This window comes from Gobius niger, assembly GCF_951799975.1.
Source record: "Gobius niger genome assembly, chromosome: 22".
NCBI classification, from domain to species: domain Eukaryota; kingdom Metazoa; phylum Chordata; class Actinopteri; order Gobiiformes; family Gobiidae; genus Gobius; species Gobius niger.
In genome coordinates, this window is record NC_136873.1 from 3,657,568 (window position 1) to 3,729,656 (window position 72,089).

The window sequence follows — 72,089 nt, forward strand, 5'->3', positions numbered from 1 at the left end:
TGGATTGTCTCATTGGCCTCTTTGCACAGTCTACACCTGGGGTCTTTCATGTCATGATGCAATCAATTATCAGTTACATCTAGTCATAAACGAATGGAAAAAAACATTTAATCACTGGACTTTTTTATATTCTTGGCTATATTCACCTATTGCACATGTTTTTAGTGGTAGGGGAAGCCGGAGTACCCGGAGGAAACCTACGCAGACACGGGGAGAACATGCAAACTCCACACAGAAAGGCCCCGTCCGGGAATCCAACCGGTGTCGGTTCAGTATCAAATATTTGTAGCCTCAATATCGTATTTTTTCCAGTATTGTCTCCGATATCCGATACCAGTATCGGATCGGTGCATCTCTAGTTGTTACTGACTCTGCTTCCAATCACAGTGTGAAAATAAAAGGGAATAGGCTCCAGATGGCGCTCCGGGTTGTAATCCTGCCCCAGCTGCTGTGAGGCCCGACAGACGGAGCACTCACTCTGACCCCAGCTCTGGCTGAGGGAGCGCTGTCACCGGGCACTTTTACCAACCAACCACCCCCCTCTGGATTGAAAACCCCTTTAAGTGGAGACACTACAGGCAAAACTCAATTTTTTCAGTTTTCAGGTTTTGGGCCAAATTGGTCTCTGAACATACAAGCTTTCAGCCGGAAACAGAAAATATGCCTAATCTTCACAGTAACATGTTTAAATATTGCGCTGATTCAATGTTCCCCCATAGACTTATATGGGAGAATGCAATTTCAAGGGCTTTTTTCTCAAAACACATTTTTCTGTCATTGTGGCGACACTATGTCCATGTCAGTCGGACCTAAAGACTTCAAAATTTTCCAGCCTTGGACTGAACAATATTTGGAAGATTTTTTATTATCTAATCCCAGATTTTTTATTATCTAATCCCTTAAGCCCCATTTATTGAGTTTTGAATGTCAAAAAATAACAACAATGAAATGACCCAGAAACGTGTGCTATAAACAAAAAATCACTCAAAATGGCCCGTATTAGATTATTTCAATACTAGCTGAGACCCGGCCTTTGGCCGGGCCTCGCTAGTCTCCACATTTGATATTGAGAGATTATGAGTTATTACAAAGAAATGTCCAGTATAGTCCCTATAACCCGTCACTCAGTACAGCTGTAGACCCGCAGTAAGTAGACCAGTGGTTCCCAACCCATTCCTAAAACTATGGCCACTCCAAATGTTTAAAAGAATGAATGCTAAAAGTAATGTCAAACAAACTGCAATTGGAGTGTTTGCACCCGTACTCCTTTCTTATAAACTACATGGACAATATGTTGCAAAACTCAGGGAATAGAAATCAAGAAACAGTGGAATAGTTATGGAGAAATATTAGCGGTTCAGCTCTAACGGTTCGGTTCACGGTGCAGGACCCGTGGTTTGGAGCAATCTAAAAAAGAAGAAGTTGTTTGTTATTAGACAGTATGTATATCCTTATAATACAATTGGCAATGCTTTCAAAGCCGATTTATAGAATGTAAAGAAGAAATAGAGAAGAAATGGTACAGCAGCAAAGGAAAAAAAAAAACTTAAAAAAAAAAAAAAAGCAACAGTGCAGGCCATGCGCTCGTTAAGTGGTTTCACTTTCGCTTTCCGCACACGGAGGCTGAAGCTCTCGGAGCAGCGCGTTTCATTTGAAGCTCGTGTTTCTGTGTGTACTTTTTTTCGGAGACAAAACTTTGGAGACGGAATATGACCAGGATTGGATCTTACGGATGTGTCTGAGCTTCTGACATGACAGCACTGGATCTGTAATGAACCACAGCCTCGGTCACTGCAGGAGAGACTTAAACAAAGACGCGTAGATGTGTTTTGGAGGATGTACCTGTACCAGCGGAGCGTCTGCAGCTGCAGTTTAGGGTGAGTGACGATGACACACATCGCCCTGTTAGGATGCGCGCACGCACACATACACACACACACGCACGGCAGTCAGATCTCGTGCACTCGCGTTGTTGTGAAGGCGGGTTGTCCTCGGACAGCAGCACCGCGGTCCATATGGACCCGTGACCAATGCCCGCGGCCGGTGGGACGGTGACGTGGGGCCGCCCGCGTATTGTAGGGAAAAGAACATGGCAAGTCTTCTATAGCGCTTTTCCAGACGCTCGTCGGTGTACAATTTGTTGCAGTATTCATTCAGTCCACAGCGCACATCAGCCCCCACCACCAACCACGCACACACTCACTACTGTCGCCAGGTTCCCAAACGGTCTCCCATCGCAGTTCTAACCAGGCCCGTCCCTGCTTAGCTTCAAAGTCGGTATGGGAAATAAACATGGCGGCGCCCAGGCGGCGGCCATTGAGATAGCGTTTTCTATAATAGATGACACAAAAACAGTCTAATGAAAATTGAAATCACAGGCTCTGAGTGTTATTATTTGTTTTATCGGTTTGCGTATAGCCGGAAGTTCAGCTGTACGTTTCACATAAAGGCCTGAAACAGTGGGGGCGTCTTTCTAATAGGGAAAAACTAACGTGAGGATTGTACAGTTGTTCTATCTCCACTTCATGTTTGAGTTTTTGTTCACATAGGGACTGTCAACATGTGCGTACTCACCTGGAACACCTCCCCAGCTGACCAGTCCCATAGCCCCAAGGAGAGCTTAAGCAAAACAGCGGTTTCCTTTATGATTCTGAGGTTTTGTGTACAATAAACAACATTCAGTTCGTGTTCTGTACATTCTTGGAGCAGGTGGAGTGGAGGGCTGTCTTGTGAAGAATCAGCTCCATGAAGTTAAAAAGTACAAGCCAAGCCATGCACGAGAGATATAATATATATATCTAAGTGATTTTTCCGAAGGACCCACTGGCACAGTATATTTAGCTCCGTGGGTAATTGTAGCTAAAGCGCTAGGTCCAATCCATCCCCTAAAGACGAGCCCACTGTTTCAGGTGGGACCTTAATGTGAAACGTACAGCCAAACTTCCCGCTATACGCAAACCGATGGCCACTTCCGAAACAAGCAGATTGGTAAGAAGTCTTACGCCAAACCGGACGTGCGTCAGCGTCCGCCATGATAAGAAGCGTCCGAATTGGTCTGTCAGTTAGGAAGTAGTTAGTAGTAGTAGAAGTAGAAAAGGAGCCTCAATGCTAACTATCATAGCCACTTTAGCATAGGGACCTCTGATGCTAACTATCATAGCCACTTTAGCATAGGGACCTCTGGTGCTAACTATCATAGCCACTTTAGCATAGGGACCTCTGGTGCTAACTATCATAGCCACTTTAGCATAGGGACCTCTGATGCTAACTATCATAGCCACTTTAGCATAGGGACCTCTGATGCTAACTATCATAGCCACTTTAGCATAGGGACCTCTGGTGCTAACTATCATAGCCACTTTAGCATAGGGACCTCTGATGCTAACTATCATGGCCACTTTAGCATAGGGACCTCTGATGTGACTATCATAGCCACTTTAGCATAGGGACCTCTGGTGCTAACTATCATAGCCACTTTAGCATAGGGACCTCTGATGTGACTATCATAGCCACTTTAGCATAGGGGCCTCTGATGTGACTATCATAGCCACTTTAGCATAGGGACCTCTGATGTGACTATCATAGCCACTTTAGCATAGGGGCCTCTGATGTGACTATCATGGCCACTTTAGCATAGGGACCTCTGATGTGACTATCATAGCCACTTTAGCATAGGGACCTCTGATGCTAACTATCATGGCCACTTTAGCATAGGGACCTCTGATGCTAACTATCATAGCCACTTTAGCATAGGGACCTCTGATGCTAACTATCATAGCCACTTTAGCATAGGGACTCTGATGCTAACTAACCAGTGATTAGGAGCTATGTGCCATCCCATAAGCCACTGCGCCAAACCCCCCCACCCCCCTCGCCCCCACCCTGGAGTGATTCATGCGCAACCACTGTTGATTGACAGGAGCACATTTAATGATAAAAATAATCATAAAAAAAAAGATTCTGCACAATCCAAACTTTATAAAAGTGATAAATCCATGTTGTCGTCCCCACAGCTCAGTCACATGTCAGTGTTAAAGAGGAAACTCAGGAAACGGATTAAATAAAGACAGTTTGTGCTTTTGCTTTCATTTAGTTGAAACTTAAGCTAGTGGCTAATTTGCATACCGTAGCTTTATGAAACAGCTGTTGAGATAAAATAACGCTAAAGGAAAATGTATGTACAATTACGATTATTACACTAAACGATTACAAAATTAGCATAATCGGAAAATAACTCTTTTTTTGTTCGTTTTTTCAGATTTTTTTTTATTGAATTATTATTTAGTTTTTTTTTGCAAAGCAGACTTGCATTATTTCATGGCGCTGGGATTATTTTACTTGCGCAGATGTGAGGGCTGGCCAGCAGGGGGCAGGTGTGAAACAGAGACCTCTCTTTACCCGAGGCACACTTGAAATCATTTGTACTTTTATGACTGTTCAGCAAACAGAAACTATTCAGCATAGTTTTTAATTATTAATAAATGTCTAAATAAAATAAATACTTTTTTTTAAAGGCAACAAATACTCGTGCCTCTGATTACAATTTTAATTTTTCCGTTTTTGTATTGTAGTGAGTGATTTTGTTTACTTTTATGAAATGAAAAATGCTTGGAGCGCACGTTTCTGGGTCATTTCATTGTTTTTTTCAAATTGAAAATTGACTGAACGAACGGTACACGGAAAGCTACTCTCTGTCAAGGGTATGAGAGAGAATGTATCAGTAAATCTGTAAATAGTCTGATTATATAGTCTGATATAACAAGTAAAAAGATTCACTTTGGTTATGGGACAGTTGAGGAGTTGCGGGAAAGCAATACTGCAATGATTTTGAGTTATAATTCCTGACTTTTGTTGACAGTCGCCTCACAATCTGGAGAGAACACTAATATAGATGTTTTTGTTGCTGCAGGTTTTGGTTCCGATGCGGTTTTCCCTGGAGCTCAGTGGGACAGAATCCTGACACGCCGCAAACATGAGCCAGCGGCCAGAGGGGCAATCGCCGGGGGACGCTGTGAGCAGCCCCGCCAACGGGACGTCCCAGCCCGAGCCCGTGAGGAGGTCATGGAGGCCCTGCCAGATGCTCAACCAGGACGGGGAAGTGGTCCACCACCATCACCACCACCAGCACCCTGCTCCCCAGCACAGGTCTGCAGCTACTCACTTCTCCAGTTAGAAACAAGATAGATAGACGTCCAGAGTCCAAGGTTTTTGGACTTGGGCTGCTCCACACTTACGGTTTTGGTTGGCTGCACCAGGACAACAAAGTATTTTTATTCAGGCGCACAAGGACATGATTCAGGTGCAGTGCTTTGGAAATGTCTCAGTTTCTTGGAAATAGGATTCACTGAGAAAACGTTGTATTTTATATCTATTGTTGGTTCAATTCATCTTTCATATTCCACATGATGAAATAGGGCTGTGCAATTAATCGAAATTCGATTACGATTTCGATTACAACAGTAAACAATGACAAAATTAGCATAATCGCCAAAAATCGATTATCTTTTTTTTTTTTTCAATTTTTTCATTTTTTTTTTTTTTATTTAAAAAAAAAAAAATTAAATGTTTTTTTTTTATTTATTTTTAATTTTTTGATTTTTGTCACTTTTTTGTTGGATTTTTGTAACTTTTTTGCTGGATTTTTGTCTTTTTTCTGCTGGATTTTTGTCTTTTTTCTGCTGGATTTTTGTCTTTTTTCTGCTGGATTTTTGTCTTTTTTCTGCTGGATTTTTGTCTTTTTTCTGCTGGATTTTTGTCTTTTTTCTGCTGGATTTTTGTCTTTTTTCTGCTGGATTTTTGTCTTTTTTCTGCTGGATTTTTGTCTTTTTTCTGCTGGATTTTTGTCTTTTTTTGCTGGATTTTTGTCCTTTTTTTGCTGGATTTTTGTCCTTTTTTTGCTGGATTTTTGTCTTTTTTTGCTGGATTTTTGTCCTTTTTTTGCTGGATTTTTGTCTTTTTTCTGCTGGATTTTTGTCTTTTTTCTGCTGGATTTTTGTCTTTTTTGCTGGATTTTTGTCACTTTTTTAATGGATTTTTGTAACTTTTTTGCTGGATTTTTGTCTTTTTCTTTTTGTCACTTTTTTGCTGGATTTTTGTCTTTTTTTGCTGGATTTTTGTCTTTTTTCTGCTGGATTTTTGTCTTTTTTTGCTGGATTTTTGTCTTTTTTTGCTGGATTTTTGTCACTTTTTTGCTGGATTTTTGTCTTTTTTTAATGGATTTTTGTCGCTTTTTTGATGGATTTCTTTAAAGGCAACAAATAATCGTTTGAATAATCGTGATTTCAATTATGACAAAAATAATCGTGATTATTATTTTTTCAATAATCGAGCAGCCCTATGATGAAAGGTCTTTCAGTCAGAAGATGAATGTGGCAGGTTTGTGAATCGGCCCCTGCTCCATTATCTCATGGTGGGCGGGGCAAGGGTTAGGACAGTCAGAGCGGTGCAACCAAGGGAACGTCGGGACTCATTCACGACCGTTCACAACACAGATTTGTTCTTAAGGCCCTCAGAGGAAGGTTTTGGGCATTCACAAACCTTGTTCTTTGATTGAAAATGTTCATCTCCAAGAACAAATCCTAAGAACAGTCTGGAAGACTCTTACGCACAAAGACATCTCCAGCTCTGATCACGATCATGCTCCTGATGGGACCCAACATTCTGAGACATATATATATATATTTATACCATGGTCTGGGTGAATACTGGATTCTGATTGGCTGGTGCATTATTTTGGTATAACCGCACACGTAGTCCGGTAGTTAAATCACTGGGATATCACTCCGCTGTGGCGTCGCCATAGCAACACATGACACAGCTGAACCAGATAAAGGCGTAATTAGTGACTGACAGGAACGTATGAGATGGATTTTGTTTAATGTCAACGTTTTTGGCCAAAACAAAAGGTTTGCTAAATGTTTGTAGAGGAGCGTGAGCAGCTAGGTTAGCTACTGTTAATAACATATGAGCTTTACATTTCTATTGGAAACGGTTAAGGCTATTCATCATTTTCAGACGTACATAAAATGATCCTGCATTGAAGCATATTTGTCTGGATTAGTAAAGTCAAACATAAAAGTTTGAGTTGGGGGGGCCCAGGTGTGAGCGACTCCACCGCAGCTGTTTCCATAAACAGTTGAGCTGGTTGAGCTAGCTAGCTTTAGCTTCAGGTTAAACCTTGTAAAAGGTAAATAACTCCTGCCCACGAGTGCCGCATATCGGTGTTTACTTCCAGGGAAAAGTGTTTCCGGGTTAGTCCTGTTGTGTTGTGATTCTGTGCTGATGTTGTGTCGTTGAGCCTGACTGAGATCCTCGTAATAGCTGCGGAGAATGACTCGCTCTGAGACCAGCCTTCAGTGACCGGCTAATAACCCACACAAAATAGTCCCGTAGTCTGGCAGATTTAGTGACTTTAGTCAATGAAAAAAACTTTTATTATAAATGTAACGTTTGTGGGACCCTGGTATAAGAGGATTAAACAACGAGGACGTTATAATGCAGGAGGAACTCCACTTCACTGCACGTCGTGGTGTTCTCCGCGTCGTGCATTATAACCGTCTAATGCACGGCTCCGAGTTGTTTAATCCTTACATATATTTGTACATATTAAATCATGTATTAATTAATTCCAGAATCTAAATAGAATTATTTTACATTTCCGATGTCTTTATACAGAAATAAGTCGGCAATATCACTTGTAGCCAACCTTTATTAATGGCAAGTAAAGTACCAATGCATTACTGCTAAAACTTTTGACAAATAATATAGCATTAAATAAACGTTATTTGAAGACAAACGTGGCCCTCGATCATCCGACCTTGTGTTCCCGAGGCGTGTGCTTTACTCATGGAGCTAAGTGGGTGGAGCAGCACTTTTTTGTCCTTATATGGTGAGCGAAAGGCGGTGACAAATGTCCTCATACGCACGCCAAATCCTGTAGGCCAGTGTAACACCTCATTTGAAAGCTAAGATCTACAAAACTCATCTAAATGGATCTTTTTCCTTACGTCATCAGATTTTTTTCCCCATCATTTTTGGGGGGGTTTTCAACTCATTTTTATAACTTTTTTGTCATTTTTTTGTCAAATAGTACATTTTTGTCACATTTTTCACAATTTCTTCTTCTTCTTTTTCATCCTTTTTTTTGTCTTTTTCTGTCATTTTTTTGTCATTTTTTTGGGTCATTTTGTCGTCTATTTTTGTGACATTTCTGCCACTTTTTCATATTTTTTTTTTAAATTTTTTGTAAATTTTTCATCATTTTATTGTCACTTTCTGTCATTTTTTTGTCCTTTTTTTGGTCCTTTTTTTGTCCATTGTTTTGACATTTTTGCCACTTTATCATAATTTTTTTGTCAATTTTTTGTCAATTTTTCGTCCTTTTTTGTCACTTTCTGTCATTTTTTTGTCATTTCTTTTTGTCCATTTTTCATCCTTTTTTTTGTCTTTTTCTGTCATTTTTTTGTCCTTTTTTTTGAGTCATTTTGTCGTCTATTTTTGTGACATTTCTGCCACGTTTTCATAATTTTTTTGTCAATTTTTCATCCTTTTTTTTGTCTTTTTCTGTCATTTTTTTGTCATTTTTTTGGTCATTTTTGGGGCAATTTTTGTGACATTTTTGCCACTTTTTCATAATTTTTTTGTCAATTTTTCATCCTTTTTTGTCTTTTTCTGTCATTTTTTTGTCATTTTTTGGGGTCATTTTGTCGTCTATTTTTGTGACATTTCTGCCACTTTTTCATAATTTTTTTTGTCAATTTTCGGCCTTTTATTGTCACTTTCTGTCATTTTTTTGTCATTTTTTTTGACCATTTTTTGGTCAATTTCTTTGACATTTTTGCCACTTTTTCATAATTTTTTTGTCAATTTTTTGTCAATTTTTCGTCCTTTTTTTGTCACTTTCTGTCATTTTGTTGTCATTTTTTTGGGTCATTTTGTCGTCTATTTTTGTGACATTTCTGCCACTTTTTCATAATTTCTTTGTCAATTTTTTGTCCGTTTTTTGTCTAAGTTTTCTCACTTTTTGTCACATCTTCATCATTGTTTTCGTCTCAGTTCTGTCGCTATTTTCTCACCTTTTTTCCAGAAGCTTTTGGATTGGGGTAAAGCCAAACTAGAGTTCAGGTGGGAGTTAAGGGGTTGAGAAGACTGAATGAGGCCCATCGTTAGTCTCTTAAACCTGACGACCATTTTCCTTTGTGACGACTAAACCAATGTGGGATCTCGATCATTGCAGGTCCCGCAGACGGCCCCAACACCATCAAACCGGCCCGGGGCACAGGCCGGACCCCGCTGACCCCTCCCTCGGCCCGACGCCGCATCCCCGCCCCGCCGTCTCGCGCTACCGCCGCCACGGAGACCCCAACCCCCGGCTCCGGGCGCGACAGAGGCCGCCGGTCCGGGAGGAGCAGAGGGACGCGAGCGGGACGCCCAGAGCCGAAACGCCGCCCAGCCAGACGGACGGGGCGCAGTGCAGCATCTCCATACGGACCCCAGGGGGCGACGTGTGCCTCAGTCTGGCGCAGGAGCAGACGGAAGAGGAGCGAGACGGGCGTGGGCCGGGCCAAGCCACCGCGGAGGAGGCCGGCCCGACACCAGAGGGTATTTACACAGTATTTTCGGCCAACAGTGGCTCAGATGGTAGAAAACAGAATTGCCACTTCGCTGCCTCCGGGTCAGAGCCACCAATACACACTAATGGAATCACAAAGAAGAAGCTAACAGGCTAACGGGCAAAGCTAACTGTGGGCTAGCACCACTTAAACAGTCTTTACAGCCAAGTTTGAGTAAAAAAAATTGTGTATTTGGATGTACAATTTCCCTCTCTCCCTTTGTCTTTTCTGTCAGCGTAGTATTTACAGTGTTTAATAAAAAATTGCCACATGCTATGACACCTGCAGTGGCGCTTATGGCCTTAACCTCTTAACTGAAGTGAGTGCATTTTCACAAGTTTGATTTCTATTAAAAGTGAAAATAAGTGCCAAAATAGTGATGAAAACGAGACGTAAACGCAACAAAAATGTGACGGAAAAAGTGTCAAAAAAGTGACAAAAAAGTGACAGAAAAGTGACATAAAAGTGACAAAAATGCAACAAAAATGTGACAAAAAAGTGATAAAAAAGTGACAAAAAAGTGATAAAAAAGTGACAAAAATGCAACAAAAATGCAACAAAAAAGTGATAAAAATGTGACTAAAAAGTGACAAAAATGCAACAAAAAAGTGACAAAAAAGTGAAAAAAAGTGACATAAAAGTGACAAAAATGCAACAAAAATGTGACAAAAAAGTGATAAAAAAGTGACAAAAAAGTGACAAAAAAGTGATAAAAAAGTGACAAAAATGCAACAAAAATGCAACAAAAAAGTGATAAAAATGTGACTAAAAAGTGACAAAAAACTGACAAAAAACTGACAAAAATGCGACAAAAAAGTGACAAAAAAGTGATAAAAAAGTGACAAAAATGCGACAAAAAAGTGACAAAAATGCAAAAAAAAAGTGACAAAAAAGTGACAAAAAAGTGACAAAAAAGTGATAAAAAAGTGACAAAAATGCAACAAAAATGTGACAAAAAAGTGATAAAAATGTGACTAAAAAGTGACAAAAATGCGACAAAAATGCGACAAAAAAGTGACATAAGTGACAAAAATGCAACAAAAATGTGACAAAAAAGTGACAAAAATGCAACAAAAAAGTGATAAAAATGTGACTAAAAAGTGACAAAAAAGTGACAAAAATGAGACAAAACAGTGACAAAAAAGTGATAAAAAAGTGACAAAAAAGTGATTAAAAAGTGACAAAAATGCAACAAAAAAGTGACAAAAAAGTGACAAAAAAGTGATAAAAAAGTGACAAAAATGCAACAAAAATGTGACAAAAAAGTGATAAAAATGTGACTAAAAAGTGACAAAAATGCGACAAAAATGCGACAAAAAAGTGACAAAAAAGTGACAAAAATGCAACAAAAATGCAACAAAAAAGTGATAAAAAAGTGACAAAAAAGTGACAAAAAAGTGACAAAAAAGTGACATAAAAGTGACAAAAATGCAACAAAAATGTGACAAAAAAGTGACAAAAATGAAACAAAAATGCAACAAAAAAGTGATAAAAATGTGACTAAAAAGTGACAAAAAAGTGACAAAAATGCGACAAAAAAGTGACAAAAAAGTGATAAAAAAGTGACAAAAAAGTGATTAAAAAGTGACAAAAATGCAACAAAAATGTGACAAAAAAGTGACACAAATGCGACAAAAAAGTGACAAAAATGCGACAAAAAAGTGACAAAAATGCAAGAAAAATGTGACAAAAAAGTGACAAAAAAGTGACAAAAAAGTGATAAAAAAGTGACAAAAATGCAACAAAAATGTGACAAAAAAGTGATAAAAATGTGACTAAAAAGTGACAAAAAAGTGACAAAAATGTGACAAAAAAGTGACAAAAATGCGACAAAAATGCGACAAAAATGCGACAAAAAATGTGACAAAAAAGTGACAAAAAAGTGACAAAAATTACTATGGCCTCTAGGCTGTGAGTGCCAGTCATGAAGCTTTCAGATTCGGGTAAAGCTGAACTGGAGAGAGTGCGTTTGGTTCAGATGGGAGTTAAGAGGTGAAGGGGCATGAGTTACTCAGTGCTGCTTTAACATAAGCGGACAGTTAACAAGCAGGCTACATGCTTTTAGCAAAATATGTGCATTTGTAGGAACAGGCTCAGATCGTTAAAGGCATTTCTGTCATTTCTATGGTGTCACACAGGGCATCTGAAAAGTACACAGTTACAGAAGTTACAGCTGCATTGATTGAAGAAGCTCCTGTTGTTTCTTGCTGTTTTCAAATATGCGTCAGTGTCGTTTTAAGTCGATGAAACTGGAAAGACTAAAACCATTTTTGTTCCTCCAGGTCGTCAGCAAAGCAACTCGGATGACTCAGGTGAAATCGTGGATCAGTCGGAGGAGGACAAGGCCCCCCATGTCCTCGTGTCTTCACGGAACCTGCAGAACCAAGAGGACGAGGAGGAGGGGCTTAAAGCACACAGGGAGGGGTATGGCGAACAGGAGGAGGAGCATAGCGGACAGAGAGAGGATCAGATTGGAGAGGGGGAGGAGCTGATTGGACAGAGGGAGGAGCTGAGTGAAGAGAGGGAGGAGCTGATTGGACAGAGGGAGGAGCTGATTGGACAGAGGGAGGAGCTGATTGGACAGAGGGAGGAGCTGATTGGACAGGGGGAGGAGCTGATTGGACAGAGGGAGGAGCTGATTGGACAGGGGGAGGAGCTGATTGGACAGAGGGAGGAGCTGATTGGACAGGGGGAGGAGCTGAGTCAAACGAGGGAGGGTCTTAGCGGACAGAGCGAGGAGCTTAGTGGACATGACGAGGAAATGATTGTCCAGGGGGAGGAGCCGATAGGCCAGAGGGAGGAGCTGATCGGACAGGAAGAGGAGCCGATTGGCCAGAGGGAGGAGCTGATCGGACAGGAAGAGGAGCCGATTGGCCAGAGGGAGGCCACGGCGGCGGAGGAGGAGCCGGCCCCGGAGAGCGAGATCACCGACCTGTGCTCGGACACGGAGAGCGTGGCCTCGCTCAGCCTGGACGGGCCCCTGCACAGCCCGCCTCCGCTGCACTCGCCCACTCCCCCGTCCTCCCCCGACGTCCCGCACTTCCCCCAGCTGGACCACTTCGTCGAGGACCCCAGCCCCCTGCCCACCCGGGACACGCCCACGCCTCCCGGGGACAGGGACCACAGGTGGGTCACAAACTTACCGTGTGCGATGCTGTTTTTTTTAAATAACTGAGTAAATGTCCCTCCTCCGACAGCGACCTGCCCCCCGAAGACGACGACGAAGCCGGCTCCCGGTCCTACCCCCAGACCTACGCAGACTTCTACTCCCAGTCCCACCACAAGCCCTACCCGGAGCCCAAAGCCCACCCCAACTGCTTCCCCGAGCCCCTGCGGACGGCCTACCCGGTGGACCCGCCCAGACCGGAGCCCAGGGGCGGCAGCAGACCCGCGCATTCCCCCGCGAGCTCCCGCCAGCCGCCGCCGCCCCAGCAGCAGCACAGGGCGGTCCCGAGCCTGCCCCCGGAGAGCTCCGTCGGCTGCAGGCTGCACCACTACGACGGGCAGTCCGACGGGGAGGGCAGCGACAGGAGCCCCATGCCCCGCGCCAGGAGGCAGGGAGTGAGGAGGGGAGACGGCCCAGGCAAGAGGGCCTCTGCCGGGCATAACCGCTCAGGTAAGGCCGCACCGCACTCTTGATCTTGGGGAGGAAGTGGGAATGTTCAAGGGTGGGTTAAGGCGAGACGCTGCAGGTGAAAGGTTCATGTTGAGATCTTCATTTTAATGTCATAGAAAAACAGACTAATCTTTCCCTTTACGATGCTTATTTTATGACGCCGCACCAGCCATTTTCCCCATGCGTACTCGTTCACAAATACTGGCATGTTTGGTCTCCACAACGTCCAGCACGAAAGGCTGTGACCGAGAAAAACAAGGAGAAATTGTAATTTTACAGATTTTTACACTTCTTAACAGTTTCCGAAAAAACCTTAGTAACTGACATGTCACAAAGAAAAAAAACACACAAAAACTCTCATAAAAAATTTTTCAGGTTTTGGGCCAAATTGGTCTCTGAACATATAAGCTTTCACCTGGAAACAGAAAATATGCCTAATCTTCACAATAACATGTTTAAATATTGCGCTGATTCAATGTTCCCCCATAGACTTATATGGGAGAATGCAATTTCAAGGGCCTTTTTCTCAAAACACATTTTTCTGTCATTGTGTCGACGCTATGTCCACGTCAGTCGGACCTAAAGACTTCACATTTTCCAGCCTTGGACTGAACAATATTTGGAAGATTTTTTCAGAGGGATTTTTTTATTATTTTATCCCTAAGCCCCATTTATTGAGTTTTGAATGTCAAAAAATGAGGCGAGAATTTAATTTTTACACATTTTTCCACTAAAACAGCTTATTTTAAAACTAAACAAGAAATCCCAAATCCCCTCTGAAAAAATCTTGGTAACTCATTTATCAATAAAATGAAACCATACATTTGAATGTAGCTCTATCCATTATTCAGATTTCGTCGCCGAAAAGATGTGAACTTTGGGGCATTTTTAGGCATAAAACACCTTGTTCTTATATGAAAAGATAAAATGACAGAAAACTTGCCATGTATTTTTTTCTCACATTTATGTCAGTGATCTCCAGCAAAAGCTTCAAATTGATATCTGTAAATATTCATTTTTCCCTATTCACCTGCAGTGTCTCGCCTTAAAGATGGCTGCTAAAACCATTTATCTGTCAAGATGCCGCCGTCTGTTGAAAATATAGGACTTACATTGTAAAAAAGTACAAGTTTTGCCGTCAATCATAAAGCTGGAGCGTTCAATTGGGGACTAGACTGAATTAAATTTTTTAAAACATATGTATTTTCCACATACTTGCTCCAGCAGTGTCCTAATGTGTGCACAAGCTAGTTATATTCCTACTTTAGAGAGCAGCCATTGTGATTGGAAGATACACTGCAACCAAAGATATTAACAAAAGTGTAGATGGTGACTGGCCCGTGATGCTAACCCCTTTAGCAACCAGTGTAAAACCAGGAGCAACACTTTGATTGATTGAATGGCAGAATGTGCGATACTCTCGTTGTTTGTGATTGGTTGTGTTATTTCTAATTCGAGGCATCTCAGTCAGGATCAGGTCATTTCTTTGATATGTCTTAGCCTTTAGCTGTAGCATCGTTTTCTCCATTCATTCTCAGGGTTCGTCCCACCGTGAGCAGAGACTACATTACCCACACACCCTTGCGTTGTGTGAGCGAAAATGAAACTACCTTAACGAGCGCATGGCCTGCACTTCTTTCTTTTTTACTTTGCTGCTGTACCATTTGTTTTCTATTTTGCTTTCACGTATTGTGAGGCCAGAGGTACATTTTATTATAAAGCAGCTTTGAAAGCATTGCCCATTTTATTCTAAGATTATAAATTCTGTCTAATAACGATCATTAGGCTATTTCTTTTCAAAACCTACTTATTATTTCTTAGATTGCACTCGCGCCGTGATGATCCAAACCCCGGGTCCTGCACCCCTAATATTCAATATCCATAAATATTCCACTGTCTCTTGAATTCTATTTCCTGAGTTTAGCGAACAAATATAAGAAAGGAGTACGGGTGCATCAAACACTCCAATTGCAGTTTGGTTGAAATTATTTTTAGCATTCATTCTTTTATACATTTGTAGTGGCCATTAGGCAAAAACTAGGGTACCGGCACTTATTTTTCTCCACTTAAAGCACTGCTTATGCCTCTCCTACAATGGTGATGATTTGAATGTATTTTACTGTAGGTATGATAAGATTGATTTCAGTCTAACATGTGACGATGTTTGCTGTCTGATGTCAGAATATGATCCTGTTGTACTCACTGAGCTGCTACTTTAGCTCGCATCAAACCAAGTAAAGCCCCAGGGCCAGATGGCTGTACTGTTGAAAGGCTGCTTTTACACTGCTTTTTAATCTTCTTCTCCAAACACACACTTGTCCTAATGGAAGCTCTCAAATACTGTGCCCATCCCTAAAAAACCTGGAGCATCTGAATGATTTTCGCCCCATAGCGCTCACTTCTATCTGGAATAAAACCATGGAGAGAACTGTGAGTAAACACATCATGTCCACAGTATCACACTGTTTGGACGACTTACATTACAATCTTCTCTGATTTTCTAAACTGTCAACTCAAATAAGAATCTGCATAATTCACATCATTTAAATGTGGTTGAAAAAATCCCCCAGTGATAACAGTATCTACGGTTCCAAATGATTATGCAACTCATCGTTTCAAAACATTTTAAAGCTTGTAAGGAACTGAAGATGGTCATTTGTTGAATTTGTAACTTTAGGAGGTCATAGGGATCCTAAATGGGCCGACCAGCTCTCTCCCCATGATTCTGTCTCAAAACATGACTCCGCCCCCTCCTTACTGACACCGTACTGCCTTGTTGGAAAATGGTGGCCATTCACCAACCATCCACTACTCCATCCATCTGACCATCCAGGGTCACACGGCCTCATCAGTGAACAAGACTGTTTGAAAATGAGTCCTCATGTATTTCTGAGCCACTGTTTCTGCTTCAGCTTCAATGAACAGTTTAGGGGAGGCCCGGATAGAAGGTTCATGCACAACTGCAGCCTCTGGAGGGTCCGACACTTTGATGTTCAGGAGACTCCAGAGGCACCAGCAGCTTCAAATACCTGTCTGCTGCTTTGTAGCATCTGTTCTCTTAATCTGATGTGTTTTTCTGGCTGAAACCGTCCTTGTTGTGCCATTATCTGCACAAACCCGAGTGTGTCTGAATCAGCCACAAACCTCTTTGATGTCGATGTCAATACCATCCATGAGTTTCATTGAAAAGCTTTTTTTTGCATAATCATTTGGAACGCGGTGTACTTTTTTTGGATGACAATGAGGCAACGGCACCTGCACAGATTCATGTCAAAAGGTCAAAATCGTTGACAGCTTCAAATATCTGGGCAAACACATCGATGGAGCCCTCGCTTTTCTTGAGAATAGTGACTTTATTTTGAAGTGCTCACAACGTTTGTATGTGCTTCGCAAAATGAATAATTTGGAGTGAGCCAGTCTATTCTTGAAACGGTGAGCCTTCAGAGGATCGTGAACATGAGCTCAAAGATCATCGGGAAGCCACAGAGATCTCTGGGTCGTGTATATGAGGAGCGCTTGGGACAGAAGGCAGTGTGCATCGTACATGACTCTTCCCAACTGTTAAACAATCCAATGCACTTTATTTATGCAGCACATTTTATAAATCAAGGGTTTCCCAAGTGCGGCACATGCGATCGGCAGTGTAAAAAAATAAATAAATATAATAAAAAACATTCAAAAAAGATAAAATTATTTAAAACAAAATCATTAAAACCATAAATAAGATGCAACAAAAAGAGAAAAAATAAGTTTAATACAATTGTAAAAACAATAAAAGAAAAAAAAAAAAAAGTTCTGGACTAAGTATAGTGCGCATTGCAGTCGTCCAGGCGAGTAGAGATAAAAGCGTCCATGATTCGTTCATAGTTTTTCAAATTTAAAAAAGGTTTAACTTTGGCTTAAAGACAATAAAAAACAATGGTGCCGATCTGTTTATTGAGTTTTTTGACTGTGATAGTCAACAATGACGCCAAGGCTGGTGGCAGAGGGACGGACATGTTGTTGTAGGGGACCCATGTCATTTTGGGGGTCCCAGGGGCCAAACACCAGTTTTTCCCTCATTCAGGTTTAAAAAGTTGTGAGCCAACCAAGCCTTGAAGCTAACCCTGAAGCTAACCCTAGCCTTAACCCTAACCCTAACCCTGAAGCTAACCCTAACCCTAGCCTTAACCCTAACCCTAACCTTAACCCTAGCCTTAACCCTAACCCTAGCCTTAACCCTAACCCTAGCCTTAACCCTAACCCTAGCCTTAACCCTAACCCTAGCCCTAACCCTAGCCTTAACCCTAACCCTAGCCTTAACCCTAACCCTAACCCTAGCCTTAACCCTAACCCTAGCCTTAACCCTAACCCTAACCCTAGCCTTAACCCTAACCCTAGCCTTAACCCTAACCCTAGCCTTAACCCTAACCCTAGCCTTAACCCTAACCCTAACCCTAACCCTAGCCTTAACCCTAACCCTAGCCTTAACCCTAACCCTAGCCTTAACCCTAACCCTAACCCTAACCCTAGCCTTAACCCTAACCCTAACCCTAACCCTAGCCTTAACCCTAACCCTAGCCTTAACCCTAACCCTAGCCTTAACCCCAACCCTAACCCTAGCCTTAACCTTAACCCTAGCCTTAACCCTAACCCTAACCCTAGCCTTAACCCTAACCCTAGCCTTAACCCCAACCCTAACCCTAACCCTAACCCTAACCCTAACCAGCCTAAGCCTAAGCAGGGGTGTCAGGGGGCTGTTTGCACTTTTTGAGTGGCATGTAGATTTGGCATCATCCGCAGAAAAGTGATAGGAGACGCCATGCTTTTCAAAGATTAAAGGGGGAGAATACACTCCAAAAAGTTTTAACTAGATCAGTATAAACATCTTAATTTGAGCATAATAATCCAAATGTTAGTTGTTTTGACTAGTTAAGAAGTTCTTGGGCGTTTGTCCTGGATTATTTCACTTGTTCTGAGATGTTTCTGACTCGTTTCGATACATTTCGTCCATATTTCAGGTCATTTTCTTTGCAATGTGACAAAAATGTGACAAAAAATGACAAAAAATGGATAAAAAAAAAAGACAAAAAATTGCAAAAAAATGACAAAAAATGACAAAAAAATGACAAAAAGTGACAAAAAAATTACAAAAAATGACAAAAAAATGACAAAAAATGACAAAAAGTGACAAAAAATGTGACAAAAAAATGACAAAAAATTGATTTAAAAAAATGAAAATTGGTCTTATCTCATTGGCAATTTGACTTTCTTATTTCAAGCGAGATTTACCCTAGAACTGGTCTGAAATGTCCTCAAACAAGCAAAGCAAACTTGGTCCGATCAGGAAAAGTGTCTAAATGAGTGAAAACCGCTCAAAACAAGATACATTTCCTCAATTCAAGTCATTTAAGACAATGCTTGATATTTACTTTTTGTAGTGTATAAAGCGCGAACAGTACAGGTGCGAGAATTGAACCCTGAGTTTGAACTACTGCCGTCAGGGCGGAGATGCAGAGTCACGCCCGCACTGAAAAACATTTAGAAGAACTCCGCTCAAACTGCAAACTCTTAAACGTTGTAAGAGAAGCTGTTATGTTAAGAATTTGCTGCAGACTTTGAGCGGTTTTCACTCATTTAGACACTTTTCCTGATCGGACCAAGTTTACTTTGCTTGTTTGAGGACATTTCAGACCAGTTCTAGGGTAAATCTCGCTTGAAATAAGAAAGTGAAATTGCCAATGAGATAAGACCGATTTTCATTTTTTTAAATCAATTTTTTGCCTTTTTTTTTTCACTTTTTCGTCAATTTTTTTTATCAAATGTTTGTCTTTTTTTTCACATTTTGTCACATTTTTGTCATTTTTTCCAATTTTTTTTTCACTTTTTTGTCCATTTTCTTTAATCAATTTTTTGTATTTTTTTGTCAAATTTTTATCCATTTTTTGTCATTTTTTTGTCACATTTTTTTCACTTTTTCGTCAATTTTTTAAATCAAATTATTGTCATTTTTTGGTTACATTTTGGTAATTTTTTTGTCAAATTTGTATCACATTTTTTTCATTTTTTTCACATTTTGTCACATTTTTGTCTTTTTTTAAAACATTTTTTTCACTTTTTGGTCAATTTTTTTTTTGGTCATTTTTTGTAATTTTTTGTCTTTTTTTTTGTTATTTTTTGTCTAATTTTTGTCATTTTTTTGTCACTTTTTGTAATTTTTTGTTATTTTTTGTCACTTTTTGTCTTTTTTTTTTTTTTAAATCAATTTTTTGTCTTTTTTTTTTATCACATTTTTGTCACATTTTTGTCACATTGGCAAAGAAAATGACCTGAAATAAGGACGAAATGTATCGAAGCGAGTCAGAAACATCTCAGAACAAGTGAAATAATCTAGGACAAATGCCCAACAACTTCTTAACTAGTCAAAACAACTAAAATTTGGATTATTATGCTCAAATTGAGATGTTTATACTGATCTAGTTAAATACTTTTTGCAGTGTGAACACATGTAGCTAAAGTGCGTCCTATAAAACTGAAATAACATTTGAAAAACTGCACACAAAAAAGCCAGATATGGCACAAGGTCCGTCACAATTATCAAAGAGTCATGAAATAACTCAAAATAGATTAAACAGTATCAAGGAAATAAGTGTTTTTTCCCATTTAATTACATTGCACAGGGTTAGAAGGGCAAGATGGCCGCCAATATTGCCGTTCCAGTGTTTTTACTATGACCGTGTCCTAACTGGAGTTTTATCAAAGATCTCTGACCCCATATGATTTTTTTGACGATCCCATCTGCAGGCGTGTCCCCGGGGGAGGCTCCTGAGGACCGGACCCCAGCGGAGCCGGGGCCGAGAGGAGACGCCATCAGCCTGGCCATCAGAGGCATCAAGGAGGCCATCGAGGAGGTGAAGACCCGGGCGGTGCGCTCCCCGTACACGCCCGACCAGCCCGAGGAGCCCATCTGGGTCATGAGGCAGGAGAGCAGCCCCACGGAGGAGGCCGGCAGCGCGGGCCAGGTGAGCAGCTTATTTACTACCGACTGGCGAGGCGGGAAGTAACAACATGCTTGTACTGCATTTCTGTACTTCAGTGCATTTTTCAGGTATCTGTGCTTTACTTGAGTAAAGTAAAGTATTTATTTTCCTGCCGACTTTATACTTTTACTCCTCACTTTTAAAACACAAGTATCTGTACTTTCCGGAGGTGGGAGTAAGTCACTAAATGCAAGTCTCGAGTCAAGTCCAAGTCGTGAAGGTCCAAGTCCCAAGCAAGTCCTAGTCAATTGGTCATGGAGTCGCTTTTGGAGGTCACGGAGTAGCTTTTGTCAAGTCAAGTCAAGTTTTTTCCCTTTTAGTTTTGGTTTAGAGCTGGGGTGTCAAACTCATTTTGGGTCGTGGGCTGAAATTCTGCTGGACATGTGTGAAAATCTGACACATGTAATAATCTGATCTTTTATTTATTTAAAGCTGCCCGCTAGTGGCTGCAATGAGCATTCCGATTATTCTTTAAAACACCGTACAGGAATGGGCTGGAGACTTTTTATGTTCTACAGGGCAGGGGCTGGATCCGGCCCACGGGACACCTCTGGTTTAGAGTCAGATGCATCGCTGCACAGAGGGGGCAGCTGCTGAAATAAACTTGTTACTTTACTCGTCACTTTGGAAACATAATCTGATTTTCTAACGCAATACTGATAGCGCGTTACTCTCAACACTGATTCCTTGTACCTCCCAAGGGGTCGACTTACCCCTGGTTGGAAAACATTGGACTAGTTTATTGAAAAGGCTGAAGAAGAACCAAAATCTCGCTGAAATAAATGTAACTAATGTAATGTAACCCCTTAACTCCCACCTGAACCGAGCACTTTTTCTCCAGTTTGGCTTTACCCCAGTCCAAAAGCTTCTGGAAAAAACGCTGTGAAAATGGCAACAAAACTGAGACGAAAACAATGATGGAAATGTGAGAAAAAAGTGAGAAAACATTGACAAAAAAGTGATGAAAAATTGATGAAAAAAGAGGCAAAAATGTCACAAAAATGTCACAAGAAATTGACAAAAAATGACAAAAAAATGACAAAAATGTTACAAAATGTGACAAAAAAATTACAAAAATATGACAAAAATGTGAAAAAAATTTGACCAAAAAATGACACAAATGTGACAAAAAATGACAAAAATGTGATGAAAAATTTACGAAAAAATGACAAAAATGTGACAAAAAATTGACAAAAAATGGATGAAAAAATGACAAAAATGTGACAAAAAATGACAAAAATGTGACAAAAAATGACAAAAATGTGATGAAAAATTTACGAAAAAATGACAAAAATGTGACAAAAAATTGACAAAAAATGGATGAAAAAATGACAAAAATGTGACAAAAAATGACAAAAATGTGACAAAAAATGACAAAAATGTGATGAAAAATTGACGAAAAAATGACAAAAATGTGACAAAAAATGACAAAAAATAGATGAAAAAATTGATGAAAAAATGACAAAAATGTGACAAAAAAATGACAACAATTTGATGAAAAATTGACGAAAAAATTACAAAAATATGACAAAAATGTGACAAAAAAATTACAAAAATATGACAAAAATGTGATAAAAAATTTACCAAAAAATGACAAAAATGTGACAAAAAATGACAAAAAAAAAGTTACAAAAATGAGTTGAATACCCATCAAAAAAATGATGGAAAAAAAATCTGATGACGTGAGGAAAAAGATCCTCTGGGTTCAGGCAGGAGTTAAGAGGTTAAATATTTAAACCTAGCCCTTTCCATTATTTAGATTTGGTCATTTTGGCCAATTTATCCATAAAAAGCGCTATTGCTCCATGGCACAGCTTCTTCCAACAAACTGTGATGAATAATAGACCCTTGAGCTGGTCTTATTTATCTTTTTATTGCTCATTGATTGAAATAGTATTCTGATCTTTTAGCCCCTGCTCTTTTTATGGTGGTGTGTGTGGATGACTGTCTGCCTGTGTTACCGATAAACTGCCTGAGACTCACAAACCTGCGTGTCCCGACAGCCGTCCCCGTGCGACTCCCTGTCCCAGTGCTCCCCGTCGGCTCAGGACCCCGTCAGCCCAGTGAAAACCCCCCAGCGGAGCCAGAGGGACGGCCCGAGACAGAGCCACGCTGCGCCGCACCACGAGGCCCAGCAGAGGGCGCCCCCAGGCCAGCAGCAGCAGCCCCCACCACCGCCGCCACAGGAGGTGAGAGCAGCAGCCTCGCTCACATTTCAAAGCAAACAACGGCATTGCTCAACTTTCTTTATGCCACAAGTTCAACAAAACAAAAATACAACGAAAAAATGGTTCAAAGACATGGTCATCTGCAGATTTAACTAGCTTTTTTTATTGGTAAATTTTCGTACCATTATACTTGTCAATCAAATGTTGCCTGTTGAGTCTAAATAACTTTTTAAAATATCCAAATAAAAAACGTATCAACTTAAACTTTTGACCATAAAAGTTGTTTCTTTAAAGGGGCTAGATCAGGGGTGCCCAAAGTGGGGCTCGCAATTCTGTTGGCCCGCCAGAGAGTGACCTACTTGTGGTTAAAACTAAGTCTCTTCCATTCATTCTCATTGGTAAATATGGATGCAGTACACTTTTTGACCACCAGCGTCAAATTGGGGGCGCTGTTTCACTCCTTTCGCAAAGTTAAGGAAACACTGTTGTGGTGTCTTGGTGTTTATCAATTAAACAGTGTTGTTGCAGCAAATTTCAGTTTTCTAACTTTTATTGCAAAGGTTGTTGACGTCAACAACAGTATATGTTAAAAAGTGACTTATAAAAGAATTGATGCTGAACTGACACTTTCAAAATAATCTATTGTCACATTTTCTTTGAGTTAACTTTTATTTATTTTGCACTAAATTGCTACAATTGCTGATTTTGTTCTACTAAAATTAGGCTTTTGCCATAGTTACCATTTGTTTTAATATAGCATGTTATTTGCATAGATAGCCCACATTTGCATTTTATTCTATCGAAAAACTAAAAAGTAAATAAAATAAAGTAACTTTGTAATTTGCAGTTATGTGTTTTTCGTGCTTGACATCGCCGTGTTTGGCCCTCGACTCACAGGCACAATTTCATTTTGGCCCTCGGAGACAAAAAGTTTGGTTTGGTCTTTTCAAGGTTTTTCATCGTAAACGCAGTTGGCTGTCCGGTCGGAAAACCAGCAGCCTTTAAACGACCGCTGACAGTTTTACATAAATCGACTTTCCATCTAAAATATTCACCAGTTTTAGTTGTTTTCTGGTGAAAATACAAAAACTCAATCTCCTCTCGACACCAGAGCGGCTCTCTGAAGCTGAGGCTGTTTGTGGATTACACAATGATTCTGTTTTGTCTTCCAGATACGGCAGATTCTTCCCACGTTTCCAACATTCGTCGATGGTAAGAGCTTCAATAACACTTTTCTCCCAAAGAAACGAATGGAATCATGTGGAGTCGAGACGCTGCAGCTGAAAACATGGATTTGTGTGACGAAAGTTGAGATTTTGAACCTGAAATAAAGACAAAATGTGTTAAATCAAGTTAAAAAAAAAATCTCAGAACAAAAGAAATAATGTAATGCCCAAATAAATCTTGAAACTGAAATATATTGAAATAATATTGAGAAATATTAAGCTCAATTTGAGACATTTTAACTAGAATAATAATAACTAATCTAGACAGAGCCGGCCCTAGACATTCTGGCAAGATTGAACTCTTGTGCCCCGCCCCCCAAAAAAAGAAAATGAAGAAAGAAATGTGGGGGGAAAAATACATTTAATCTTCTATCACACATGCACAACGCCCCAAATAGAATTCTATGTTTTATTTTTGGTGTATTTCTTGCTGTGTCTTGCCTTTATCCCAATTCTTTTGGACATACTTTGTATATGGAAAAGACTAGTTTTATTTCATTATGTTATGATCATCTATTCCAGGGGGGGGCAATTCATTTTCACAAGGGGCCACATGAGAAGCCTGGATCGAGTCGGAGCCGCACCAACAATAAACAAACTTATATTGGGATAAAAGTTTAATATATGGGGAGTGTATCGCCAGGGTCCATAAACAAAAGCTTCAAAATAAAAAAAAATAATTTGATTGGGAAAATACTTTTTTTTTTTTTTCAATAAATGAATAATAATGAACCTGACAGGACTGTAGCCTCATAAAAACGGCTCACACTTATTGCACTTTACAAGCCACTCCACTTGCAAGTCACACAATGTGTTGTTTATATCCTGATTTCTTATTATGTCAGTGCCCTCTGCTGGACACTTTTGGAATTCTTTCCTTTTATTTTTATTTAATCTGCCCCCTAGTGGCTGGAGTGAACATTCTGGTCATTAAAAAAAATCAGATCTCCGCACAGGAATGGGCTAGAGACTTACTCTTTTTTTGACATGCTTATGAATTTATGCTCTACAAGTTGTGGGCCTGAGTGTGTGACTGAATCATCTCGGGCCGTATTTTGCCCAGGTCTGATCTATTCATTAAAAAAAGATTGGAACATGTGCTTCATGAAACATGCACATGTAGTAGTGGAGTCATTCGATATTTACAAGAACATTTACACTACTTTAGTAGCTCCTACAGACCCCACACATTTCAAATTTTTATATTTCAATATCTAGTTCCTGACAGATTTATTGAGTTTTGAACCCAAAAAAAGGAGACATTTGAGTTGAACTAGGGCTGTGTATCAGTAAATGATACCAGGATGATACAAACAAAAAAAACACGTTTAGGTACTACTGGTATTGGAAAAATAAAAGCGGGTACTGAAAATAAAGTAAAAGATATTTTTAGATCCAAGTTTTGATGCCGTTGATCCAGGGTCAGCCTTAAAGGAAGTGACTCGGTTGTTGAAGCTCAAATACATGAAACAAATTTGAAATAAATGGTCTTTTATGGTATAAATGATTTATTCACCTGCAGCGCCTCGTCTTATACGTGTTATTTGAAGATCAGGGAGTTTCTTTGTTTCTTGAGCCAGCTCCGTGTGTCCTCCAGTGATGTTTGAACTGGGCCGTTGTGTTTGTGTCAGTGCCAGGGCCGTGTGACCCGGAGGACCTCATCGACGGGATCATCTTCGCCGCCACCTACATGGGCTGCACGCACCTGCTGTCGGAGCGCACGCCCACCAAGAGCGCCCGCATGCAGCAGGCTCAGGAGGCCATGAGCCGAGTCCGGGTCAGACCACACTCCCGCACTCCCACACGCGAGATCTGAGCATGAACACGCATTCACCCACAATACAGACATCGCCCCAAGTAGTGGTGGTAGCCGGCACCGCTCTGTGATGGATAAAAGTACAACACAGGACCATGACTAGTCCAACAAAACCTCTCGATGGAAGATTTGAAACTGTACAAGACGCACAACCGAGCACACTCACAACAACATCCCAAAACAGCAGTAGCAAGTAGTATAGACTTGAGTTCGAGGTCGACATCAGCGACCGAGACGTCTCCTGGAGATAAGGCGTGTCTCCAGGTAGTCTGAGTGAAAACAAACAGGTTCGGTTTCAGCGGAGTCTGAGCATGGTCTCCGAGAGGTCCCCGAGAAGTCGGCTGTGGCAATGCTGCAAACACTTTTTGTTGTCCTCAGCCTGTGAGACGTTTCCGTGGCGTCCCTGTAATGTCTCCGAGACCTTTTTGTCTTTCATCAAAACTACCTGGAGACTGGCCTTTTCTCCAGGGGTCGTCTCGGAGACGTCTCCACGACAAGCAGCAGCTGGAGTCTCCGGTGAGGTGGGCCCTTTACATCGCAGTGCAGAGCTAAACCCCCTTCATAACATTGACACATTTGGGGGTCATTTACCAAACATTTGCTCAGGTGCAAATGGGATCAGAGCATTTGTTACTCACGCAGCACTCTCTCCTTTACATATCACATCTACAGCCCTACTAGGGTATTACACAACATGTCATGTGGTAAACTAGGTTCCACATGCTTACAAACAGCTCTATTTTATTTTCCAGCTTGCACTCGCTCTTTAGCACCTGCCTTGATAAATTGAATGAATGAATGAAACTTTATTGTCCCTCATGGGCACATTGTGCAGATGCAGCTACAACATGTAAGACAGAGATGGACAAAAAACAACAATTCTCTAGCAAGGACCACGCCACCACAAAGTGCAATGAAGATTATATTCACAAGGTTATGGTGTAGAGTGAAACTGGGCGAGACTGTGGGTGGGGGCTCCGTCTCGGATGAACCCAGCTCTTCGGGACCCCCAGGAGAATCATTGCTGAAATGGAACAGACATGAAGGGAGGGAGGGGTCGACAGTTTCAAACAAGCTGAGATGACGAGGCTTGGCTGGGCATATAATGGCTCGTGAGTAATTAGAGGCGTGGTTAGGTGAAAGCAAGAGTGGTTGGTGTGCAAAGTGTGATAGGTTGAGGCGTAGTCCTGCTCCCGAACCTAGTCAATAAATATTGACTCCATTTAGTGCAAATTAGTATAAAATTGGTAATGAAAATTGACTTGTACAATGTGATAAATATGATCATCCAACCGACCGTGCGCAGACAGGTGATGCACGTGAGCAGAGCCAAGGGGGTGTTTCCATTCCACAGCAGCAGATGAATCATGTTTAGAGAATAAGTGTGTCTAAGAGGGGAGGGAAGGACAGGGGATCCACAGACATAGACCTCCCCCTGCCCAGTGAACTGAGAACAACCAAATGGGGGATCATGGGTGCCCAGGACCCCCAGGCTGGGTCACTCACCCCCTTGCTGCGTCTTACAGGACTCGTTCAAGTCAAAGTTGTGATGCTGCTCCTTTGACAGCGTCTGACAGCATCCAGCTCCAGAAAGTGGCTTTATCCAACCCAATCCACCTGGTTTGTAAAGCACAAACTAAAACTAAATGAAAATGTTAGTTGCGTTGTAATTGTAACATCACAGGGACGCGTTTCAGGGTCACTGTCACAGAACTGAATACAAATGCTTTCTAATTAGATGCACTGTTTAGGTTTAGGTTTACGATATACTGTGCTCTGTCCACAGGCTGCTCAGAAACAGGCCAAGAACAGGAAGAAGGTACGCTGCTCCTCCGTCTCCTGCTCCGCTATGTTGTTGTTTGAAGAGGGGTGACAAAGACTTCCATTAGCCTCATTGTTGGAGTTGATGTAGGAGGTTTCGCTCACCTTGAGAGTCGCTTCCTCTCAGATCAGGCGCTCAGACTTTCAAAATGCCTCTGCAAAATGTTTTAGTTTATGGTGCGACTGGTAACTTGTGTTTTTCCCACTTGAAAATAATGACTCACGAGCTCCAACTGATTAAAGTCATTTGTAAACAAAGCTGTTAATGCTACAACAGTTAGCTAATAAGATGCTAACGTTATATATATGTTTCTAAGCGTCTTCCTGTTAAAGTCCAGCGAATGAGAGCTTTGCATGTGAAGTAACGCTCCGTCCTTCCTGTGGGTGTGCAGGGCGCCGACGGAGACACGTCCACTGTGGAGGTGGACCTGTTCATGTCCACTCAGAGGATCAAGGTGCTCAACGCGGACACTCAGGTGAGCTGTTGTTGCAATGTTGCTCTTTTCAAAAACATGCTGGGGAGTTTTGAAGTCAGTGACCGTAAAACAAGGGTTCATCGGTCCTTCATTATTTACCGTAGCCTCGGTTTGGTCACAGTGAAGCAGTGTATCGTCTCACGCCCAGATTCCACATCCTCCGCCTGTTTGCCCCACTCCACGAGGCAGAGATGTCCAGGAAGTAACAACATCGTTTTGCAAAGCTGGCTTTCCCTCGTGTATTCGTTCACAAATACTGACATATGTTACATCCATGGGTACCACAAATGGTCTAAGGGTTGACGCTATAAGTAGTAGTAGTAGAAATGTATTGTCCCCGTGGGGAATGTGACAAAAAATAACAAAAAAATGACAAAAATGTGACAAAAAAATGACAAAAATGTGATAAAAAAATGACAAAAATGGGATGAAAAAAATGACAAAAATGTGATAAAAAATGACAAAAAATGACAAAAAATTGATAAAAAATGACAAAAAACGACAAAAATGTCACAAAAATGTCACAAAAAATGAGAAAAAAATGACAAAAATGTGACTAAAAAATGACAAAAAAATGACTAAAAAATGACAAAAAATGTGACAAAAAATGACAAAAAAATGACAAAAATGTGACAAAAAAATGACAAAAAAATGACCAAAAAAATGACAAAAATGTGACAAAAAAATTACGAAAAAATGACAAAAATGTGACAAACATGACAAAAAAATGACAAAAAAATGACAAAAATGTGACAAAAATGACAAAAAAATAACAAAAAAATGACAAAAATGTGACAAAAAAATGACAAAAAATGACAAAAAAAGAGCCCCCTCCCCAATGAAATTCATTTGCAGTGAGTGGAAATACACAAAGACAACAGTGACCACAGCAGACAGATCCAAACATTGACAACATACAAAAACAAACCACGGCCCGTCAACCTCAGTTTAAATTATGTTAAAATGGTTACCTACATTCCTTAAAAATCTTCTCTGACAGACCAGCTGTGCAGAATAAAAACATCACTGTTGGTTACTTCATATTGTTGGTTTGCTTAATTGTAAACTAGCTTGTGGCACAAATGACTGCCTGGTCCTGTTTTTAGACAGGGCGTTGCACCTGTACCTTCGACCTGAGAGGAGCAGCTCAAACTCTCTAAACAGAGGATGTTTATAATCCAAATATGGTCATTTCCTTTCTGGGAGAACCTTGCAGGAAAAATACGTTGGCTGGTTATCTCAAAATTAGATTTTTGTTCCACTCTTGCAACAACCTCTCCTTTTAGTAGCTCCTACAGACTCCAAACTTTCCGGTCTGGGACTTAATATTTTGAAGTTCTTTGAAGGGGTTTTTAAATATGTTCTTCCCAGCCTTATTTATTGAGCTCACACAAAAACATTTTACTTTTTTTTTTCAAATTTTTTTATATTTATTTTCACTTATGAAGAGCTTATTCAAAAACTAAACGAGATCCAAAATCCCCCAACATTAATACAATAGATTTAAACCTGGCTCTATTCATTATTTACATTTTGTCGCTGAAAATATAGGCAATTTTGGCTTTTTTAATTTTTTATTTGAAAACATAAAATGACACATTCCGTTTTAGCCCCTTAAGTCCCACCTGAACCGAGCACATTTTCTCCAGTTTGGCTTTACCCCAGTCCAAAAGCTTCTGGAAAAAAGCTGTGAAAATTGCGACAAAACTGAGACGAAAACAATGATGGAAATGTGACAAAAAAGTGAGAAAACTTTGACAAAAAAGTGACGAAAAATTGATGAAAAAGTGGCAAAAATGTCACAAAAATGTTGCAAGAAATTGACAAGAAATGGACGAAAAAATGAGAGAAAATGTGACAAAAAAATTACAAAAATATGACAAAAATGTGATGAACATTTTACAAAAAAAATACAAAAATGTGACCAAAATTTGATTAAAAAAATTGCCGAAAAAATGAAAAAATGTGACAAAAAAATGAAAAAAATGTGAGAAAAAAAATGACCAAAAAATTACAAAAAAATTAACAAAAAATTACAAAAATGTGATAAAAAAAAAGACAAAAAATGACAATGAAGTTACAAAAATGAGTTGAATACCAACAAAAAAATGGTCTCTGCGCTGCAGTCGCATAGAGAATAAATTGATTTGTGGAGTCAAAAGCAAGGCTGCGGGAACCCAGGGTGCCGAAGATGCTGCAGCACCCCCTGGTGGATAGTTTGTGTATTGTACGTATTAGTCATTGGGAAACAAGCACAGAAAAAAAGTGTTTTTGGTTAACCGTTCGCAATCAGTTACAATACAAAACTAAGTCAGAATGAACGGGTGGATGTGGAATCCGTGGGGTCAGCCTGCCCCCTCAGAAACCCAACAGTAAACCGCCCCGCTGTGTCCCCCCCCAGGAGAGCCTGATGGACCTGCCCCTGCGCACCATCTCCTACATCGCCGACATCGGGAACATGGTGGTGCTCATCGCCCGGGGGAAGCTGGTGCGCTCCTCCCGCTCTGCTCAGGACCAGCTGGACTCCGGCGAGGACCACAGCCCGGACCACAAGCGGGTCTACCGGATGATCTGCCACGTCTTCGAGTCCGAGGACGTGAGTAGAGCATGTGGAACCGCCATTCTTCACGAAATCGCTCAGCCTGGCTTTAAGTCTGACCGATGGGAATGTGTTTCTCCACCCGCAGGCCCAGCTGATCGCGCAGTCCATCGGGCAGTCCTTCAGCGTGGCCTACCAGGAGTTCCTCAGGGCCAACGGCATCGACCCGGAGGACCTGAGCCAGCGGGAGTACAGCGACCTGCTCAGCACTCAGGACATGTACAACGAAGACCTCATCCACTTCTCCAAGTCCGAGAACTGCCGCGACGTGAGTCAAAGCCCGCTCTCGGACCAATAGAGTAATAAATTCCCATAAAATTCCAATCAATTCCCCCTTGCTTTGAGACAGTTTTGATTTCGAATAAAGTCTTTAACTCTGTAGCTACGGAGATAACATAATGCAGGCAAATAGTTTTATCCATATCTAACACTGAGAGTAAGAAAAACGTCAGATTGATCAGAAAAATGTTCCCAACGATCCAATTAAACGAACCACCGATCATTCTTATTCACATTAGCCCGATTCAGATTGTTTAACAGTGAAATAATATAGAACTTTTGTCTGCAAAGTAAAAGAAACTGGCCGTGTTTGCTGAAAACCCAAAGAACCGCAATGGTTCTTGGGATACGGAGTTTCTATAGTCAGGAAGTGAATGATGTCACAGCCTTGTACCTTTGCCTTTTCTTCAACATGTCGTCTTCGTTTTGAACTGAAATGAAACATTTTATGGTCACGAATTGCTGCATAGCTGATTAGCTTTTGCAGTGACGTTAAACTCTTAATATTTGAATTTTTGGAAAATCGACGGTCGTGTAGACGGGGATTTTTTGCTTCCGGACCGGACTGTGGAGCTCTATAGATAGAGACGGCATCGCGTCATAGAAGGGGGCGTGGCCTCGCTGAGGGGGAAAACACAGTCTTTTGGGAAACACAATTTTTCACTCTTTTTAGCCATTTTCTGGCGAAATATAAACTTATTTATCACGTACAAATAAAGTTAAGTTTATATCAGGTCCATATGGATGTTTATTCACAGCAGATTGTTCAGTAGAAGCGAAAAGAAAAAAAACGGCAGTTGTCGATAGCGCTAGCTAGCATTAGCATTAGCACGATGCTAACATGAAGCATTATGTTAAAGGAACAGGCCACCGTTTTTCCATACTGAGATAAGTTCTTACCTTAGCTTTGACGGGTTCTTTAGGACCTGTCTGATCTTCACCCGTGCCTTCAGTCACGTAAACACAGCGCAGACGGCGTTAGCATTTAGCCTCTCCCTCTCTCCTCTATAGCTCCAAAACAGGTCAAGATAGAAGCTACCAAGCAGTAAAGTGAAGATTACTGTGCGGATGCCAAACTACTCCTGGTATTATTACGCCTTACAATATAGTTCCCCCTTTTATCCGCTTAGAAAATCCACATTGTTTAATTTTGTGTAATTATACTTTGTAGTGGAACACTTCACGTAACCATATTTAAATAGGGAAAACGTGGAAGAGCTTGGTAGCTTCTATCTTGACCTGTTTTGGAGCTATAGAGGAGAGAGGGAGAGGCTAAATGCTAACGCCGTCTGTGCTGTGTTTACGTGACTGAAGGCACGGGGGAAGATCAGACAGGTCCTAAAGAACTCGTCAAAGCTCAGGTAAGAACATATCTCAGTATGTAAAAACGGTGGCCTGTTCCTTTAAGCAGAATATTGTCACCACTTTTGGACGAGAAAGTAATTGTACCTTAGTTCATATGTGCTGAGAGAGAAGACACTGAACATTGTGACAGTGGATTGTACCAGAAATGACAGAGCTATTAGCTAAAACCGTGACAAAAAAAAAAAAATCTGCATCTTGACCAGTACCGTAGTTTCTTTAATTGAATTATAATATTACTGATGCTGTCATGATGGAGAGGCCCTGCTGGACCCTTGGGCCTCATTCATGAAACGTTCTTAAGCACTTATTTGTTCTTGAGTTCTTCTTGTGTAGATTGTTGGTATTCACAGAATGGGTTGTGGAAGTCAAAATGAATTTCTCATGGTCAATAACCTATTTCTACAAATTTGATAGAGTGAAGTGATTCTGCTGCAGTGGTCATACGTAGCCTCTCGTTTCCTTTACTGAAAAAAAATCACAATTTCGATTGATTTAAGCACTGCTTGATTTACGAGGGGAAAATGCTTTCATTTGAACCACAAAAGGGAAACGGCAATAGATACAGACGGCATCTCGTCATAGAAGGGGGCGTGGCTTCGCCGAGGGGGAAAATAGAATCTTTAGAGAAACACAATTTTCCCTCTTTTTAGCCATTTTCTGGTGGAATATCAACTAATTCATCACATAAATAAAGTCAAGTGTAAATCAGGCCCATATGGATATTTTCTCTGTTCAGTAGAAGTGAAAAAACGGCAGTTGTAGCAAGCGCTAGCTAACCGTTAGCATTAGCCCGATGCTAACATGTAGCATGAAGTTAGCATTCTCCGTTATTCATGTATTTATGGGCTGTTGAACCACTTTGCTCCTCCCCATCCCTCATCTCGTCTTTGTTTCTTTATTTAGTATAAACTATATTCATAATTCAGCATTTGTTAGTCGTTTTTGAATAATTAGAGAAAGTTTAGATTTTTTCAAAATTGTTTCCCCCTTAACTGTTTTAAAAATGACCATATATGGGCGATTCCAGAGATGCTGTCTGTATCTATTAACCATGAACCAAGTCCAAACAACAGCAGTGTTTAGACCAGCGATTCTCTCCAGTGACTCACTAAGAGGGACATGTCTTATTTACTGAAAAGTAGGAAAACATGAGTCTGATAAAAAGAATGGAGCTGATTTCTCGATTTCACGACCACGTCTTTTTCACACTTATTCATTCACAAATATTGACATGTTTGGTATCCACATCTAGGGTCATTTTCTCCAAATAAGGTGTTCATTCCACTCAACAACTGCAACAACATCTCCACTTTAGTAGCTAACTTTCAGAATAAACTACAGCAAAGGGTTCACATTGATATCTCTCTATTTTATTTCTCTCCTTGACACCTTCTGCGTCTCAGTATTTATAAAAGGACAAGTATTTCACATTACATGACACATCAGGGACAGGACTCACAGGACTCACAGGACTCACAGGACTCACAGGACTCACAGGACTCACAGGACTCACAGGACTCACAGGACTCACAGGACTCTCAGGACTCTCAGGACTCACAGGACTCACAGGACTCACAGGACTCACAGGACTCACGGCCGGGGCAGTGACGCGCTCGTGTTCTGCAGGTGTACATTGAGAAACAGAAGGGCGAGATGCTGGGCGTGGTCATCGTGGAGTCGGGCTGGGGCTCCATTCTGCCCACCGTCATCATTGCCAGCATGATGCACTCCGGGCCCGCAGAGAAGTCCGGACGCCTCAACATCGGAGACCAGATCATGACGGTGAACGGGACCAGCCTGGTGGGCCTGCCGCTCAACACCTGCCAGAGCATCATCAAGGTAGGGAGGAGGAGGGGTCATGAGATGGTCACAGTGCTGGATTTCATTACCTCCATTACTAAGGAAAGTACTCTCTTTAGTACAATACTTAAAGGTCCTGTACAGGATGTTTTTCCTTCTAGTAAAATAATTGTTAAATGTATGCATTAACCTCTTACCACCCGCCTGCACACCCAAATGCCTTCTGTGCTCTTTGGCCATTATATAGGTCTGTGTAACACTTCATTTGACCCACAAAACTGATCTTTTTCCCCGCGTTGTTGCTGTGTTGTGTCACCTTTTTTATGTTTTTTTTTTTTATATTGGTCACATTTTTGTGGAGTTTTTGTAATTTTTTTGCTGAGTTTTTGTTGAATTTTTGTTGAATTTTTGTTGAGTTTTTGTCATTTTTTGTTGAATTTTTGTCACATTTTTGTTGAATTTTTGTCACATTTTTGTTGAATTTTTGTCACATTTTTGGTTGAATTTTTGTCACTTTTTGGTTGAATTTTTGTCACTTTTTGGTTGAATTGTCACATTTTTGTTGAATTTTTTTCAGATTTTTGTTGAATTTTTGTAATTTTTTTTGTTGAGTTTTTGTCACTTTTTTGTTTAGTTTTTGTCACATTTTTGTTGAATTTTTTGTTACATTTTTGTTGAATTTTTGTCACTTTTTGTTGAATTTTTGTCACTTTTTGTTGAATTTTTTTCATATTTTTGTTGAATTTTTGTAAAAAAAAATTGTTGAATTTTTTCACTTTTTGTTGATTTTTTTTCATATTTTTGTTGAATTTTTGTCATTTTTTGTTGAATTTTTGTCACATTTTGTTGATTTTTTTTCACATTTTTGTTGAATTTTTGTCACATTTTTGTTGAATTTTTGTCATTTTTTGTTGATTTTTTTTCACATTTTTGTTGAATTTTTGTCACATTTTTGTTGAATTTTTGTCACATTTTTGTTGAATTTTTGTCATTTTTTGTTGAATTTTTGTCATTTTTTGTTGAGTTTTTGTTGAATTTTTTTTTTTAATTTTTGACACATTTTTGTTGAATTTTTGTCACTTTTTTGTTGAATTTTTGTCACTTTTTGGTTGAATTTTTGTCACTTTTTGTTGAATTTTTGTTGAATTTTTGTAATTTTTTTTTGAATTTTTGTCACATTTTTGTAGAATTTTTGTCACATTTTTGTTGGAATTTTTGTCTCTTTTTGTTGCGTTTACATCCTTGTTTTCTTCTCATTTTTTTTGCTGTTTTGGTGCTTTTTTCCCAAGAAGCTTTTTGATTAGGGTAAAGCCAAACTGGAGAAAATGGGATCCGTTCAGGTGGGAGTTAAGAGGTTAAATGTACATTTCTTGTAAAACAATAGGGCAGCTTGTTTGTTTTGTTTCACTGTATAAGTCCTTGCTAAGGGTGTGCTGCATGTGTCCTGTGCGTTGCAGGGTCTGAAGTCGCAGTGCCGGATCAAGATGAACATAGTGCGCTGTCCCCCCGTCACCATGGTGCTCATCCGCCGCCCGGACCTACGCTACCAGCTGGGCTTCAGCGTCCAGAACGGCATCGTGAGTGTCATCCAGCTCAGTCACATGTACAACGCCCCAAGTGTTCTTTTTCTATCTGGCTTCTGCATTCTCAATGAGGTTAAGATTAGGGATGGACCGATATAAAAAAAATCTGCCGATATCCGATATTTGCCGATATTTATTTCAACGTTAAAAATCAATAGAAAGGCTCAAATGTGGTAAGGTTTGAAAATTGTTCCATTATTGGGACACGTCTCACACACCAGGATGAAAAACCTAACCCTGTATTAGAAAAATATTAAAAAGACCAAATGCAATGTTGGAGTGAAATGTCATTTGGATTTTGGCAAAATATTTACTCAGACCTACTTATTATTATACTTTCACCCATGTCCTCTATTAATGGGAAACACTGACACTGGGAATATGCTAGGCTACTATTTATTGCATTTTTTATTAAAATATGTAGCCTACCATGTTATTTAAGCTACATGTTTTAACTTTAAACAAATCTGATAAAGGACACACTGCTCTGTATGACGCTTTGGAATTGGAAATATCATAATGTCACTTTAACAGCACCTTATATGAACTTATGAGGTTATGAGTTGGTTTAGAGCTGGCAAAAAGCAAACAGTAGATCTACAAGATTAGTAAGAGCTTTGAACTGCATTGTTTTCAATGATAAATGCGCGAACGATCGCAAATGCGTCTAATTAAATATGCGCGAAAATGCGACATAACGCCTCGTTGTCACAGGTCATTAACGTGACAAAAGTGAGCGGAGTAAACATGAATACAGACATTATCATCACTGTAGTGAGACCTACATTATCATGGGCGGCACGGTAGCGCAGCTGTTAGTGCTCTGGCTTCACAGCTAGAAGGTCGGGGTTCCGCTAGGGCTGTGCAATTAATCGAAATTCGATTACGATTTCGATTACAACAGTAAACGATTACAAAATTAGCATAATCGCCAAAAATCGATTATAATTATTATTATTTATTTTTTTTTCTATTTTTTTGCTGGATTTTTGTATTTTTTGCTGGATTTTTGTATTTTTTTATGGATTTTTGTCACTTTTTTGCTGGATTTTTGTCACTTTTTTGATGGATTTTTGTCACTTTTTTGCTGGATTTTTGTCACTTTTTTGCTGGAGTTTTGTCTTTTTTTGCTGGATTTTTGTCTTTTTTTGCTGGATTTTTGTCACTTTTTTGCTGGAGTTTTGTCTTTTTTTGCTGGATTTTTGTCTTTTTTTGCTGGATTTTTGTCACTTTTTTGCTGGAGTTTTGTCTTTTTTTCTGCTGGATTTTTGTCTTTTTTTGCTGGATTTTTGTCACTTTTTTAATGGATTTTTGTCACTTTTTTGCTGGAGTTTTGTTTTTTTTCTGCTGGATTTTTGTCTTTTTTTGCTGGATTTTTGTCACTTTTTTGATGGAGTTTTGTCTTTTTTGCTGGATTTTTGTCACTTTTTTGATGGATTTTTGTCACTTTTTTAATGGATTTTTGTCACTTTTTTGATGGATTTTTGTCACTTTTTTGATGGATTTTTGTCTTTTTTTCTGCTGGATTTTTGTCACTTTTTTGCTGGATTTTTGTCTTTTTTTGATGGATTTTTGTCACTTTTTTGATGGATTTTTGTCACTTTTTGCTGGATTTTTGTCTTTTTTTAATGTATTTTTGTCACTTTTTTAATGGATTTTTGTCACTTTTTTGCTGGATTTTTGTCTTTTTTTCTGCTGGATTTTTGTCTTTTTTTGCTGGATTTTTGTCTTTTTTTCTGCTGGATTTTTGTCTTTTTTTTGCTGGATTTTTGTCTTTTTTTCTGCTGGATTTTTGTCTTTTTTTGCTGGATTTTTGTCTTTTTTTCTGCTGGATTTTTGTCTTTTTTTTGCTGGATTTTTGTCTTTTTCTGCTGGATTTTTGTCACTTTTTTAATGGATTTTTGTCACTTTTTTAATGGATTTTTGTCACTTTTTGCTGGATTTTTGTCTTTTTTTAATGTATTTTTGTCACTTTTTTAATGGATTTTTGTCACTTTTTTGCTGGATTTTTGTCTTTTTTTTAATGGATTTTTGTCACTTTTTTATGGATTTTTTTAAAGGCAACAAATAATCGTTTGAATAATCGTGATTTCAATTATGACAAAAATAATCGTGATTATTATTTTTTCAATAATCGAGCAGCCCTACCTTTCTGTGTGGAGTTTGTATGTTCTCCCCGTGTCTGCATAGGTTTCCTCCGGTTTCCCCTACCACTAAAAACATGCACAATAGGCCAGAATGAATGATGTGTGTGAATGAATGCATGGTGGTTGTCAGAGGGTCCGTTGGCGCAGACGTGTGTAGTCGCGATAGCACTTCTGTCAGTCTCTCCCAGGAGAAACTGAAGCTACAAACGTAGTTTCCACCACCGAGTATGGAGTGAATGTACAATTGTCTCATGTAAAGCGCTTTGTGACTATGTGTCTGTGAAAGGCGCTATATAAATAAAGATCTTCTTCTACATTATCATCACTGTAGTTAGACCTACATGATGACAGAAAGGTCATGTTTACGTGCAGTATTCTTTAGCCAGTTTGAAGCTAAGCTAGCGCTAACAAACAAGGTTATAAATCTGGCGTCAGGACGGAGAAACTTTTGCAAAACTCACCTCAGATGTAGCGACAAATAATCCATCAGAAAATGATTCCTGTTAATCCTGACTCAGAATAATGTCCATGAGGCAGATTTAATCCAGTTTGTTCCAGCAGCCACTTGTATCTCTGCATCTCTGTGGTGTCCGAGTGTCCGCTCCACTTTGTTTAAACTTAGTAAAAACATATTTTACTTTGAAGACGTGTGAATTTATGCTCTTTATTTTTAGGAGCCACTGTTTATTTCAGATCATTTGAATAAATTGTTGCCCCAGTCAGGTCAGTTTAGCCCGTCTACACCGCTGCTGCATTCAGGTGCGCTACGACATTACGGTGCAGTAAATAATAAAAAGAAAGAAAGAAAAATCGGCCGATATTTCCCCATATCGGACCGATGCCGATATGTGAAAAAATGACAAATATCGCCAATATAAAGCCCTTTGACCAACAGCAACCTTTGATCATACCAGTTAGTTAGCTTTATGGTGTTGTTGTTGTTGTCAGGCAGTGTATCTTAATAACTATACACAATTATACCAAGGTTACGTTTGAGACAGAATTGATGTTTTTGTGTTCCCGTCCACAGATCTGCAGCTTGATGAGGGGCGGCATCGCGGAGAGGGGCGGGGTGCGCGTGGGCCACCGCATCATCGAGATCAACAGCCAGAGTGTGGTGGCCACGCCCCACGAGAAGATCGTCCAGATCCTGTCCAACGCCATGGGGGAGGTGAGAAAGCAGCACCGCAAAGGAAGCTCACCAGCAACGCATGTTTGTCGTTTATTTGTCATATTTTAATCCTTCATTATATGTGCGCCATATGTAGGTGTTGAAACATAGGTTTGATCGATTCTGTTGTGAAGAAAGAATTCTTTTCGTTGTTACTTGTTGAGCAATTTAACCAATTTAACCAAAAAAATGACAAAAACTCAACAAAAAAGTGACAAAAATCCAGCAAAAACATGACAAAAATTCAGCAGAAAAAAGACAAAAATCCAGCAAAAAAGACAAAAATCCAGCAGAAAAAAAGACAAAAATCCAGCAGAAAAAAGACATAAAAACAGCAAAAAGAAAGACAAAAATCCAGCAAAAAAAGACAAAAATCCAGCAGAAAAAAGACAAAAATCCAGCAAAAAAAACATAAAAACAGCAAAAAGAAAGACAAAAATCCAGCAGAAAAAAGACAAAAATCCAGCAGAAAAAAGACAAAAATCCAGCAGAAAAAAGACAAAAATCCAGCAGAAAAAAGAATAAAGGAAAGAATACTTTTCATTCTTACTTGTTGAGCAATTTAACCAATTTTCGCAGCAGAAATGTTGAACGTGAAGCGCTCCAACAGAAATGTGTAAAATCTGTGAGAAATATGGAATTGACAGACAGGAGGCGCTGTGTCCATGCTGGTTAATGCAGAGCGAGAACGAAAGTTACGTATGTAACTATGGTTCTATGAATCCCCAATGCAGCAGGGATGAAATAGAACTACTTCCTGCTTCTTTTTATTTTTCTAATAAATTCCATTTCTCTGCACCTCTGTACTAGGGATGGGCGATACCACGTTTTTTGGAATCGATACGATACCGATACTTTTGAGGTCATTTTTCTCGATACCAATACCGATACTGGTCATTTTTATATGGGTGAATGTATTTCAATCAATATACATTTCTAAAACTGGTTATTTTATATAATTAATAGGTAGATTAAAATGATATTACTTTAACTGTTTAATTATACAATGTTAATGTGAAATTAAATACATAAACAAAGTTTAAAGCAGTACTAAGTAACGTGTTTACCTTAATAAACCCTCCCCGTAGTCCCTGTGGGGGTAATACAAGTGTTTATGGGATGACTGGAGGGTCTTTCATCGCCCCCTGGTGTCTCTGGACAGAAAACCATGTTTGCAACTTGACTGCCACCGGTGCGGAGCCACCAATACACACTAATAGAATCAGGAAGAAGAAGCTAACAGGCTAACGGGCAAAGCTAACTGCGGGCTAGCGTCACTTTAAACAGTATTTACAGCAAAGTTTGAGTGAAAAAAAATATTTCCATTGTATAATTGGATGCACAGTAACCCTCTCTCCCTTCGCCTTTTCTGTCAGCGTAGTATTTACTCTCCAAGACAATTAATAAGTTAAAAAATCGTAACTTGCTACGACACCTGTAGTTGCGCTTATGGCCTCTAGGGGGAAGAGTTACTTAGTACTGCTTTAAAAGTAATACTTTAATGACAAACAGAATATAAACCAGAATGATATGGCTGGCTTAATTTAATCCCCTGCTCCTGTGGACTGTTTTGGCTCAGAACAAAGATGTAGATTGTCCTTTTATGTTTAAAATTGTAGTATCGATCCTTTTTGCCCAATATCGATGCTTAAAAAGTAGCCGTTTGGTCTCGATATATCTCTACTGTGGTGTCGATCCGCCCATCCCTACTCTGTACTACATTTCAACAACTCTTGTGGCAATGAAATGGATTTGGTGTTGGTTGCTTTCTAAATGTTTTCAAGCAAGAGATGCCTTATATTTTTCTCAAAGCTTGGGACAAAACAGGAAACAGCTGTTGCTAATAAGCTAGCTCTGTTTTGCTAACGACTGTAGCTCCACATTGAGCTGTCATCGGTGCACGGAACACGACCCGGATCACCAAAGCAGGTGGTTAAATGCATTGTTCTGGTTTTGTTTTTTGGCAGATCCACATGAAGACGATGCCCGCTGCAATGTACCGCCTGCTGACCGCCCAGGAGCAGCCCGTCTACATCTGAGGGCCGCCAACCTGGAGGCCCCATTACCTCTGAGGGCCCTGAGCACCAACGCCGACCGTGCGAGGGGCGCCGTGGTCCTCTGCTGGACATGTGTGGGGGCCCCGTATCTTTAGGGGGCCCTTTCTTTCTTCGTGTGTGTCTTTTCACTGTCTACTCTGAATGTACCGAGTCTGGACCTATATTATCACAAAGTATAAAATATGCAGATATGATGGGGACGTGCATGTGCAAATCCACTGAATAAAGAAAAGAGGCAAAATGTGTCTGACGCTTATTGTCATTGTTATATGTCACTGCAGGTTTCTGTTTCGTTTTTACCTGCCAGGATTATTTGTTGTTATCTTGTGTAAAAGGCGAGTTTAGACGGAGCGTTTGTGTTTGTGATCGATCATGAGACTGACCCGAGAGAAGACGAGACGCTCGCGCTGATGGGAGGAGTTATTTTGAGGCGTGGGACTGACCTGCACACGGAGCAGCTGGACGTGCTTTGAAGACGCAATGGTGACTTATTTTGTTGACTTTTTGTGACATTTTTGTTGAATTTTTGTCACATTTTTGTTGAATTTTTGTCACATTTTTGTTGAATTTTTGTCACATTTTTGTTGAATTTTTGTCACATTTTTGTTGGATTTTTGTCACATTTTTGTTGCGTTTACGTCCTTGTTTTCTTCTCATTTTTTGTGGCTGTTTTGGTGCCTTTTTCCCAAGCAGCTTTTTGATTAGGGTAAAGCCAAGCTGGAGAAAATGGGATCCGTTCAGGTGGGAGTTAAGAGGTTAAAACCCTGGAGGGTCACACAACATTTGTTGCTTGCCCTGTTTCCAAAAATAGTCACTGAAGGTTTGAAAAGTGGCTAAATCTGTAGTATGTATGAGACAAATTCCTAACTTGGGGAATATTTCTACTGTTTAGTTTCTAATAAAAGCCCCGGCCTGTTTTAGAGACCGGCCGCTAATGGAACACAGGCCAATATTAGAGAATTTACGGTATCAACACACTTTAACCTCTTAACTCCCACCTCAACATGTTTTCCCTAAATTCTCCAAATCTAAAAGCTTCTTCAAAACAGAGGCAAATAACGAGAAGAAAATGAGGATGGAAAACAACAAAAAACGCTTAAGTGACCCAAAAAAATGACAAAAACTCAACGAAAAAGTGACAAAAATCCAGCAAAAAAGACATAAAAACAGCAAAAAAAAAAAAAAAAATCCAGCAGAAAAAAGCGACAAAAATCCAGCAGAAAAAAGACAAAAATCCAGAAAAAAGTGACAAAAATCCAGCAGAAAAAAGACAAAAATCCAGAAAAAAGTGACAAAAATCCAGCAGAAAAAAGACAAAAATCCAGCAAAAAAATGACAAAAATCCAACAGAAAAAAGACAAAAATCCAACAGAAAAAAGACAAAAATCCAGCAAAAAAAAGACAAAAATCGAGCAGAAAAAAGACAAAAATCCAGAAAAAAGTGACAAAAATCGAGCAGAAAAAAGACAAAAATCGAGCAGAAAAAAGACAAAAATCCAGCAGAAAAAAGACAAAAATCCAGCAGAAAAAAGACAAAAATCCAGCAGAAAAAAGACAAAAATCCAGAAAAAAGACAAAAATCCAGCAGAAAAAGACAAAAATCCAGCAGAAAAAAGACAAAAATCCAGCAGAAAAAAGACAAAAATCCAGCAGAAAAAAGACAAAAATCCAGCAGAAAAAAGACAAAAATCAAGCAAAAAAGTGACAAAAGAGCAGCAAAAAAGTGACAAAAGAGCAGCAAAAAAGTGACAAAAAAGTGACAAAAACACATAAGGGAAACAAAAAGTGACGACAATGGCAAAGAGGAGAGACTGCATTTGGTTTTGGCGTTTGGTAAGAGGTTAAAAAAAACACCGCGATCATTCCGAAAACCCTGATAACTTTGGTCACAATAACCCTGAGGTTAAATTTTCAATACACCGTGACGCCCCTAATGGAAACCAAACTGCTTTATGTTGAAACCAAACAAACCAGCTTCATTTTCCGAAAGCAAGAATGACGCGAGTGTAACAATGTAACGCGGCAAAAAGCTCGAAAACGCTGATTTTGCATAATACCCCGACTTTAGGAGGAAATGCTTTTGTGTCGCTTCCATCAGCGTAGTTCTGGCCACAGGTGATGAACAAATGGATACTACGAAAGATGAATAAAACAAACGGCGGTGACTTGAGCGACAGGTGGTGGGAAAGCGCCTGTTGCATTATGAAAACATGCTAAAATGTCCACGCTCGTCAACATTTCTGAGAATCCCACATGAATGATGCATCTGCCTCCTGGTACATCAGCGTGATGCGGGGCGGGGTCAGCGTGGGGGTCGGGCGGTGGGCATAAATGCAGGTGCGATGAGGGGGGGACAGGGATAGAGGAGATGGTCTGGAGAGGAGACATGCTGCTGCTGGCTGCGCTCACTCTCTGGGGGCTGACGCTGCGACGGGACGGGGGCAGCCTGGGAGCCCCTCTGCACGGGACGCACACGGCAGGTAAGCTCCCGCAGATTTGACAAGAATTTGATTATATTGATTTTTCCCCTGAAAACAAGCGCCTAATCTTCACTAGAAGTTAATGAATAATTGAACCGATTCAGTCTCTCCATTGATTTTTGCGGGAAAATTTTATTTCCATTTTCCTCACATTTTACCCTCAACATCTGCATTCTATAGTCTGAACGAAAAAAAAAGACAAAAATCCAGGAAAAAAAGACAAAAATCCAGAAAAAAGTGACAAAAATCCAGCAAAAAATATGACAAAAATCCAGCAAAAAAAAGACAAAAATCCAGAAAAAAAAAGACAAAAATCCAGAAAAAAGTGACAAAAATCCAGCAAAAAAAAGACAAAAATCCAGAAAAAAAAAAGACAAAAATCCAGAAAAAAGTGACAAAAATCAAGAAAAAAAAAGACAAAATCAAGCAAAAAAAAAAATCCAGCAGAAAAAAGACAAAAATCCAGCAAAAAAGTGACAAAAGAGCAGCAAAAAAGTAATAAAAAAAGTGACAAAAACACATAAGGGAAATAAAAAGTGGCGACAATGGCAAAGAGGAGAGAATGGATTTGGCTTTGGCGGGTGGTCTGCACGGGACGCACACGGCAGGTAAGCTCCGACTGATTTGACTAGAATTTGATTATATCGACTTTTCACCTGAAAACAAGCGCCTAATCTTCACAAGAAGTTGATGAATAATTGAACCGATTCACAGTTTCTACATTGATTTTTGCGGGAAAATTGTATTTCCATTTTCCTCACATTTTACCCTCAACATCTGCATTCTATAGTCTGAACGGGAAAAAAAGACAAAAATCCAGCAAAAAAAGACAAAAATCCAGCAAAAAATAAGACAAAAATCCAGCAGAAAAAAGACAAAAATCCAGCAGAAAAAAGACAAAATCCAGCAAAAAATAAGACAAAAATCCAGCAGAAAAAAGACAAAAATCCAGCAGAAAAAAGACAAAAATCCAGCAAAAAAGGGACAAAAGAGCAGCAAAAAAGTCATAAAAAAAGTGACAAAAACACATAAGGGAAATAAAAAGTGGCGACAATGGCAAAGAGGAGAGACTGGATTTGGTTTTGGCGGGTGGTCTGCACGGGACGCACACGGCAGGTAAGCTCCGACTGATTTGACATGAATTTGATTATATCGACTTTTCCCCTGAAAACAAGCGCCTAATCTTCACTAGAAGTTAATGAATAATTGAACCGATTCACAGTTTCTCCATTGATTTTTGTGGGAAAATTTTATTTCCATTTTCCTCACATTTTACCCTCAACATCTGCATTCTATAGTCTGGTACTTAGTTATATTCTGATGGATTTTTTTGTCCGGAAGGGTGTTTCATTATCTGCCTGTGAGTTTTTGGAGGAATTTTATCTATTTTTCAGTAAAATATACTTCATACAAATATCTGTTTGCATCTATAAATGTCACACAAACATTTGTCAATTTGATGAAACCAGTTTCACATTTATATATCTTCATTAGACACTCATTCACTCTCTCATTTATGTAGGCTTCCAGTGTCAGACACTGGAGGCGAGGTGGGAAAGTGTCTTGCCCAAAGACACAACGACAGTGTGCACCCACGGGATTCAAACTGCCAACCCTCCGATCACAAGACGACCCGTCACTGTCGGGGGTGGGCTCACATTTAAGACTGAAGCCTGGTTGGTCAGTAGCTCTGCGAGACGCTGCTGGCCAGTGAGGGGGAAATGTGTTTAAAACTTTTTGCTGTGGATTTAAGATGCAAAATGTCATTATCATGTCCATTTTTTAAAATGAAACAATACAATGTGTAAAAAATATATATATATTTGTGGTGACAAATTCTGAATGACACATAAGTTGCAAAGATTTGTTCAGATTTTTCAGAAGGACCAAGACCATTAAGACATTTAAAAACCATCAAAAGAACTTTGAAATCGATCCTGAAACACACGGGGAGCCAATGCAGCGATTGAACCGGTGTAATGTGGTCCCGCCTCCTGGTCTTCGTCAGGACACAAGCTGCTGAATTTTGTAAAAGTTGTAAACCTGAGATCCTCTTTTTTGGAATACCAGAAAGCAGGGCATTACAGTAGTAGTAGTGGATACGACTGGTGATAAAAGCATGCATGAGCGTCTCCGTGTTGGCCCGACAGAGAATGGGGCGAACTAAGATTTTGCTTAAAAATGGTCGGTTGGATACTGGTCTGAAATTGTTAAAATCTTTACAGTCCAAATTGCTCTTCTTCAACAGGGGCCTCACCACCGCCTCTTTAAACACAGCAGGGAAGACCGCCGTCTGAAGAGAGCAATTCATCATGTTTAGAAGCTCGTTTCTAAAAGATCCATAAAATGTTTTAAAAAACGAGTTTTTGGGACCGGGTCTAAAAGACATGTGGTGGGCCTCACTGAGGAGAAAACTTAATCGAAGATGTATAACTCCTGTACGATTGAGAACCTACACAGACGTGCACTATGCAACTTTCTATGTTATATATTAAAAAAAGGAAAGAAAAAGTTGATATTAATACGTATTTGACTTTTCAGTGTTTTCAAGTTTTCACTGCTGATTGAACTGGTACATGTTTATGCATTCCATTCCAAAAACTTACCAGAAAGATAACTGAATATCATAGAAGCCACGGGATGGAAAGTAAAGGCACCGAGCTAACCACCGATACAGCTGCTGGGTCACTGAAAAGTGGCCCAGTGCACCTTGAAAGTTGCATTATTATTTCAGGTTTTTCTTTTAGGTTTTCTGGATGGAATGCATACATAACCATGGGGACAGTTCCATTTGCAGAGAAAACATTCCAGAAACCCGACAAACAATTGACCCTCGAGTGTCTTTGAGTCCACTGGGATGGAAAGTAATGTTAGCCACTCATACAGCGGCCGGGTCACTGAAAGGTCATAAATACACCAATATCAACTTTGTTTCTGCTTTAAAAGTTGCAAGTTGTGGGTTAAGATATTGGAAAATCCTTCCAAAAACACCTCCAAGTCTATAATCTGTAGTCTATAGGTGCTTATTTGAAAACATTTGAAAAGATAATATAATAGGTACAGATGACATGGCATCTCTGGAACGCCCACAAATGGCCACAGTCGTGGGGGGAAAAAAGAGGAAAAAGATCTACTCTGTCTGTTGTTACTTTAACAAACACTGAATTATGAAGACATTTTCTAACATCTAAAGATACAGAGATTCGAAGAGGAGCAAAGTGCGTCAACAGCTCATAAATACATAAATAATAGAGAATTCTAACCATAATACTAACATTTGCATCATGCTAAATGCTAACGCTAGTTTCGAGTGCCGGTTTTCCACTTCTACTGGACAATCTGCTTAATTTTGAATGAGACAAAACGTTCATTTGGACTCCGTTTGGACATTTTGTTTTGGGTTTTACCGAGCCAGAAAAAGGCTCGGCAATATAGAGTGAAAAATTAAGATTCCTGCACAAGTTTCCTTCTTTCTTGGCGAAATCATACTATAGAAACAAAAAGAAGCAGCGTTCGATCCTAACGTATTTGGAAAGTTAGCAAGTCGGCCAGTCCGTTAGCCTGCTCAATGTGTTTTTCCTATAGCCGTTAGCATTAGCCATCAAACACCGCAACTTATGGAGAATCCAGATGCTTTCAGCTGAGTCCAAGAACACACCAGACAGGTCCGAGAAACAGTTATTGAGAAGTATAAAGCTGGGTTAGGTTATAAAAAGAGCTTTGAACATCTCTCAAAGTACAGTTAAATAAACCATCCAGGAATGGAAAGAGTCTGACGTCACTGCAAACCTACCAAAACCTGGACAGCACTGACCACAGCTGTTACCAAGAAGCCTATGATGACCCTGGATGAACTGCAGAGAGACACAGCTCAGGTGGGGGAAACTGTCCACAGAACAACTATGAGTCATACACTGCACAAATCTGGCCTTATGGGAGCGTCTCATGCCTCGTCATACTTTAATATTGTGCCTGGCTTCACCATTCATTTGTGTGGGGATAAAACGCTCAAACTGGTCCGGTATTCCAACATAGTGTACGCGTTTGTAGGAACAAGCTCAATCTGCCTTTCAAAATAAAATCCGTTTAGAAAATCGCAAGAGCTTCCGATCCGCTTCACGAATGTGTTTTTTTGTGTTTCTCTTGTGACGTGAGCAGTGCCCGCGTGGCCCGTAGGCGCCCCCTCCTCGCTCCGAGCCCTGCGGGACGTCCAGCCCGAGGACGGCGGCCTGTGCGCGTCGGACACGGAGGAGCGGCTGCTGTGCTCCGAGCGCAGCCGCTTCAACGCCAACCCCTTCGGCCTGCGCTTCGGCAAGCGGCAGGGCGGCTCCGGGCGCGGCCGGACTCCGCAGCGGCGCAGCAGCTACCGCTACCGCCTGCCCGCCCCCGCCTACGGCCCCAGGCTGCTGCCCACCTGAGCTCCTGAACTGAATGCTTTCTGTACATACTGTTTGAAATACTCCTTCTTATAATAAAAGTGTGTTTATGAACGGGTCCTTTGTTTTGATCTAAAGCCGGGTTTATACAGTGTGCAGTTTTCACCAACATTCTGGCACCAATTTTGGAGGCTGAAAATAAGCTGAATGCCCATCTCGACTGCGCATGTGTGGGTCAATCAGGCTCCTAATTTCGGCCCAAACAAACCACTCTGCCATTGAAATGTGTGAGCGAGTCCAGGTAGGGGAGCAAGAACACTGAGGTGTATTGAGCCAGAACCGTGACCCACAAGGCTGACGGGCATCGGTTTAAAGACTGTAAGGCTCAAGTGACATTTCTTGCAAATATTTATGTTGTCAATATTTTAAAAGCGAGGGAAGAGTCAGGACGGCGGCTCCGTAGGCAGGAGTGAACCATAGCGGACCATAGCGGACCATAGTGGACCATAGTGGACCATAGTGGACCATAGTGGACCCTAGTGAACCATAGGCAAGTTACGGCAAGTTAATTTGTAATCTTGCCATTACAAATACACGTTGCATCGGTTAAAGAGGTTTTTTTGTATATAAAAAAGGCTATTTAAAAGTGGACACAATAGGATCAGTTGTCATTTGCGCAGCTAAAGAGAACTGAACGCTGAGCGCGACGCCTTTTATATTTTCATTTAATTTCATTTATTTATTCATTTGAGCAGAAAAGTATGTCAACATTTTACAGAAAGAAAAAAAAATACAAAAACAAGACTTTGAACTTCTTCCTACTCCTTTTGAGCACAAAGAACTTATAGTAAACCTACTCCTTATCTCTCATTCAAGTCATCATCACATTAATTTTCCGCTAGACTCATACAGGAAACCGATTCATGAGTCTGGGCTTACATATTGATATAAATCGTTTATGATCGTACAAAATGTCAAAGAATTTCATCATTTACAACCAAAAAATGAAAATAAATAATATAATAAATAAATACACCATATGGTACATAGTTATACCAAGGCACATCTCTTTCGTTCTGATCACACAAAAATATATATAATATCGCTCAGCCCTGCTATACCAACTATACCCAAATGTACAAGCTCCGTATAACCATGTAGAAATAGAAACTATCTGTCCATAGTCATTCACTTAAGATTGACAGGGAAAGGGAAATTGCAACATCGTCTCTGTTTGTTTGTGTGTTAAATAAAGTCTTTCAAACTTGAGCGGACATTTCTCAATGATGACATCACTCCAGAGATCACCTGCACCACACTGCTCCATCGTCATGGCACTGGTTACTGTCTCCTCGACGTAGCTGCAGGTGACACACACAAAAAAAGGATTCTATGTTTTTACTTCTCATTCAGTTTAAATGAATATCAGTGACATGAGGCTACAGTTTCAGATGCTGGACTTTGTGAGAACATTTTTGACCCTTGAAGGCGACTGGACATAGTTATTCCAACTATGTGAACAAGGACCAGGCTCGTCGTCACTTTTGAAGCACCTCTACATATTCTGTTCGCAGCCCTGGTTGTAAAATGACTTTATGCTAACATCGTAACAAGCTCCACGGGGACGACAAAAACGCTTTTAATCCTCAACTTTCCAGCGGTTAAAACCATAGAAATAAAAAGTTAAACGGTCCAAATCAGAGCTTTCTTCGTCGCTTTACGCTAGCTATCGATATTGTTTGGTCGTCAAAATAAATTCCAACAACAACAAGACTCCATACAGTATTTTGGTCAATGCTTTCCCTACGTTCGTTAGCTTTTAGTCATCAAACATCTGTAATCATGAACAGCGCAGATGTTTTCAGCTGTTGTCAACCCATCCACCTCATTTAGATCCTGTCAAAGCCTGGTTAGAAGTCATTAATGAAATAGTTCATAATAAAAATGTATAAAAGTGGCTTCAGATCTAAATGTAAAAAAAGAAATTCTGCTTTTTGTGGGTCGGACACATGTCTAATGACTACCAAACATCATCTAATACTTTGTTTATTATAAATGCCATGAAACCGATATTCTCACCATATAGGCACTGGCTTCATGTGGGGAGCTCTATTTACAGGTCCGTGAAGCCGTTTATGAGCATCAGTGCACATTTGTAGGAACAGGCTCAGAAACAAACACAGTTTATGCAGTTTTTTTTTTGGTGCAACCTGCCACCCAACACCTGCTTGGTGAGATTATTGCAGATTTTGGATGTGGCAGTTCGCAGGTTTTTGTCCAGAAAGTCTGTCAGAATGGTTGTGTGAAAGCATATAGTAGGTGGTGGTGCAGCTAATAAGGAAGATAAAACCATATAAAAAGGAATTGAATGCAGTTTATTAAAAGGCTTAGTATGAATTAAGTGTTCATAAAACCAACCACGACTTATGACAGTGGGGCTAGACTCAAACTCATGCTTTGGTCTGGGGTGACCGGGGACTCCAAGGTGGCAGGTTCCTCTTTCTGTCCGGGTCCAAGCGCTAATCAAAGGTGATCAAAAACAGGCAAGTATAGAAGGAGGGCAAAATTAATGAATACATAAATAATATATAATTACTACGATAATAGTAATTAATTCTGTAGAAAATTAATTCTGTAGAAAATTAACCAGGGCTGACCAGCTAGTAATGGAAGAGTCTTGATTGTCCAGAGACATGAACTCCAAAGAAATATGATTTAGAAGCAGGTTTTTCCAGTGGGATATGTTTGTGTTGATTCTAGATTTCCAATTCACGAGAATGGTCTTTTTGGCGATGGTTAAGGCCACTATGAGTAATTTATTATCTATGTGGGGATCCGTGTTAATTACTGAGGTATCTCCTAATAGGCAGAGAGAAGATGATAATGGGATGTGACGGCCCAGAAATGAGGAGAGATAATCTATAATGTTTTTCCAGAAAAGTTTGATAGGCGGACACTCCCAAAGTGCATGAATGTAGTTATCCTGAGTGTTCAGAGTGCAGTAGTTGCAGATGTCCGAGTTGGTGTGGCCCATTTGTGCTAGCCTGTGTCCTGTGTAATGTGTCCTGTGAAGAATTTTATATTGAATAAGTTATATGTTTGCGTTGTTTGATATATTCTGAATATTGGTACATATGGATTTCCAGAATTGTTCATTCGGAGCAATATTTAGGTCTTTTTCCCATTTCTTGGTTGGTATGGATATTTCTTTATTAGATTGTTGAATGGTTATATATATTTTGGCTATTATTTTTTTTGTATGTTTAATATTCAGAAAGGTTAGTATTGGAGTTGGTGGGCTCAGATTTAATGTTTCTAGGTCTAATGATTCCTTAATTGCTGAAGAGAGCTGAAAGAAATGCTAAAATTCATTGTTCCCAATATTGTAATTCTCGCGGAGATGTTTAAATGTGACTAGAGCGTTGTCATGAAATATGTGTTTAAAATGTGTGATTCCTTTGTCTATCCATGATTTAAAATGCAATGGTGATTTCCTGATTTGTATGTTGGGGTTATTCCATATTGGGGTGAGTATTGTAGGAGTTACGATGGAGTTTGTGATGGTGTGGAGTTTCCACCAGGCTGTCAGAGTTGTTGATATTGTTAAAGATTTAAAACAAGGGTGGCGTTTCACTGAGTTGTTGATGAATGGAAGATCTGAAATATTGATGCTTTTACATGGAATTTGTTCCAAATCTCGCCATACGGAGTCTGAGTTATCAGGGTGGATCCATTTAAGTATGTATTGAATTTGACTAGCGATATAATAATGATACAAATTTGGAGCTTTAAGCCCACCTTGTGGTTTATTCTTTTGAAGAGTACTTAATTTGATTCTAGGGGTTTTGTTTTTCCAATAAAATTTTGTGATGACTGAATCTAACGATTTAAACCAGCTGGTTGTGGGTTGTATTGGTATCATTTTGAAGGAGTAATTTATTTTAGGCAATATGGACATTTTTATTAAGGCTATTCGACCCATTATGGACAGTGGAAGGTTCATCCAGTGGAGGAGGTTATCTGTAGTTGTTTGGAGGAGAGGAACAAAATTTAGGTGAAACAACTCTGACAGCCTGGGGGAAATATTGATGCCTAGATATTTGATATGATCTTGGCATATTGGTACTGGTGGAGGGTGGACCGCCACATCCCATGCGTCCTTTTGAAGCAAAAGCATAGATGATTTCTGCCAGTTAATTGAGTAGTCCGAAAAAATCGCGTATTCTTCTATAAGTGTAATAGTTTCTGGTAATGAAATATGTGGTTTTTGCAAAAATAATAATATATCGTCAGCATATAAGCTAATTTTATGATGCAAGTTGGATGTTTGTATTCCTTGGATGCGCAAATTTTGACGAATTGCGGCAGCTAAAGGTTCAATGAAGATTGTAAATAAGATTGGTGAAAGTGGACAGCCTTGCCTAACCCCTCTGTGTAAAGTGAACGGTTGAGAAGATAAGCCATTTGTGGTTACTGTAGCCGTAGGGAGATAATGAAGAGTTTTAATCCAATTTATAAATGATTCCCCAAACCCAAATTTATGTAAAGTGGAGATTAAGAAAGTCCAGTTAACTCTGTCGAATGCTTTTTCCGCATCGAGAGAGCCCCTCCTTCTATTTTGTTCCTTCTATGTATATGTATGTATGTATGTATATATGTATGTACATGTTTCATTGTTTTACTGCCTGTGTTGTTGTTGTTGTTATTGTTATTTTTTTTCTTTCTCCCTTGATGTTGTCTATTAATCTACCCTTCTCTCTATAGGCTGCTTCTATCTGCACTACCATCTTTGTTGTTATTACTGTTAATATTGACTGATTACATAGTCGTCGATTCGACATTTTGTGGAGATTATCTTACTATATTTACCCCAAAACTGTAAAAGCACAATTTTTAAAAAATAAGTTAAAAAATAAATAAATTTAAACAAAATTTACAAAAATCAACTTCTAAAAGGAATCCTATAGTTACGCTGGTATCGGTACTGGTCTGAGACTAGATGACTGAAAGAAGAGCCTTCATCGGCCGGGGCAGACCTCCCCCCAAGGGGTAGGGGGTTGCTCTTACTGGTGCCTCCTCCTTCAATCTGCCTCCTCCACTATGTGGTGTGGGCGATTGGGGAGGGGAGAGGCTCTCCCCCTCTGCTGCCCTCCCCCTCTCCAATGGGTAGGCACTGAGGGGAAAATCGGTTCATTCTCCGATCACACTGGAATAGGGGAGAAGTGATGATGATAATAATAATAACAATAACAATAATAATAATAATAATAATAATAATAATAATAATAATAGTAATAATGATAACAATAACAACACAAACCTTTCAAATGAAATACAATACAAATAGGGAAAGGGAGAAATATTCACGTGTGTATATGTATATGTACTCATATGTAATGGGAATCCCAATCGTAGTCTGCATAATCCCTACGTATCCCAGCAAGAATCATTCAACAGAGGTAGTGACGAGCGAAGCAGCACTTGAATTAGTAATAGGCCATTGGCTAGCTTTTCTAGCGTGAAGTTTTGTTCCAGGAAATCAGAAATACAATTTCTTTGCATATTCTGAAACTATATAAAACAAAAGGGGTCAAATAAAGTTTCCACATGCAGAAACCCTGCAGTTTTTGAGAAATTCGAGCGTGAAATGGGAACTATTTTCTTCTGGCGCGTATGATTTTAGGGTCACCTGACCTACTTCTGACCAATCGGCGCATCGCGTTGACACCGCAACCCGGAAGTAAACACGCAGCCTAGAGGAGCGCCTTCACTGACAGCGCAGCTGTTAGCTACTATCGTAAAGAAAATCCCGCTTTCTGAAGGCAAACTTTAGATCCTCTGCAGCGAGAACAACTCGAGCAGAGTGGGCAACACTCACGAAGATCGCAAACGAGTGGATTTGGACCATAGACCTGTTATAATCCCTGGACAGCGAGGAAAATGAACTGCAAACTTCTGCAAACTCTTCTTCAAAGATCGTCAGACCTACCCCAGGCAAAGACTCCTAAAACGGCAGCCAGGGGGTTGTCCTACTCGTGAGTACATTCATATTTATTGTGTAGTATAATGCTAATACAAATAATGACTGAGGGAGCGACACACGTGTTGTGCCTCACGTTTCACTGTTTCACGTTGCATGTTTGACCCGAAGAAAACTCGTAGTTTGTTCTGATTCTGGATGTAGTTCCCCATTTGTCTGATTTGCTTTAGAAATTATAATAGCAAATAACTTTACCAGTTAGTTACACCAAAAAGATGTTTAAGCATGTTGACATTTGAACCTATCAAAGTTTGTCAAATGTCGTTGCTATAATAAAGCGCAAACCAATCAAAAAAGTAAATTAAAGAGTGCCACTGTGAACAGCTCTGTTATTTTTACAGTCTGTGGTTGTTCACTGCAGTAAACTGTGGTTAATAGTTTATTATTGCTGGAATAAGATCCTTTCAGTCTCTTATTTCACTCCAAAGTACAATAAAGTCCATGATAAAATGGAGAATATTAGTACAGTTACTTGTACATGATACATAAGGCCTGCCCTACTACTGTAGTTATTTCTGTTGAATCTGCTTTCTTCATTTTCCAGGACAATTACGTGATGAAAACATGTTGTGGTGGAGCCTGGTCCTGTAAAGCCTCGCCTCACTTCATTTAAAGACTCAACATGAAAAAGTGAGGTATGTATTCATGGGACAATCAGAATGAATCCTCCAGGGCTCGGAACAACTGCATTCACATTGCAAAATGCTGAACATATTCTGCAAACTGCTATCCAACACTTATCGAGAGGCCTTTATATAGCAATGTTCTTAACACGTTTTGAAGACTATCTGACTGAAAATTATAGTAAATATTATATTAATCTAAGCTCTGAATTCTCAGTTTCTGTCCTTTTGGCTCCTCAGATATGGCTTTGATTCTTGACTGTACTTTTTGTTAAAAACTTAAAATGTGCTTTGTCTGTATTTTTACAGTGGGAGAACCTGCCATCTGTGGCCACATACAAGATCTCCTGTGATTGTCTGGAGGACTTTGGACAACAGAGAAGTGATCCTGATGAGACTCTGCTAAAGATCATCAATGAACTGCAGATTCGTCAGAGGCCTCAGATTAGAGGTATGTCATGTATTTTTCTGTTTATCACCGTCTTATAATCAAGTCATGCATTTAGATTTACAGGGATTTATTGGGTTGGTCTAAATTAATATCAGAGAAGTGAGATTTCTTTTTTTTCCCCATCAAATTCTAACTTGGGCCTAGAACAAAATGTGTCTGACTCTGTGGCATCTGACCTTGGCCCTTTCTGAAACCGCCTCCTTCCTTTTGCTTCCCACTTACACTACTTCTTTGAATTGAACATTAATTTCCTCTTAGAGTTTCAGATTCAGATTGTTCATATGTACACTATATTTTAGCTTCTTAAAACTTGCCAATATTAGGTCTCATTTCTGCTTTCTTTTTCATTATCAAATATCTATATGACTGTAAAATGTGACTCTTGTAAACAAACATGGAACAGAAGTCGTTTGGTGCATGAGGCTGCTCTCTGTAACACACACCTGTGAGTCGGCATCGATGCTTATAAACCACTTCTCCTGCTGCGTGTTCTGCTTAGGACAGACCTTTCCTTCGAGGGAACATGCATTTCCAGTGTTAGTGAGTAGGAAAAGGAAGGAGGACGCGGTTTCAGAAAAGGCACGACTAACCCCTCACAGATTCACAATCATCCATTATCATCCCAGATACTAGACTTTATTTTTTAACTAATAATCTACTTATATGGGCCCCAAAACTGTACATACAATGTAATTAAAAAAAAAATTGGTATATGAAGTATTTACCATCAACATACAATAAACTAGTTGTAAATTAAACTTAACGGTACTTTTTGATTTCAGATCGGACCGGCTGATGTCAAGGATTCGAGCAGATTTTCCTCCGATCACCGTCTAATCTGAGAAATAATAGTGAACTTTTGAAACACTGAACGAGGACAGTAATTCAGGAGTTACACTTTACATCAGAAAGAGCCTTTAAAGGACCCTAACGACAAAAACTTTTCAGCCTCCTTGCCTGGATAGAGAGTGCGTTAGAACAGTGGTTCCCAACCTGGGGAGCGGGGGCTCCTGGGACGGCAGGTGGGGCCCAGAGCTTTGTCTGGTCAGAGTGTCAGGTCATACATTTGCACAAGTTAAAATGGTTAAAAATCACAACAGGTGCATAAAACTATCTAATTTCAGAAAATGTGTTTAAAATGCATATCGGTAAATATTTTCAAGTTTTGATTTTTTTATTGCATTTGTTTCGACTGAGGGGGGGGCGCAGCCTGACTACAGCATGCACAGGAGGGGAATCAAGAACAAAGTTTGGGAACCACTGCAGTAGAAGGTCTTATATTGAATGAATTACAAGATCTAACAGGCAAGACTGAAGTCAAGCTTTCGTCCATATGCCAAGATACACTTGATCTGCTTCTGATGGTTAAAAACCCCAAAATCACAAAAAAATAAAAGAATGTTTGAAACTTATCTGGAGCAATTTGTTATTTATGTTCATAAAATCTAATTTGAAAATGTCATGTGGAAATGGTAGGTCCCATAGTGTGCTTTTTTCAATAGGACGCATATTTCAAAAAAGGCATATTTTCAAAAGTTATTTCTTAAAAACTAGAACTCCTATCCACCTTCTTTTTCCACATATTGAATATTTTTAGTATTGTCTTTATTATTGTAAAATTTGAAGTCTGTGGCCTTTACACTTTTTGAAATAACTGGAGTCAAAAATGCCTGTAGAGTCTAAAATGTCCATTTTTTCACAAACTTCCCCGCTTTAGGAGCCAATTTCTCATTAACTGCAGGGAGTCTGCGTGTGGAAATTTTTGTGGAAGAAGTTTAACTATTGTACTTGATAAAAATCAAAATAAAAAGTATTTCCTATTTCCTGGAACAAAAGTCATTTTCTAAGCCCTTTCTGAGAGCTAGCCGATGGCCTATAAGCCAAAATGATATCTTATAAGCAAACATGTTTCGAGTTTTGTCCCTTTTCTTTCTTTTTTATTATTATTTCTCTCTCTAGCTGAAACTTACGCTTGTAAATTAGGTCAACATGTTTAGAACAAAAGGAAACGTATAACCACACACACACATACACTCACTCACACACACTACACTTTTATTTTCTCTTTATGTTGCCTTCATACACATTCCATTCCCTTTTTTGTACTGTCTTATGTCAATGTGTTGTCTTGTAAGTGGTATGTATGTCAGCATTGTTAAAATAAAATTATTAAAAAAATAAAAATAAAAAAAAAAAGCAGGCAAGTATAAAGTACTTTCAGGAGCCGACTGCAAAATCACCATCAAGCTGACGGAACAATCTGGCAGAGTCTGTCTGGAGAGCTGGGTCTTTCACTGCCGCAGCTTGATTGCAGATAGCCAACAGGTGAGTGGCTCCAGCAGACTCCACCAGCACTCACACACAGGGAATAGGGGGTGGGGAACAGGAGGACCAGAGTCACACCCAGTGACACGCTCGTCACAAATGTCACCGACGCTCTGGCTGCACGTCAGCCTGTGTTCATAGACCTCCTCGAGGCCCAAACGTATTCCCAGCGCAGATTCAGCCATTGAAATAAAGTTTTCTCGTCGGTGGGGTAATAGAAACACTGATGTGTGTCGTAGGGAGGCACCGATACAACTTTTTCTAAAACCGATACGAGTACTTTGATTTAAGTACTCGCCGATACCGAATACCGATGCGAGTACAAGGCATTTGCTTCAACATTCTTACTTTTTTCACAGCAGGTTTGTAATTAGTAAATTTACTCATTTACATTTCCTTAAGTAAAGTCGGCGACACATTTAAGAGCAGTTATATTAGAATTGTGCTGATGCCATTTATTTTTATTTTCATTCAACATAATTTTTAATTTTTATTGCACTGTCCATCATAGACAGAAAAGCCCATGTCCTAAAGCTCCCAATGCCTGAGGCCTTATTCATTTATGTGTTTTTATTTAACAATAGTATTGAGATGTTACTTAAATGGTCTCTTTTCGTCTTTACTTCAGCTCCTGTAGATTTTCTCGTGTGTTTGTAGTAACTTAGCGAGAAGCTACAGCGTTTTCATTGTTCTGCTGCAGCTCATTTTGGCTCAATATAAACATGCTGTATGTCTTTGATCTGGATTTTCTGAGGACTTTTTAGTCGCTGGGTTAGTTTTTCAGATGAATAAACGGCGGGCATAAAACGGCGTCAGAATGGCCAAAACTGCTAGCCGTGAGTTAGCAACGTTAGCCTGTATGTTGTAAACACTGCAGACGCTGCAGCACGAACAACATTAAGCTCTGGTTAAATCCAGCTCAGACTCTGGTTTAGAGAGCGCAGTCTGTAATAAAGTCAGCTCTACGTGGAATATTGGATTTACACTAAACTATTCTCCAGTTTGTTGCTTCTTCTCTCCTCAGCTGAGAGCTGCGCCTCGTAGCTGCGCCTCGTAGCTGCGCTGGCTGCACGTCAAATGGTATCGGTTTCTGGTATCGGGACCTCATGAATGAGTACGAGTATGAGTACAAGCCTGTGGTATCGGTGCATCCCTAGTGTGTCGTAAAAGTCCCAGAGCTGCTGAAGCTCCAGTTGGTCGACGCTCACGAATTTCTCCAAAAAGTTAAACATTTACCGTCGGCCGCGCGTCAAAAAGCGCCGCACAGGAGGCGCGTGACTCACTGCGAGACATTGTGACGCTCCCTGAGGCGCGTCCTTCATGTATTTTCAATGTAAACCTGACGCTTGGCTGCGTTTGGTGTGAACACACCTTTAGGCACACAGATACGTTAAAAACGACCGGGCCGAGGCAAAAGCATGTTTTTTATTAGAAATTGGTTTCTTAACAAGTTCATTTCATCTTTTACTTTGTTTAAAAGCTGAATCCACGACAGACAATAGCAGGACAAGACAGAAAGGGGGGGCATGATGGTGCTGCTAGGACCCTGCAAATACTAATGATTATAAGGCACATTATCAATATTCATAAATAAGGCACACCTGAATACAAGGCACATTAATTAATGCTGCTGGGTTTACGCATAACAATGACAAGTGGAATGTGATGATTGGGCAGTTGTGCTGCGTGCGGACTGTTGCGGGTTATTGGGAATTGTCGCGTTCTGTCGGAAATCTGTCAAGAATTGGGTGAATGTGGACAAGACCGCTGCACCCAGGGCAGGAGGCGGAGCAGGGACGTCTTGCTCCGCCGTGCTCTCCCCTCACCAGTTTAAGTTAAGCTTTAGAAATCACACTTTAAGATAAGGTTTAGAAATCACACTTTAAGTTAAGGTTTAGAAATAACACTTAAAGTGTTATTTCTAAACCTTAACTTAAAGTTAAGGTTTAGAAATAACACTTTAAGTTAAGGTTTAGAAATAACACTTTAAGTTATGGTTCAGAAATAACACTTTAAGTTAAGGTTTAGAAATAACACTTTAAGTGTTATTTCTAAACCTTAACTTAAAGTTAAGGTTTAGAAATCACACTTTAAATTAAGGTTTAGAAATCACACTTTAAGTCAAGGTTCAGAATCATCAGTGCAGATTGTGTAGTGAGAGCAGTGCTGGAGCTAATAGAGTATTTAAGTTCAGAATTAGCAGAAAAGTGGACAGTTACAGCCATACTTTTAAGTTAAGATAGTTGGGGATAGTGACAGTTAAGTCTAGTTTAGTTTACTCAGAGCAGGTCTGGGTCAGTTTAGGGAAAGTTTGAAATGGAGCCGCGAAAAGTCCAGGAGCTGCAGGTTTCCAGCCTTTGCTGATGCTGGGGGGAGGGGCATCATCAAAAGAAGAGCAGAGACGTAAGCACAAACAGAGCTATTGTCATTGTTTGTTTATATCAAATTTAATAGCTGGGTGTAAAGTTTATTCTGTATACATATCTGAATTTTAAAAAATGTACAGCTGTACAAGTGCCAGAGGTGTGGGTTTAGCAAATACCACTATGCAAAAGTGGTCCACACGGCCGAGGAGGCCAGCCGACTTTTTGACGACTTCCATAACAGCAAAATTGGGGGCCACTGTGGATGGGAAAAAAACATAGTGCCATCATTCAGCACTATTGGCTCGGCATGCAGGCGGATATAAAGAAAAAGGGTAAGTGGAGCTGTAATATTTGTCCACTATATACAACTTAACTTGTAAGTTAAAGTGCAAGCAGTAACATAAGCCTTTCTGCTATATTTCATGAACATCCAGATTGCTGAATGTCCTGCATGCCAGAAGAAAAGATGCAATATAAAAAAAAAAAGAAACAATACAACCCAATTGAAGTAAGTGTCCATTAATTAACCAATAGTGTGGATTAGAGGTGGGTTGATAAAAGATGAATTTGGTGTGGCCTTACTGAATTACTCACAATGAAGTTTGTCTTTATGGTATTAAATTTGAAAATGTCACAATGTGCACATTATTTCATGTTTGTTTCTGCTTGTTTCTCCTAATTCATGTCACTACTGGAGCATAAATCAGTCTTTTATAATCAGGTACGCATTTCAGTTAGAAATTTTTTGTATAAGTAGGTCATAAGGTTTCTAAAAATAAAAAAACGACACCTTCCATATGGATTGGTGAAGAGAAGATGAAGTTGTGGTCACTAACTGTACATTTGCTCAGGTATCAGAACCACTTGAATGAGTTGGGATGGACCTCGTTGGACGACTGACACCAACAGAGAGCGCCTACATCTGCACTGTAGTCGACTATTTCACAAAGTGGCCAGAAGCATTTCCACTGCAAACCAAGACTGTAGTAGAGGTGGTGGAATGCATAGTGGACTTTTTTTTACAGGCACAGAGCCCCAAAAAGAATCCTCACGGGTCAGGGGCCAGAATTCCGGAACAAGGCATGATAATACTCATGATATGCAATGTCATGAGTCTATATCATATGCTGGTTTTGTCTAATTTTCCCAGTTTCTCCTGTAAATCCATAATGTAAGGGGTGTCTTTACGAACTTTGTTATTAGCTCAACACCCAGCTGTGCAAGTCACTGGGTATTGAAAGAAGACCGATGGGTTGCATCTTCACAGAACACTTCTACGTCTATCAGATGCCTCCGCCAATGGTTGAGGGCAATTCAAACCAATGGGATCAGTATCTACAATCCACCATGTTTGCACTACAGACAAAGAAACAACTGACAGTCAAATCCTCCCTGTACTATTTGGTGTTTGGACGGGAGGCTCGATACACCGTGGAAGTACCCGAGGATGTGGAGGTTATTGAATTCATCCTGGCATTCACTTTTCAAACATGTCATTAAAATCTTTTTTATTTTCCCAGGTGACAGAGGAACAAATAAAAGAAAGTATTGACAAAGAAGAAGTGTTTGAAGGCCTCATTTAAGGAAGTGTTACAAAATATGCGAAAGAGCCAACAAAAGATTAAACAGAAGCTCCAGAAAACCGGTGTAGAGGACCTGACCTCAGGGCCGAACAGAGGAAAGGAAGCAAAATGGAGACAAACCTGTTGGGACCGTTCAAGATAACTGGTAATTAAGAGACTCCTGTTATTTACTCACCCCAAAAACACATTACATTCCTTTAACCGTATGCCAGACCACTGATCTACACTTTCAAATAGTTTTGTCAGATTGATCTGTTTCACACCCCTTGATGCTTATCATAACTGACACTTCTTCTAGGTGTGGAGGGCAAAAGTGTAGATTTGGACACCAATGAGGGCAAAGTGAAGAGGAGGGTCAATATGGATCACCTGACCCCTGAAAAATATCCCTTCAAATCAGCCCCAGCTCAACCCCAGCCTTAACCTTTAACTCAAGTCCACCTGCGATCTCTGTCCCAGCTCTCTATCCCAGCTCTACCTCCTCAACCCCTACCTCAACCCCTGCCCCTGCCTCAGCCCCTACCAGTGGCACAGCCCGTGGCCTATGTAAAGGTAGAACCTATGGATTCTGAGGAGCACAACTGTGAGTAATATACAGCTATGCTAATTAATGTGACCTATATATTAATGAAGGCTTTATTTTTGCAGGGATTAAGAATGTGTGGGCTGGTACAAACCCAGGGAGGGCGTTATGGGCCAGGATAGACCTCATGGCTCTGGTCCCTGGGAATGAACTGGAAATCGAAGTATGCGACCTTATTCTTCTCAGTCTGTATAGATTCGAAATACATTTTTTTACAGGTCGTTAACGCTTATCTATACGTGCAGAGCAAACGATGCAACCGTCACGTTTATGTGTTGGACAGTTTCTACATGACTAGAGAAATCTGCCGGATTATGAGGTGGTTTTGGGGACAGTGTGTCACAACCATCATTGGACATTGGTTGTGAGTATACTCAGTTCACTGATATAGTTGTATGCGAAAGCAATGAGGGATTTTTCTGTCGACAGATCATTTACATGTTGATGAAAAAAGGGACCTTTACGTGGACTTTGGTGCCACAAAGAGGAACACAAAAAAGTGCCTAAATGTCACAAGATTAGTATTTAACTGATTCAGTGGAATGTGTATCAAATGCAGTAGTGTGCATTAGTGACCGACATTGAATGGTCAGCTTTCTAATGCGCAAGTACCACCATTCCTCATCCGAGGCAGCAGGATGGTACTTCCTGTGGAGTTTTTGTGTGCAAGATAAGAATGTAACACAAGATTATGGATTACTGACAAACCCCTCAGCTTGCAGAGAAGATCCTTTTGGGTGAGGAGGTCGTGGCAACACTCCGGAGGGAAATACTGCTGCCTCTCCTCCATGCCACAGGTAGTGCTCTTTCGGTCCATCTGTACTCAGCCTTATGTACCCAGCTTTATGTCAGTGTTTACTAAGACTTTTAACTGCTTGGCTGTCTGTATTATATGCGTTTGTGTGAGTCGCGGGTGGGGATGATTTTAATGTTTTTAAAGCATTTTGTGCTACATTTTGTATGAAAAGCGCTCTATAAATAAAGTTTGATTTGATATGGGTGACATCAACAATTTGTTCTGAAGAATATCTAACTAGTAATTTACCTGTTGCCTATTCTGAGAACTATAAAGTGATTTTTGTACTTTTAGCACCACCTCATTAAATGTTATGCAACTCTTAAAACAACCAAAAATGAATGGTGTAAATCTCGGCATAAAGCATCAAAATAAGACAAACTTTAGTGCAATATAGAAACAGATCGCTGATCCAAATGAGTACGCTCCATAGATAGAGCTATAATAACACAGTTACGAGAACCACTTAATATGTACATAAGCACTGATTGTGTCCCTCGATAGAGTTCATCATCTCCAGTTGCCTGGAGTGAGTAACCCGTCTCTATTCCATAAAAGTTGGTGTTCACGTCAACCCTGCAGGAATGTACATCTCAACAACCATTTTGTTACTGTTGCAGAACAAAATGTTGCGGCTCAAAGATGACCAGATACAGGCTCAAATAAAATGTCTTCTGGAGAATCTCACTTTACCAACAAATCTCTAAGAAAATGGGTTTTGGGGTGTGCTGGCCTGCAAACCAGAACATTGCTACTGAGTGAAGCAACGATCTTCAGCCTCATTCATGGTACACATGTTGCATTCTGTAGAACGAGCCAACACCACGTTAACATTGTCATGGTTGGAAGTTGGACCCAAAAGCAGAAGGTGGGCAGGCAAACAGGTCGTGGACAAAAAGTACAAATTACTCCAAGTACAAAATCTTTACCAAACACAGACACTGAAGCCAAACTGATTGTGGTAGTTTTGTTGACAAACTGGCAGCGTGCGGAGGAAGAGCCGGGCTTCTTGTGCAGGTAACAAGCTGTGGATTGGATGCAGGTGTGTGAGTAACAAGGTGCAGATCTGATGGATCCGCCCAGGTGAGGAAAAAGACAAACACAAACCCAAGAGGGAGGGGAGGAGTGTCAACACAGGACCATGACAAACCTATGTGCTACCATACCATACACACTGTAGCACATACACACCCAACACACGTGGGATTATGACAAACATCACTACCTCATGTAATTGCAGGAGTATGGCCAGGAACAAGATGGTGCCAGTATAATAGTAAGTAGTCCATAATTACTATACTTGATGGTCTGTCATAGCAGAGCAACGTCAGTCCATCAGGAGTGCCCCTCAGTGTCGGGGGAAATGTCCCTAGCTCCGGGTCTGAGGTTTGTTTCCAAAACAAACTGTAATGGACTCTTATATTTGCTTTGTTTACAGTCAGTGGTTTCTCTTGACTTGGCAATCACTGAAATACACTTGCCTCTGGCCTCACTGCATTTCAGCATTGAACCAAAAGATTGGGCCACATTGACAGTGAAAAGACACAGTACAGGGTTCCAAGGTTTGGAATGGACCATCGTCATTGCCCGCGGAATCCGTACGGTGTTTCCCTAGTGTTCCCTTGATCAAAACACACCACTTGGAAGGGACAACTTTTCAGCTGCTCCACCTACTGCAGATTTGAGGACGGCAAGGTTGAGGCAAAGGTGACTTTGGAGTCACAGAAGACATTTTCTGTGAAGCTGGTCCTGGATAACGGACCAGCACCAAAAGTCGACCGGTGCGAGCCAGTGACCGGACCACCCTGGAGGAGCGTCTGCAGACTGAGAAACCCAGAGCCATGCATGTGAGAGATGTAGGCGAACTCTCAGAAGCCGTTTTTGAGTCTGGATGCAGGGACCTGCGGATGCTCAAGCTGGCATCAAACAACACCAGCGTGCTAAAAACGCTCTGGTCTCTCAGTGGCATCCAAATACACCAGGAAAGGTGTAAAGAGGACATAGTGTATTTGGATGACGCCTGTTGAGGAGCCACAAGAGTCACCCTTCTATATCTACAAGTTCGTAGTTCATCATCCGTAGACGGGTAGGTCACCTCTTCCTGCGGCCACTATGGTACCTACACCTAACCGTACGGACCGCGCTGCTGCTTCTATTTGGACGCTTGAAAGGCTTGCACTAGGATATGAATGAAATCGGTTTCCTGATTTTTTGTTTGTACTTTAGTGACAGTGGAATAGTTTTACTAGCCGACATTTCTCCGACACTTGAGGCAAATCACGCCTCTTTCCTCTCCCGCATATTCATTTCAATATGTGTGGGTTTGAGTGTGCAGTACCGGTCTGTCCAGCGATCATGTCACGTTAAAATCCCCTTTTTAAACATGTTTGTAATCCAGTGCATGCCCGTGTTTCACAAGTTTAAAGCAGTACTAAGTAACTCTTCCCCCTAGAGGCCATAAGAGCAACTGCAGGTGTAGTAGCAAGTTACGATTTTTTAACTTATTAATTGTCCTGGAGAGTAAATACTACGCTGACAGGAAAGGCGAAGAGAGAGAGTGTTACTGTGCATCCAATTATACAATGGAAATATTTTTTTCACTCAAACTTGGCTGTAAATACTGTTTAAAGTGACGTTAGCCCGCAGTTAGCTTTGCCCGTTAGCATGTTAGCTTCTTCTTCGTGATTTCATTAGTGTGTATTGGTGACTCCGGACCGGGGGCAGTCAAGTTGCAAACATGGTTTTCTGGCCAGAGACACCAGGGGGCGATGAAAGACCCTCCAATCATCCCATAAACACTTGTATTACCCCCACAGGGACTACGGGAAGGATTTATTAAGGTAAATAAGTTACTTAGTACTGCTTTAAGCGTATGATTCCTTTGATCCGAATGCCTGGGCTCAGGAAAGGCATTTCAAACCACAGCTGCCGTGGCTTTTCCTCCTCTTTCAGACGCCGTTTCCATTTCACTTGTGTCTTGATGTAGAAGATGTTGTTCCAAATTAAGATGATTCCTGAATGTGTTTTTACTCCTCACGCGTGTTCATGGCGCTCTGAACAGCTGACGTGCGTTGCCGCTGATTGACACGGCTCTGACACACCTGCCGCCTCGCACGCTCATCATCTGCACATGTGCTCACACCTTAACATCACATGTGACCACACCTTAACATCACATGTGACCACACCTTAACATCACATGTGACCACACCACTGCATCCGTGACATGTTTCCTGATGTCATTTGTCACTGGTGTGAAGAGGAGCCATGGTCACAGGGTGGCGCCCTTAATGGTCATGTGTGACGGCTCAAAGGTTTTGATGCAGTCCATCTCTTTCGCATTTGCCATCTGGGGGCTCACAGATATATTGGCAGTGTATTTCCGAATAGCTTCTGAGAAAGCGCTCAAAACACTGCCAGTCGCACATCATGAAGAATGCAAAGGAGATATGCAAAAAAAAAGGGAGTACTGGCGCATCATAAGCACTGGTGATCTTGCAGGCTACGTTTTCTGAGAACAACATTGTCATATACAGCTTGTCAGATTTGTACATAAGGGAAAATAGCTGTTTGTGAAGGCAAGTACACCATATGAACACATTTATGTAACATGGGAACCTGTAGATGTAACCGGGTAGAATGATGGTGCACATACACACAATACCATCTTTGGTGATGTGTGGCTAATGCGTCTCAGGCTATGCTCAGGCAATATTGGTGTAAATAACAACTCCAGTTATGTGCAGTCCGGCAGCCCCACCTCTCCCAGGGGCCCCCGCCTCATGAAGAGACCTACCTGTGTTGGCTGACATACAAAAGGACCCATTCCAGCCTGGACAAGGTCAAGAACCCTGATCACATCAACACTGTACACTTCATAACACTGTGTATATATAGTGTTATGAAGTGCAGCAAAGCTATTTTAACCAACTTAACTCTTGTTATTTCACCCAATGGCACCTTAGTCACCTAAAAACATCACAACACAAAAGGTACTACGCACCAGTGTCTATACCGGGTTTGAGCAGATGTTTTTTTGCAAGGGCCATATTGGGTTTTTCAACTTGCCACGAGGGCCAGAGCAGTTGCGAGTAGAAATGTATCAAACAATTAACCCTTAATTACACCCAAGCATATTTTTGTGTTTTTGGACTTTATCTTGGACATTTTTAAAGCCAATTGGGTGAAATTTCCCCAGGGGGTGTATTTTTTTTTGGTGATCTAAATTTTTTTATTGTGAAGGTCTGACTCTCCTTTACATACATATAAAAATAATTTAACTTTCAGAATGTTATTAACCCTTTCATTGCCAACTTTCTGACCCAAAGTAGCTCCAAAAACACAAATTTCTAATCTAACATGGGAAATTTCTGGTCTGGCTGATGTGGCCTGACGTCTGTGACATTTGACCCCAAGCATTTGTTTGAAAATATGTATGAAAAGGACAGTCAGATCTTTAGTTTTAAAAGTTTTAAAAACTATTGTTCCATCATTGAGTTATAGCTCTTTAAAGTTGAAAGCACTTTTGTGTCGAAGCTCCCTTAACGTATGTTTTTAAAGGTGTTATTGAGGGTTAAGCTGTTCTAAGATGGACTGCAATTGAGTAAACACATTTAAAAAGCAACAATATAGCAACAGTTATGAATGCCATACGGGTTTGATGGTGGTTTTGTGGGCCGACCGGCTCTATGTGGTGACAGGCTAATGCCAAGCTTTATTGAGGGCTGACAATAAACATAGACATAAAGGTTTTAAATGTACAAGAGTCAACGTGGCGCTGCCAGGTGAGCAGGCTGGAGCAGGGCTGAGCTCCCCCCCCCACAGGTGAAGGTAATCTCCTTAAATAGGGAGCAGCTGAGGAGGAGCCACACCCAGGAGCAGAGCGGGAGGGGCCAGCCAGGGGAGCACCTGCACACAGAGGAGGAAGAGGGAGGAGCAGCAGCAGGTACTTTAGTAATTACCAACAACGCCACCTTGTATTCTGGGCCCAAGGAACCACATATATTTGCTTAAAAGGTCACAGGTTCGATAGGAGCATGAAAGTGGACCGACAAAGCAAAAGTTATTATATAAGATTGAATTCATTTTAGTTTAATAGAAAAGTGCATTACTTTCAATTTATAAATCTAATTTAAAATGTTTTGTTTTACACACACAACCCCATTCACACTCATTCATATCCGCATCCACTCAAACAATGAGTAAAATGAGCTCAGGAAGACGCCAACATGCTACAAACAACACGGTTTTAGGACAGATCAAACTAGATTTAGTGAATGAAAACCACACGGAAACTGACCAAGGACGTGTGGTCTAACTATTGTGCAAATGTTGGATTTTATGTGTGAATGAGGCCTACGGTATTTTGAACGGAAATAAAACTTATCTATATGTATTTGTTGCATTTGGCCCATATAAATAAATATTGTAATTTTTCTCCTGGTTCACTCAATCACGAATTTGCGAGGCCTTTTTCCGAAAGTGTCCCTGGCACTATAACCCAGGGTGGCATTGTTGGGTAAATTTGATCTACTGATGGGAGCTTGTGGGTCATACAAGTAGTTTAACGTTCACTAACTGGCCAAACGCAGCAGCTCCGTCCCCAGGCTAAGCTACGTGACGTCAGAGGCGAAAAGGAGGGCTGAAGGTGAGACGCCCCTAATATAGAGTCGGATCTAGCGGTGATTGGTCGACCAGCGGAAGTGCGTACTACCACACAGACAACATGTAAGTATTTCCATTCAAGATAATGTGTGACCCATGACAAGAACACCCAAGGCCATCCCCATGAAACACTCCCACAGATTTCTTCGTAAAGTCAGCTGCCATGTTGGTCAAATCATCTCTCCTCTGATTGGTGAATGTGCCTCTCCATCATGACACTGACCACCACCACACCACGTCTTGTGAAGGACTGGAAAAGCATGTAGTCTGCATGGCCAGGCTACTGACTTGTATTTTATCCTTAGATTCTTGAGGCCCTCCTTCATGTACGTGCTGCTTTTCGGAGAGAAAAGGCAGTTGCCCGATGTAAATTGCCAAAGGTAATAAAGTAAATATAATAATTGCTTTTAAGAAATGCTTTGGAAAATGGGATGTGCCATTTTGCAGGTGAATTTCCAGCAGTATGATGGGTTCATTTCCTGTGTAAATGTTCTCACTGGAAATTGTTGGTGAGTATGTAAATACTAAATTATGTCATGGAGATAAGTATTTATATTTATCTGAGGTTCGAGAGCAGGACCACACCTGTGTCTTAAGTTCGCTTTTGAAAGAATCAACAGAGTCAATACAGCGCAAAGAGGGCGGAAGATCATTCCAGAGCCTGGGAGCAACAGCCTGGAAGGATCGGTCGCCTCGAGTACGAAAACTCGTACGTGGAACCTTTAGCAGATTCTGATCCACAGACCTCAGAGCCCGCGCAGGGGTGTAAGGCTGGATCATGGAATCTGTTGTCACTTTGGAAATGATATTCACACTACATTAAAGCCGTACTAACCCAACCTTCAAACTGGTCTTCTTACCGAGACCTGATCCAGCGGCTTCTCTCATTCATCCGTGCCACACGAACATCCAACTGGAAGCTTCATCTTGCTGCTGTACGAGGATGATGCCATAGTACTTTTCATACAATCGTGTGAACTATGTTAGATATCTCCCTGCGTATTGGCTAGAAATGACAAACCTGCCCTCAACCCATCCTGCATGTTATCAGATGATAACAAACACTGGCAACTGGACTGTTCAACGTCAAGGTACGCATTCTTTCTCATCTATCACTTGTGACCCGGCTATCGACAGTCAATTGAGACTCTAAAACAAAAGGTGGTGTCAAAGGCATAACCCTTAGACCAGGCTCTGTACAAAGATGGATCCTTGCCCAACCAGAGAAGGTGGTAATTAGCTGACAGTGTGAGATGATGGCTGGCCTGTCTCATGACAGTCGACCTTCAAAAGAATCGACAAAAGTAAGATTAAGAGGAGGGGATGATCAAGCTATCCTGTCAGTGATGAACACAGTCCAGAACATGATAAATCCATTTGAAGACCATGAAGAACTTGTTTCTCTCAGATCTGGTGTTACCGCTGAGAATGAGGTGAAGAGCGATCTTCTTGATGAGGAAAGAAAAGGTGAAACCGCTGTCTAGAATTACATAAAGGAACGCTTGGTCAGACAAGATAAGGACCTGTTTGCACCCATTCCATGCATGAAGCTCAAAACCTTGAGATTTCCCAGATCCTTTACCCTGACAAACTCAAAATTGGGGGAATGCATTCCCCCAAACGGGGGATCAAATGAAGCACTGCGTGTTTTTTTGGGGCATTTCATTCAAATGACACTAGGATTTCTCCGTGGCATTTACCATCAGATGCTTTTGCGTACGGAAAGATCTGAGAGCACAGGTTCATAAATGTGACGCGCACTCTGGCGTATATCGCAAATCTACACATACACATACACCATTTTTGTACACAGTGTTGATAAATGAGGGCGCTACGCTGAAATCAGAGCGTATGTGGGGTGTATGAAAAATCTCTGCATGTTTTGGCATTTATCAATATGAGCGCACCGTGCACCTGGTGTACGGTGCGCTCAAATCCTACACCAGGTCAGGAGGTGGTGCAAATATACACCAATCTCCATCGTATATCACGCCAAAAAATCAAGAGGTGAACAACAAAACACCTCATTATATGACATCAACATAACAATATTTTATTCACACCACACTCATTGCAAAAATGCAATCTAATTGTTCGCACCAAGGTAGTCATTTTCATTAGATAAGCTGCAAGATGCAATTTGATGGATTAAGTCATTAATGAGGCTAATTAAAATACATTCATTCATTCATTCATTCATTTTTAAGTCCCCCGCAATCAGTGCGGAAAGGCAATTGGTCAATGCGGGTCCAGCTCAGCCATAAATAGAGGAATGAAGTCACAAAAGACCCCCTCTCAATAATGGCAGACCTTGCGCTGTTAGAAGATGCACATGCTGCATTAACACGAGAGAGGGTCTTCCGTGATCGAAGTGACTTACTGAGTGAGTCAGAGGACTGGTTGATCAGTAGATTCCGTCTACCGAGACACGTATTAATAGAGTTGTGCGCAGACCTGGAGCCGCAGCTCAGCTGCGAGACCAGGCGCTCCTGTGCCATTTCAGTGCCGCTTCAGGTGCTGTCCACGCTGGGCTTCCTGGCCACTGGGTCGTTCCAAAGGGAAATAGCAGACAGGTCTGGAATAACCCAGCCAACTATGAGCCGCATCCTACCGTCTGTGCTAGCTGCCATCCGAAGTTTGACACCACGCTACATCCGATTCCCATATGACAATGCCCAGCAAGAAATGATTAAGAGGGAATTCCATGAGATTGCCGGCTTTCCTGATGTCATTGGGACAATTGACTGCACACATGTGCGTCTGAAACCGCCATCCGTCAATGATTACGCATTTGTGAATAGAAAGAGCTATCACTCTATTAATGGGCAGCTCATCAGTGATGCCAAGCTGCATCTCCTAAACATTGTAGCTCCGTGGCCTGGGAGCACCTCGATGCATTCATTTTTCAGCACAGCAGCGTGGGGCAAAAATTCTCAGAAGACAAAGTTACCTTCTCGGTGAGTTAAACGCGGCTGGCAGCTCTTCAATAAATGTAGGTTACATTTCAATTAATTAATTTTCATGCTCTAGGTGACAAAGGCTATCCACTTTTGGATTACCTAATACCCCTAGTACCCTAATAACTCCTCTTGCCGATGCGCACACGCAACAGGAGAAGCGCTTCAACCAAGCGCACACAAGGACGCGTGCCACAGTGGAACGCTGCGTTGGTCTCCTCAAGGGAAGGTGGCTCTGCCTGGGACATGCAGGGGGAACGCTCTTATACTCCCCGGAGAAAGTTTTCCATATAATCCTGGCCTGTGCGGTCCTCCACAACATCGCAGAGAACCACAGTGAAGTAAGAACATCATTGGAACACTTCTTTATTTTTTAAAATTGTCATTCATTTTGTTCAAGGTGTCATTTATTGACAGAAGAGCCTTATTAATCAAAACGAGCTGGTTACATATGACGTCTTGACGTCAGTCAACACTGAGGCCCGTTGTCGGGCGGATCGTGCTGCAGTATCTTGGCTGGCTGTGTACTGGTCCCAGCCTCTGCGTCTGCCTGCGTGCTGGTGCTTGGCGTTGGCTCGTGTTCTACAATAAAGCACATCATGAAAATCTGTGTCAGTGGCCTATATTACACAAATAAATAATCATTCGTTTAGACAGATTTAAATTTAGTCCTTGGATAGGACTCACCTGCAAGGGTTTCCTCAAACATGTCGGTGTCGCCATCACCACCAACAACTCCTTCCGTTGAGGCCGTGCCAATTAGGGCTGCCACCCGCTCCTCTGTCGCTGACAATAGTGAGCTTTGGTCTGGTCCCCCCCCCCACCAGTCTGATTTAAACTTCTTTTAATTGCAGCGACTCTTTTTTTTGTACCAATTTTCAGATCAGACCATTTCTTCTTTACCTGTAAATTAAAATAAAAAGATTATACATAGTTAAGATTTAACACATTCATGAGCGTTATCATAATATAAATTATAATACACAACTTACCTCATCAGTGGTCCTTGTCACAGGTCCCACGCAGTTTACCAACGCTGTTAGTTCATTCCATATTTTATTTTTGTGTGCTCCTTTAATGAGTATCAACTT

General features: G+C 40.5%; 2 protein-coding genes across 2 annotated transcripts; both read left to right on the forward strand.

The window, feature by feature from the left end:
* The first annotated feature begins 4,911 nt into the window (after nt 1-4,911).
* LOC306981550 (uncharacterized protein) lies at nt 4,912-40,775 on the forward strand. Its single transcript, XM_079581157.1, has 16 exons — nt 4,912-5,145; nt 9,236-9,600; nt 11,894-12,737; nt 12,809-13,227; nt 20,011-20,228; nt 22,250-22,435; nt 23,587-23,626; nt 25,272-25,417; nt 27,243-27,275; nt 27,670-27,753; nt 30,155-30,349; nt 30,441-30,620; nt 33,623-33,835; nt 35,254-35,373; nt 38,557-38,697; nt 40,665-40,775. Exons 1-16 carry the CDS (start codon nt 4,973-4,975, stop codon nt 40,734-40,736), a joined length of 3,429 nt encoding a protein of 1,142 aa, XP_079437283.1. The 5' UTR covers nt 4,912-4,972; the 3' UTR covers nt 40,737-40,775.
* Nucleotides 40,776-43,075: 2,300 nt separating this feature from the next.
* LOC306981197 (uncharacterized protein) lies at nt 43,076-47,652 on the forward strand (the record flags this gene model as incomplete). The annotated part of the gene is made up of 2 exons (XM_079580758.1): nt 43,076-43,234; nt 47,393-47,652. The coding sequence occupies exons 1-2, from the start codon at nt 43,123-43,125 to the stop codon at nt 47,650-47,652; spliced, it is 372 nt and encodes a 123-aa protein (XP_079436884.1). The 5' UTR covers nt 43,076-43,122.
* Between the last annotated feature and the right edge of the window lie 24,437 nt (nt 47,653-72,089).

Excerpts from the sequence above, each read along its gene's own strand:
- LOC306981550 (XM_079581157.1), top strand. The coding sequence starts at position 4,973 with ATGAGCCAGCGGCCAGAGGGGCAATCGCCGGGGGACGCTGTGAGCAGC. Across the intron at positions 20,229-22,249 it reads AGGCCGGCAGCGCGGGCCAG|CCGTCCCCGTGCGACTCCCT; the intron begins GTGAGCAGCTTA and ends GTGTCCCGACAG. Across the intron at positions 27,276-27,669 it reads AGGCCAAGAACAGGAAGAAG|GGCGCCGACGGAGACACGTC; the intron begins GTACGCTGCTCC and ends GTGGGTGTGCAG.